We start from the raw sequence: 72,089 nt of genomic DNA on the forward strand, positions 1-72,089 counted from the left end.
TCCTTAGGTTTGTGACCATGTACAGTAGTTAAAACAGAAGCAGAAGCAGTTAGAACAGAAAACAGAGCACCCTGGGAGAAGCCTCTTACTGGCATTGAACACCGACAAGAGAGAAAGAGGGGCATTAAACGCTCCCAAGAGGTAGCAAGACTGGCGTTCAACACCAGCCAAGTGGTACTGGTTGGGCGTTGAACACCCCCAAGGTGGAGCAATTCTGGCGTTGAGCGCCAGCCAGGGAGCACTGGCTGGGCGTTCAACGCCCAGAAAAGAGTAGCAGGCTAGCGTTGAACACCAGCCAGGGAGCACTGGCTGGGCATTTAACGACCAGAGGGAGCACCAGGATGGCGTTGAATGCCAGATTCAAGGCATTCTGGGCGTTCAACGCCCAACAAGGGTTAGGGAAGTTTTTTACCTTTTCAAAACTTATCTTTTCCAAATCTTATCTTTTTAATCATATCTTCTAAAAAAATTCTTTCAACAATCATCTTTTAATTTCAAATTCCTTTCAAATTTAAAATCTTTTCAAATCTTTTTCAATTCTTTTTCAAATCTTTTTCAAAATTTCATATCTTTTGCAATTCTTTTTCAAATCTTTTATTTAACTTTAAAATCTTCTTCGTACCTTATATCTTATCTTTTTTATCTTTTTCGTATCTTTTGATTTTAAAACTTATCTTTTTCTATCTTTTACTAAAGTATGAATCATGTCTTCTTTATCTTTTATCTAACTAATTTCAAAAACCCACCCTTCCCTCCCTATATATAACTTTTGCCCCAGATACTCCATCATCCAAATTCCTTTCGAATTCTTCTCCTCCTCTTCGTCGTCTTTCTGTTCTTTTGCTCGAGGACGAGCAAACCTTTTAAGTTTGGTGTGGAAAGAGCCTTGCCTTCTCACTCCATTCGAATTTCATGGCTCCAAAAAATGGAAATCCCACTTCAAGAAGCAAGAAAGAAGACAATCAAACAGTTGTTTTCAAACCTCTCAGATTCTACACAAAGTAGCATGAAGAAAATTATTACAAAATAATGTGCAAGAGGACAGTGATCCTGGAGGCCAAATTTGAATTAAAAGAAAATGAGTACCCAGAGATCCAAGAGCAAATTCAAAAGAGAGGCTGGGAGATCCTGGCCGACCCTGAGATCAATGTTGGAATAATAATGATCCATGAATTCTATGCAAATCTGTGGATGATAGATAAGCAAAAGAAAGATGGACAAGGATTCCATACTTTTTGCACCATGGTGCGAGGGAAGACTCTCTATTTTCATCTTGACAAGGTGAGAGAGATCTTTAAATTACCTCCACAAAGAGATGATCCAGAATCCTTTAATAAGGGGTGGTAGCTGATCCCAAGCTGGATCAGATTCTAGAAGACATATGCCTACCTGGAACTCAGTGGATCAATAACACAAAAGGTAAACTAAACCAAATGAGAAGATTGGATCTCAAACCAGTTGCTAGGGGTTGGTTGGACTTCATTGGGCATTCCATACTCCCACTAGCAACCGCTTTGAAGTTACCATCAGAAGGGCAGTGATGATTCACTGCATCATGATGGGGAATGAGGTGGAAGTCCACCAAATGATTCCCTTTGAGCTGTACAAGGTTGCAACCAGGATGTCAACTCAAGCCAAATTGGCCTATCCAAATCTTATCTTTTGCTTGTGCAAAGAGGCTGGAGTCATGATTAACAGAGACTCCTTTATCCCAGCAGAAAGTCCAATCACCAAGCAAGTGATGGAAAGCGCCCAAGTACCAACTGATCATCCCAAAAGGAAGACACCTGAGCCTCTTCAGGCACAAGAGATCCCTCCAATTGAATATTGGACCCATCTAGAAGTGTCTGTTGCACAATTACAAACCACCTTGGATCAATTAAGAGAGTAGCAAAAAGACCAGACTAGCATGCTTTGCAAACTGGTCAAGAATCAAGAGAAGCAGGGGTGTGAGCTAAAAGAACTAAAGCGTCATAAATTATCCCATGAAGAGCCTAACGCCTCCCATGATTAAGGTGGTTGAGTTCCACCTCCCTATTCCTGTGGCTATTTTAATTCCTGTTTCTTATGTTTAAATTTACATGATCACTAGTAGTATTTAAGCTTTTATTTAAATTTCTGTCTTTTAATTTCATAATTGCATGAGCATTAGTAGGATTTAATTTTTTATTTTCCAATTAGCTGTAAAATGTTCCTCTTATCATCCCATTGAACTTGAATAAAATTTTGATTTTTTTAGAAGCAGTAGTGATACATAAATTTTGAATTATATATTAAGAATAGTTCAATTATTTTGATATGGTGGCATTGCTTTTACTCTCTGAATGCATGAATTAAACAGTGCATATTTGATGTTGGAGTTAAGAATGTTGGCTCTTGAAAGAATGATGAAAAAGGAGAAGTATTATTAATAATCTGAAAAATCCAAAAATTGATTCTTGAAGCAAGAAAAAGCAGCAAAAAGAAAAAGAAAGAAAAAGAAAAAGACAATAGCTCTTTAAACCAAAAGGCAAGAGCAAGGATCCAAGGCTTTGAGCATCAATGGTTAGGAGGGCCTAAAAGAAATATCTTAGCCTAAATAGTTCAAATGAGCTGCTTCCCTAACTATATGCTTGTGGTGTGAAAGTGTCAAGTGAAAAGCTTGACACTGAGCAGTTAAAGTCGTGATCCAAAGCAAAGAGTGTGCTTAAGAGCTCTGGACACCACTGGCTGGGGATTCTAGCAAAGCTGAATCACAATCTGAAAGGGTTCACCCAATTAAGTGTCTGTGGCGTTTATGTATCTGGTGGTAATACTGGAAAACAAAGCGCTTAGGGTCACGACCAAGACTCTAAAGAAGTTGTGTTCAAGAATAAAAAAGAACTGAACTAGGAGAATCAATAGTATCATCTGAATTCTAAGTTTCTAAAGATGCCAATTATTCTAAGCTTCAATGGAAAGTGAGATGCCAAAACTATTCAGAAGCAAAAAGCTACTAGTCCCGCTCATCTAATTGAAACTGAGTTTTATTGAAAATTCTGAGATTTAGTGTATCCTTCTCTTCTTTTTAATCCTACTTTGTTTTTGGTTGCTTGGGGACAAGCAATAGTTTAAGTTTGGTGTTCTGATGAGCGGATATTTTATACGCTTTTTGGCATCAGTTTCATATAGTTTTCATTATGGTTTGTTTAAGATTTATAATATATTTTCATAGGTTTTAGTGCAAAATTCATATTTTTGGATTCTACTTTGAGTTGTTGTGTTTTATGGTGATTTCAGGTATTTTCTGGCTGAAATTGAGGAGCTTGAGCAAAAGTCTGATTCAGAGACAGAGAAAGGACTGCAGATACTATCAGGATCTAACCTCCATGCACTCAAAGGAGCATTTCTGGAGCTATAGAAGTCCAAATAGCACGATATCAATGGCTTTGGAAACCTAACATCCAGGGCTTTTCAGAACTATATAATAGCTCATATTTTACTTTGGAAATGAAGGTCCAAAACTAGCATTCAACGCCAGCCACCAGCCCCATTCCTAGCGTGCAACGCCCAAAGAAGAGTAGCTGGCGTTGAAACGCCCAAAAGGGAGTCCGAGGTTGGCGTTCAATGCCCAAGAAGGGTCTAGCTCGTGGATTTTAATCAGGCTCAGCCCAAGGATCACCTTTGTTCAGGACTTTTTTGCCTTATTTTCAAATTACATTATTGCTTTGTACAGTATGAGTCACTAACCTCCTAAGGTTAAGGTTAGGAGCTCTGCTGATTCTTATGAATTAATAATATCACTATTCCACTTCAATCTATGCCCGATTCTATTTTAAGATGTGTCTTCGTTCTTCATCCTAATGGATTGGGAGTGTAACTTGACCGTCATCCCAATTTCACATGGGTTCTTGCAAGTCCTTGACGGGATAGTATTGAACCACCAACTTGATTATACATCTCTTAGACGGCTAATCCATGGCTTTGTTGGGGACTTCTCGAGATATCAATTCAGCCGAGGTGTGGGGTGATTAGGGCCTTTGTGGTATAGGCTAGAACTAAAGGAGCAGCGTTCTCTAATCCGGAAGATCTGACCTTGTCTGTGGCATTTTAAGTAGGATCACCAAGGGAATGGACTGCTAGTGCGTCACCCCCATTCAAATTGGATGACCGCTAACCCGGCATTTGATCTGAAGTAGAGGAGTTTAATGATTACTGACCTGGCATTAATTATATATAGCCTGCCATGGATTGAATCAATCAGAAGTTGGAGTAAATGGTGAGAAAAGTTGATCCAGAAGGAAGAAGCATCTCTGAAGCCTCAACCGTTCTCTTACCATAGATTTCACACCTATCTAGTAACGTTTTATTTATTTATCTGTTTTATACGTTTTCTTGTGACAACTATCTTTTCTATCCGCCTGACTAAGATCTGCAAGGTATCCACTGCTTGCTCAAACCAATAATATCCGTGGGATCGACCCTCACTCACCTGAGGTATTATTTGGACAAGCCAGTATACTTACCGGTCTATCTGTGCGAAATGTGCGGAGTCAGTTTCGTGCACCAGTAGTGCATTGCCAACTATATAAGACAGGGCTTAATCAACCTTTGCTGAAATGTTTGCAACCCGAGTAGGTGGGATACGTCCTGAAGGAGGTGCACGAGGGATGCTGCGGGCATCACATCGGTGAGAAATCCCTAGCTCGGAAGCTCGTTAGATTCAAATACTATTGGCCCACAATAATGACCGATGCTAGCGAGTATGTGAAAAAATGCCCCAGGTTCCAAGAAAATGCGAACTTTCACAAGGCACCGGCAGAAGAGTTGAGCTCCATCATCGCTTCCTGACCTTTCTCCCAATGAGCAATTAACCTATTGGGGTCATTGACTATTATACGAAGTGGGTGGAGGCAGAGCCACTGGCAAGTATTGAATCTGCAAATTGCTTCAAATTTTTATGGAGGTAGGTAGTCGCCAAGTTTAGAATCCCTGAAGTTGTGATATCAGATAACAGGATGCAATTCTATGATAAGAAGTTTGGAGAGTTCCTAGCAGGTCTTGGTATTAAGCAACGATTATCCTCTGTTGAACACCCCCAGAATAATGGGCAGGTGGAGGCGGCGAACATGGTCAACCTAAAAGGATTGAAGAAGCTCCTGGAGCAAAGAAAAGGTTTGTGGGCATATGAGCTAGCCTCAGGCCTATGGTCTTATAGGATGACACCATAGTTTGCCACCGGAGAAACATCTTTCCGTCTTACCTATGGAGTAGATGTCGTTATTCTGGTTGAGATAGGAGAACCCAATCCGAGGCTCCTTTTAGGGGGGTGATGAGGCAAGTGAAAAAGACTTAGTAGACGAAACAAGGGTGATAGCCCACTTGTCTGAAGCAGCGTTGAAGCAGAGGATAGCGCTGCATTACAATCGCAAAGTGGGTAGCAGAAGATTCGAAGAAGGAGATCTAATCTTTCGGCGCAACAACATCGGGACACTGGCACCAGGAGAAGGAAAGTTATCTCCCAATTGGGAAGGCCCCTACATGGTAAGAGCAGTACAAGGAAAAAGCGCATACAAACTAGAGCAACTAGATGGGAAGGAACTCCCGAGAACCTAGAATGTAGTGAACCCAAGGAGATTCTACTCGTAGGGGGCAACATCCTTTTCATTGCGGCGGCATCCCGGAGACGATTCCGTTATACTTTGTTATCTTTTTTTTTCACTTCATTGTCTTTGCTATGTTTATACCTTACTTTAGTATTACCCTTACTACACACTTCTTTATATTGACCATTTCAGTTTGTAAGAAGGTTTGTGACCATTTTCAGTTTGTCAGCTCGGAACGACGGTGAGGGATTTTAACGATGCCCACCCTTAATAAAAATCCCTTTTTCTTTTCAAGAATTATTTTGAACTTACATTTACGGCTTTTCGGGAGCTGATCAACCCGAGAGCCCCCTAAACAGGAAACACAGATATCCAATGGAAAGCAGCTAAACGGTCAAAATAGCATAAATTCAAACAACTAAATGGCCAAAATAGCATAAATATCACACAACTAAACGGCCGAAATAGCATAAACATGCAAATTCGAGTTCACAAGTTCAAAAGTCTACAATATCAATGATAAACCGCTATTTTACGATTTATTTTGTATTGAATTGAGTGGATTTTATCCATTATTCTCACACTTATGCATATAATTCGCATGTTTTATATTTTCCTTCCTAATTTTATGCTATGATTGAAAACATGCTTCTTTGGCCTTAAATTCACTAATTTTAATCTTATCTTATTACCATTCAATGTCGTGATATGTTTGTTAAGTGTTTTCAGGGTGTATAGGGCAGGAATGGCTTAGAGGATGGAAAAGAAGCATGCAAAAGTGGAAGGAACACAAGAAATGCATTATTTCAGAATCTGGTATCGACGCACACGCGTGAGCGACGCCTACGCATGGCCAGGTGAAAAGTTCAGCGACGCGTATGCATGACGAGCGTCACGTGCTGCAATTTACAAAAAATGTTGGGGGCGATTTCTGGGCTGCTTTTGACCCAGTTTTAGGCCCAAAAATACTAATTAGAGGCTGCAGAGTGGAGTTGGAAGGAAAATCATTCATTCACACTTTTATTCACATTAGTTAGGTTTTAGATGTAGTTTTCTAGAGAGTGAGGCTCTCTCCTCTCTCTAGGTTTAGGGTACCTTCTTTCAATTTCTCTTTAGGTTCAGGTTCAATCTTCCTTTAATTTAGTTTTTGTCTTACTTTTATTTGTTTAAGCACTTTAGTTCACCTTCTTCTCTTGTTAATTTCCCTTTTTCGTCATTTTTATGTTTATGAGCTCTTGTTACATTTGATTTCTGTTAATGCAATTTATGTTTTCCATGTTTATTGTTACTCTCTTTAATTGTTAGTCATTGATGCTTGCAATTGATTGTTTAGATTTAATATTCCTTGTTAATTTTTCATGCTTTTATTTTGTACCTACCAAGTGCTTGATAAAATGCTTGGTAGGATTTTAAAATAGATTTTTATGTTCTTAACTTGGATTGAATATTTAGAGACTCTTGAGTTATCCAAAGTCTTTTGTTAAATGGTAATTGAAGATTGCCGATTAGCTTGAACTTCACCAAAGCTAGTCTCCCACTATGAGTTGGCTAGGACTTGTGAACTCAAGTTGATTGTATGCACTTGACCTTCCTCCATTGGTTAGAGGTTAACTAAGTGAAGGTAATCCACATTTACCATCACAATTGATAATGATAATAAGGATAGGACTTCTAATTCTCAATTCTTGCTAAGAGCTTTCTTAGTTATTAATTTATTTTTCTCGCAATCTATATTTTCTTGTTCCTTATTTCAAAAACCCAAAAAATATACTTTTCCATAACCAATAATAAACTACACTTCCCTGCAATTCCTTGAGAGACGACCCGAGGTTTGAATTCTTCGGTTATTTTATTGGGTTTTGTAGTTGTGACAAAAAATTTAAACGTTGATTGAGGTTTAATTGTCAGTTTAGAACTATACTTGCAAAGCGATAGTTTTTGTGAAAATTTTTACCGAAATTTTTCCTTCGTCAATCATGTCCAAAGTTCAATTAAAAATGAAGCAACTGAAGGTAGCAAAATATGAGTTCAGTACACACACAGGGCAATAAATTGGCCAACCAACACAAAGCAATTACAAAAGAAATATAAAGTGCTACTGCAGACACAATAGCTACTACCACGGCATATCAGTAAGGAGTTGGATCTCTTTGCCGGCCTCCTTCAGTTGCTTCACAGCGTCCGTGACGAACGGATTTTATGTCAGTAAAGAATTTTTAGAAAAATAATCACGTTGTAAGTATAGTTTCTAAACCAACAAAGAAACCTTTCGTACAAAAATTTGGTTGTCACAAGTAACAAAACCCAATAAAATTTATAACTGAATTATTTAAACCTTGGGTCATCTTCTCAAGGAATTGCAGGGATGTGTATTTCTTATTGGTTATGAGTTTTCTGGGGAATGTTGAGTTTGGGCAATGGGCACGAGCATATGATTGTAAATTAAAGTAATGAAAATTAAAAGAGATTTATATTATTCTAAATAAAAAGCCTTGAATGAAAGAATGATTAATTGGAAGAAAATAAATTATTAATTAGAAAAACTCTTGGCAAACTATGAGAACTGGAAATTCCATCCTAGTTATCCTTATCAGGTGTGATGAGAATTGGCTTTTGCTCCCACTTAGTTAACCTTTAATAAATAAAGGAAAGTCAAGTGGACTAATCAATTTGATTCCTCAAGTCCTAGTCAACTCCTATGGAAAGACTAGCTTTAGAGGGATCCAAATCAATCAGCAATTCCCAATTTTCAATCAACAGCTGAGTTTGATAACTCAAGTGTCACCAATTACTCAACCAAAGCCAAAAGGGGAAAATCCAAATTTTTTATATAATAGATAGAAGAAAGCAATCATAAATCTGAAATACCTCAAATTGCATTTAAACATAAATTCAAATCTAACATGAAGAGTTCATAAGCCAATTTGGCAACATAAGTAATTAACAAGTAAAAGCATTAGAGTAAATAAAAGTAGGAGAGAATATAAATTAAAGGAATATTGAACCTGGAATTGAGAAATAACCATAAACTGAGAGGAATCCTAATCATAAAAATCTAAATCCAAAATCATAAATCCTAAGAGAGGGGAGAGAGCCTCTCTCTCTCTAAAACTACATCTAAAACCTAAAATTGTGATTATGAATGTTGTGTTTATGAATGAATGGATTCTCCCACTTTATAGCCTCTAATATGTGTTTTCTGGGCCGAAAATTGGGCCAGAAAACATCCCAGAAATTGTTGGGGGCGAATTCTGATCCGTACAGTCGCTGATTTTTCCGCAGAATGACGTGTCCGCGTGATTCACGCATGCACGTCATTTTTATGTACGGCCACTATAGCGAATTTTGAAGCCCTGGATGTTAGCTTTCCAATGCAACTGGAACCGCATCATTTGGACCTCTGTAGCTCAAGTTATGATCGATTTAGTACCAAGAGGTCAGGCTGGACAGCTTTAACAATTCTTCAGTTTCTTGTATTCCTTCTACTTTTGCATGCTTTCTTTCCATCCTCTGAGCCATTCCTGCCCTGTAATCTCTAAAAACACTTAACACACATATCACAGCATCGAATGGTAATAAGAGAGGATTAAGATTAGCTAAATTAAGACCAAAGAAACATGTTTTCAATTATAGCACAAAATCAGGAAGGAAAATGTAAAACATGCAATTACATGAATAAATGTGAGAATAATGGATAAAATTCACTAGATTAAGCACAGGATAAACCCTAAAAATGGGGTTTATTAGTCCGCCAGCTTTGCTTATATAGACTCCCCTTCAGCCTTCAACTTTGAAATTTCATGCTGAGCAATCCGGTACTTCCCATCCAAAGTTTGGCACTGGGCCAAGACTGACTCCACTTTCCTCCTGATGGCAGCAACTCGGAGAAGATTTGGGTATGCCCATTTGGTCTGTGCTACCAGGTCTTCATCATGGAAGATATTCTTAGTACCCGGCAGTAGCTGGGAATCAATGAAGGTGCCTGCATCGAAGTGCTTTTTCCATGACGGAGAGAAGCTTCCCCAGGTTGGACCTAGGCTTCCTATTCTTAGGATTGGAGATTTCCAATATATTGTCCTCCTCCTCCCAAGCTCCCGTATTATTCCCAACCAGAGCTCCCTGGTCCCGGTCCACCTCGCCGGTAGTGCTACGCCCAGGCTAGGGCTTGGGTTGGGGCACATGCTAGATCTCTAGCTCTCCGAGCTGGGGGATCTCCTTCCAGGCTTCAGAAGAATCGGGGGCATCATCATCTTCATCAGGAAAAAAGTGGGTCATCAAGAGACTCAGAGTATTGTTCCCACTTGTCATCTCAACTGCAAAGAAAAATCAAAAGCTAAGTTACAAATTTGTCAAGAAAATCGAAGTAAACAAGTCGAGAAAATGGAAGAATATTAACGGGATTGAATACCCTACACTTACCTAAGCAATCTCGGCCAGTGTCCCATTCACCCATCAGAAGATGAGGATTAAGGATATTAGAGCCAAACACGACCAACAGAACGTCAACAATCTGCTAGTTTTGCCGACCAATGTGCTCGTAAGTCACTTCGATTAAGTAGTCGGAGTCGGCGCCAAAGCTCCAGTAGGTTGGGATACGCCTCTCCCCCTCAAGGGTGAGCTAAAAAGGGCTGGGTGATGATCTCAAGATGGCCTCACTTTGTTGAAAGTTTCTTTAAAACGATGGAAGAAATCTTCAAAGAGGCCGAAGATCCTCCGATTTTGCACAGCTCGAAAAGAGAGGTACCCCTTTGATGTAAGATTTTTTGTCGGTAAAGAATTTCACAAGAAATAGTTGCGTTTCAAGTATAGTTATAAACTAACAATGAATCCTCACATCAAAGTTTAATATGGTTGTCACTAGTTCAACCTCAATAAAATAACTGAGAGTATTAATCCCGGGTCGTTCTCCCTAAGAATTATAATGAAGTGCTTTATTATTGGCTATGAAGGAATGTTTTGGGGTTTTTGAAATAAGGAACAAGAAATGTAAATTGCAAAAGAAATAAACTAACAACTAAGAAAGCTCTTGGCAAGGAATGAGAACTAGAAGTCCTATCCTTATTATCATCATCAATTGTGACAAGAATTGTCCATTGCTCCCACTTAGTTAACCTCTAACTATGAAGGAAAGTCAAGTGGATGGAATCAACTTGAGTCCACAAGTCCTAGTCAAATCCTAAGGAAAGAATAGCTTTAGTGGCATTCAAATCAACTAGCAACTTCCAATTATCAATCAACAAGAGACTTTGATAACTCAAGAGTCTCCAATTACTCAATCTAAGCCAAGAGGAGAAAAATCTAACTCATGACTAAAAGAAACATTTCATCAAACACCTAGAGGGCAACAAAAGTAAACATCATCAATTGCAAGAATTAAAGGAAGCTATAACTAATCAAAGCAAGAAATCGACAATAGAAATTAAAGCAAACATCAAAAGACATGGAAATCATAAATTGCATTAAAAGAAAATGGAAATCAACAAGAGAGTTCATAAACTAAAATTGACAAAATAAAAGCATTAACAAGAGAAGTAAACTACTATAACAAATAAAGGTAAAAAGAAAATTAAATTGAAGGAGAAAGAGATCTAGATCTAAAAGGAAGAAAACTAAGAACCCTAATCTAGAGAGAGGAGAGAGCTTCTCTCTCTAGAATTATACATTTAAACTAAACTAAAGTGTATGAATGGTGATCCCTCTCCCCCCATTTGACCCCTCTTGAATTTTGCATGTAATAGCCTTAGAAATGAGTTGGATTTGGGCCTGGGAAGCTCAGAAATCGCCCCCAGTGTTTTCACTTTAATGAGGTCACGGTGAGCTGCGACGCGTACGCATGGGCCACGCGTACGCGTCGTCTGGCATTCTGCATCTCACGCGTATGCATCATGTCACGCGTACGCGTTGCCTAGACAACCTCATTTTCACGTGTGCGCGTCTGTCACGCGCGTCGATGTATGCACTCCAAATCCTTGATTTTCCATGAATTCTCCACTTTGCATGCTTTTCTCTTCACTCCGTTGATCCATTCCTAGCCTTTTCAACCTGAATTCACTAACAAACACATCAAGACATCTAATGGAATCAAAGGTGAATTAAAATTAGCAAATTAAAGGCCTAAAAAGTATGTTTTTAACCATTAAGCACAATTAGGAGAAAGTCATGAAATCATGCTATCTCATTGAATAAATGTGAGAAAAGTTAGTAAAATTTCCCTAAATTAAGCACAAGATAAACCCTAAAAATGGGGTTTATCACCCTTCTTGTGCTTGCCCTCTGGTGCACGAAATCGTGATTGTTCATTCCTTGGTAACGGCGCCAAAAACTTAATACGCACGTTCATAATCTTAATTCTTTTTCACAACTTCGCACAACTAACCAGCAAGTGCACTGGGTCGTCCAAGTAATAAACCTTACGTGAGTAAGGGTCGATCCCACGGAGATTGTCGGCTTGAAGTAAGCTATGGTCATCTTGCAAATCTCAGTCAGGCGGATTCAAATGGTTATGGTGAATTGATAGTTAAAATATAATTTAAAATATAAAATAGGATAGAGATACTTATGCAATTCATTGGTGAGAGTTTCAGATAAGCGTATGGAGATACTTTTGTTCCTTCTGAACCTCTGCTTTTCTACTGCTTTCATCCAATCACTCATACTCCTTTCCATGGCAAGCTGTATGTTGGGCATCACCGTTGTCAATGGCTACATTCCGTCCTCTCAGTGAAATGGTCCAAATGTGCTATCACCGCATGGCTAATCATCTGTCGGTTCTCGATCATGCTGGAATAGGATCCAGTGATCCTTTTGCGTCTGTCACTACGCCCAGCACTCGCGAGTTTGAAGCTCGTCACAGCCATCCCTTCCCAGATCCTACTCGGAATACCACAGACAAGGTTTAGACTTTTCGGATCTCAAGAATGGCCGCCAATAATTCTAGCCTATACCACGAAGACTCTGATCGTAAATCAGGAGGCTAAGAGATATGCATTCAAGCTTGCTTTCATGTAGAACGGAAGTGTTTGTCAAGCACGCGTTCATAAGTGAGAATGGTGATGAGCATCACATAATCATCACATTCATCATGTTCTTGTGTGCGAATGAATATCTTAGAGAAGAAATAGGCTTGAGTTGAATAGAAAAACAATAGTACTTTGCATTAATTCATGAGGAACAGCAGAGCTCCACACCTTAATCTATGGTGTGTAGAAACTCTACCGTTGAAAATACATAAGAACAAGGTCTAAGCATGGCCAAATGGCCAGCCTCCCCAAATGGCATATGAATTCAAAAATAGGGAAAAAGACCGATCCATGATCAAGGATGATCAAAACATTATAAAATAAATCACTAAAAGTAGTTTTTATACTAAACTAGTAGCTAGGGTTACATAAGATAAGTAAATGATGTAGAAATCTACTTCCGGGCCTACTTGGTGTGTGCTTGGGCTGAGCATTGAGCTTTTATATGTAGAGACTCTTTTTGGAGGTAAACGCCATGTTGTAGCCTGTTTCTGGCGTTTAACTACAGAATAGGGCAGAAAGTTGGCATTTGAACACCAGTTTGCATCGTCAAAACTCGGGCAAAGTATAGACTATTATATATTTCTGGAAAACCCTGGATGTCTACTTTCTAACGCAATTGAGAGCGCGCCAATTGGATTTTTGTAGCTCTAGAAAATCCACTTTGAGTGCAGGGAGATCAGAATCCAACAGCATCTGCAGTCCTTCTTCAGCCTCTGATCAGATTTTTGCTCAAGTCCCTCAATTTCAGCCAGAAATTACCTGAAATCATAGAAAAACACACAAACTCATAGTAAAGTCCAGAAATGTGACTTTTATTTAAAAACTAATAAAATTATATTAAAAACTAACTAAATCATACTAAAAACTATGTAAAAACAATGCCAAAAAGCGTATAAATTATCCGCTCATCACCCTCTCAAGAAGGATTTGTAAGTAGAAAAAAAATGAAGACTTCGACAATAGTTGAGAATTTCAGGTACTCGCAAACCATCTCAAAGCACCGATAGCAGTCCAACTAATCGGGTGAAGTTGTGAGGAGGCAACATCACATCTATTTAAAAGTGCTTGGACAAAAGGGAAAAAAGAAAGCCGGACGCCCAGAACAGAAAACATGGGCTTGTACACCCACATCCAGTCGGGGATGCGGGGGTCATCAAGGTTAAGGTGGCAGATGCGGTCCTGGGGTACGGTACTAAAAGCTCGTAGTCCCTCTTCTCAGGACCGCCGCCGCATATTGCTCCTGTGTTGCAGAGCTCCTGCAGTTCTTCCACAGTCACTCTGGAGGCAATATTCATCACGTCACAGGTACACCATACGTAACGATTCATGGGCCTAGGCGAAAGGGAAGTCATCCCATGGGGTCACATTGCCATACCTACAGAAGGGGCAGCACTTAAGTCATTCTACACTAAACCACCCTAGCCTAATCTACAGAAAAGACACCTATGGCACCCCCTAAAAGCTACCTAGCAAATACCAATTTGATCCAAAAAGCAACCACAACAAGAAAACCAGGACAGCAATGGCATAGAGTAAACAAAATGACACAAACAAATTATCACTTACTAGTGTTTGTGGCAAAGAAAGGTGTTGAAAGCAAGCAATAGTAAGTCTCCCGGAGCAAAATTCACAAGCAATGATAGAGATAATAGTTGCAAAAGGATGGTGAAAAAGTAAATAATGGTGGCTGTTACAGAGGAAAAGAGAGATGAAAGGAAATGGTAACTGCAATCATAACTGTAGAAGAAGAATCGCAAAAGTTCAAGGGCAAAATCAACTTTTTTGCACACTTTTAAATCACATTTAAAAGCAATTAATGCCCCGGGTGCCATAATCGAAGCGACGCCCTAGAAACAGGTGTTGAGGGCAACCCCCATGCGCGAGGAAAGCACTAGAAGCCTAGACCCTCGCCGACTAGCCTGTATTAGGCAGAGACTACCCTCACAAGAACACGAGCAGGCGAATGCGTTGATCGTGAGTCTCACGCCTTGACGCATTGGGGCTAGTATTCTGGCCCAACCCAATAAAAATGGGGGTTCACTAAGCAGACACGCGCTCCTTCCATACGGCCAGATGCCCTCCACATGATTCAATCTTCTCTAGGAAGATCTCGATAGCTGGTGGAAGCTTCTAAAAGGCTGGGCCCTAACAGAAGGGGCCAACCCAAACGAATGGAGATAAGGGAGAGGGACCTACCCCTCTCTCCAGGTACGTTATCATTATCAAAAATCTAGCTGCTTCATCGTACGGATGCTAACTTAAGCATCAAAGTGTCCTTACTGGTAGCTCTACCTGCTGACCAACCGATGACCCTTTGATGCAGCTCCTCACTTCAGAACTCATGTTCAGGTCCCGATTCTTATTCCAGTATCTCGCAACTAATCGACTCAGCAAACTACCAAACAGTTTCATAATTTTTTTTCTACATTTCGTTTTCTATTTCTTCCGTATAACAATCTATGTAAAGAATAAGTTATATAATAGAAGTTACTAAAAATATCATTAAATTAACATCTATAATTACATACATATAACACTTATATTTATATATATTACATATAATAATTCTCAATTTCATCCAACATATTAGTTGCAAAGTGTATAGCAATATTATTTTAACATCAATAATTTTATGCATATAACATTCATAATTTATATTTATAATATCTACAATTTTATATTCATAATATCTATAATTTCATACATATATTGTCTATAATTAATAAATTTTTATAATTAATATTACCAAATTTTAAATTAGGTATCTTATTGTATATTTCAAATCTCACATGTGCACCAATAGATTATATTTTAATTATTTTAATATTTTTATTTGATATTTATATGTATGCTTATTTATTTATTCTAATATGATGGGTTAATAATTATTTTTAAAATTTTGTTTCTTAATTTTTGTTTATATTTTATTTTTTATTTTTTATTTTATAATAATCTATATGTAAAAATATGAATCGTGACAAAAGCTGCTAAAATGTTTTAATTTAACATCCATAATTTTATACATATCACATCTATAATTTTAAATATATAACATCCATAATCAATAAATTGGTATTGATATTGTTATTTATTATTTTATTTTGCAAATCACAAATAAATAATTTTAGATATTTCTGATTTTTAATAAATAGAAACTGATCAAATTTAATATGTTTTCTTTTTTTTATATGTGTTGAGATGGTTTGAGATATTTCTTAAGATCAATTATATAAGAATTTGGAATTTTTATTTGAGAAAAAAGTTGTAGAATTGTAAATATAATATGGGGATCCCTACTCAAATTTTCGAATTAAGAGAATTATGTCCCTCATCTATCATTTTCACAAAAAAAAATTTTATCTTTAAATCTTTATTCGAAGCAATTTCGTAAAAATTTTTGCGTTTCGAAAAATTTTGCCATCGTTAAATGATAGAAGTTTACGAAGCATGAATAAAAGGATGTTTAATGATCTTAAAGGCACTAATCAAAAGGGACCCTCTCACTCTCTTTAGGGTTTCACTCTATCCCTTTCATGAAACTCCATTACACGTAGCCTCATTGCTTGGACACCAAGAATTCAACGGTCCTTCTAAAAAATAACCCCGCTTTCACCGTGGAAGCAAACTCCCTCTTCATCCCGCTTCCGCTGAAGGCCGGCATGCCGAGGTTGTGAAGATTTTGTTGCATATAAACGAAGAAGCTTGCATGGTTAGGGACAAACGTGACAAGATTCCTCTCCATCCACTTCGCTGCCATGAGGGGACACGTGGCGGCCATTGAGGAGCAGGTAAGGACAAGGCCAGAGTTCGTTAAAGAGAGGATTACATGAAATTCATAGCTTCAACTCTACTTCGTTCTTTTCCTGTCTTTATGTGGTATTGTTAATCATAAGCGGGTTTCCACTTAACCATTTATGAAGTAGATAATAACGTTCTTGATGGTGGGTCCCAACATAATGTGGGCCCTTATCATATCTATCAGAAGATTAGGAGTCTGGGGTATTTGTTGATTTATGCATGGGGTAGCTTGCTTTTGATTATTGGGTTCTTTCATATATTAATAAGGTTCATATTTTGGGTGAGATCAAGAAGAACGCCATCGCCAACGAGTTATAACTCAAATGACATATTCTCTCTATATTCATCTAGAAGACGTGAATTCGAGTCTCAATCTTATCTTTAATAAAAAAAAAAGTCCTCCTCCGCTCTCTCTACAACTACCTCTCCTCAAGCTCCAAATACTACAAAAAATGCTCACTCACAGTCATGAGTCATGGTAGCATCTAATTAGGCTACTTATTACGGAAATAAGTAATTCTTTCACCTTTTGTTTGTTAATATTTATGTGCTAACCTAAAACTCATCTTTCTCATCCAATCAAGATAAGAAGCCTGTTTGGTGCTACCAGCATCACAACAAAAATAATCTACAGATGAATTTAAGACAACATAGAAAATAGAATTTGTTAGGCTGCGCCTATTTTTGAGAACAGGACAGGATAAGATACTGAAGGATAAATATACAAATTTTTGTGTTTTTTATATTCTGTTTCGTGATAAATTATAACAAATTATAAAAATTTAATTTATTTTTATTTTTTTATTTAAAAAATTTGAGATGAAAAATATAATAATAAAAAATATCATCATAAAAAATTAATATAAATAATAAAAAAAATAAAAAATAAGTTGTATCCTTTATTAATGTCTCTATATCCTTTCTATTAGAATGGACATAAAATACACTAATTTAGTGTTTCTAGACACATTACCTCTGTTCATATCTTTTCTACCAAACACAATTCTATATTTTTGTATTTCTATAAACAAACGCAGCCTTATAGCGTGTGGTACAAAATAAAGTTTAAGAATAGAGTGCACGTCTCGAGATTAAAGAAAAAGATGGAATAGAATCCGAAAGACCGATGACGATATTAGTTACATATCACTTTTGCCTAGAAAAATGTTAAGCTGTGACGAAATAAATAAACAGAAAATTAAAGGAAAATACGAGTAACGTTTGAGAAATTATAACTGTTGCGTTCCATCCAGTCTAATTTTCAAGCTAAAATTTATTAACAATTAAAAATGTTATTTGTACATTAAAATTAATCATTAAAATTAATTATTAATATATTTGTATATAAATATATGTATAATTTAATTTATTTTCAATATATATTTATATTTTAACATATATTTTATACCAATAACTAATTTTAGTAAGTGATTTTAATGTACACGTAGCATTATTCATTAACAATACATGTATAATTGCACAATAAATTTTGTATATCGTGAAGTGTTTCAAAATATTTGTCTCTCTAGTCTTTAGTAAGAAAACTAATACATCAAATATGTGTTAATTATTCATGTTTATTTCTATTTATAATTTCACATATTTAATTTCTTTTCTTATAAACTTGTAAATATAATATAATTATTATTTTTAATATTTTTTATAAATTTAATAAAAATAATATCCTAATGGTACGTTATCTCTATTGCCTGCACAAAGCATTTATGTACACTTGTCATTTGGAGTCGAAATAGGTTAAACAACCTGTCAAGGGCTTACATATGTTATAAAATAGATTGAACGATTGTAAAAGTCAAAATTTATTAATAAATTATGCTTAAGTTTACAAATTAGTTTTATAAACCTGTTTAGTGTCATAATGTCTGTATCGATTAAAACCTAAATAAATATATAAATAATTTTTTATGATTAAAAAGTTATTAAATATTTAAATTTATTATAAATATTTTTGTATATTTTAAATATTCTTTTAAACATTAAATTTGTTAAATAAAAAATACTAAATGACTAATAAAATTTATTGTTTTTAATCTGTAATTAACCATTAATGATGACCAAAAATAATAAATTTTGATAATCTTTAAACATTTCTTTTATTATATTTTTTATTAAAAATAAATTTTAAATAATATTTTTTTATTTTTATAAAAAAATTATCAGATTTTTTAGCAAATATTAAGTCACATCAAATTTAATACCGATCTTATTTATTATTTAAAAATAAACCTATAACAAATTACAAACTAAACTCAACCTTCTAATTAATTATTTTATAGGTCTCACTTATTACGGATGAAGGTTACCTATTTTTATCCTGCCTGTTATGTTTTAAGTAAAGAGTAGTGAGTAATTTTGACCGTAAACCATACTCCTTTATATTCTTCCTCTAAAGAAAATTTTCAACAAATGCATATTAATAAATAAAATACGTTAAAAAATTATCAAAATTTATTATTTTTTATCATTATTTAATCATCAATTTAATCTTTTAGTCTAGTAATTTAATAATATATTTTATTATATATTTTTAAACATTAATAACTGAAGGTTCTCAATGGCCTAGAAAAAAGAAATTGAATCCATGATCACTTTTATACTTAAATGATTTAACCACTTTTACGTATTGACACTGTAAGAAAATAAGCTTTCTGCTACGCTTTTAAAGCGTGCCGAAAAGTGCAAAAAAAAAATGTGCCGATAGTTTTTCGCCACATTTTTTGAGTTATCGGCACGCTTTTGAAAGGGTCACATCCGCGAGCGTGCCGGTTGCTCTATCGCCACGCTTTTGTTGATCTATCGGCACGCTTTTTTTGTTGGCACGCTTCCATTTCTTGCCACGCATAAAAAGTGTGGCCATATGTCTTAACCTATAGCTACGCTTGTACCGAAAAGTGCACATATCGCCATGCTTTTGGAAGCGTGCCCAGTGAGGTGATTTTGGCTACACTTCAAAAGTGTGTCGATAGGGAAAGATATGGCTACGCTTTTTCAGCGTGCCGATAGAAGAAGATATGGCTACGAGAAGATATGACTACGATTAAAAAGCGTGTCAATAGCCAAAAATATGACTATAAGTTGGATCAAAATACTTATGGCTATACTTGCCTATAAATCTTTCTAATTAAATATTACAAAATTAATATATAATTTTAAGTCATAGTTTAAATGACTAAGGCCTAGTTTGGGTAAATGACTTAAATAAGTTCTTTTGGAAAAAGAGTTTAAAGCATAAGGACTTTTATTAATAGTAGCTTATAAATAAGTTATTTTGTGTTTGGATTTTTAGTTATAAAAGTACTTATTTTAAAGTTGTAGCGTTTGAATAAATAACTCAAAAAATACATTTTTTTTACACAAGAGAATGAATATTAAAATAAGGGATAACGATGATAAAAAATACTTTCCAATATTAAATGTTGATTTTACATAACCTAATCACTAATATTGTGTATGATATGGTAGGTGAAAATAAAAAATAAATATAAAATGTGTGTCAATGTATATTTTGTTGCTGTTTTTTTATTTTTTTATACTCCTATTAGAACTCCCTTCTCTTTTATTGAGGTCAAGAACTTGCTATAATTAACTATGAAAATAATAGCAAGCTATAAAATCACATGTAAAAAAAATAAAATTAAAACTGAAATTTCATACCACAATTAAATACAAATTTAATAATAAAAATAGAATGATAAAATGATAAAAAAAAACCAAAAAAAATTATATGCAATAAATTATTCGGATGGAATATTGTCTGATAATGGTGGTGGAAGATCAATACTTTTAGCAAATGAATCATTACGTGAAAATGGTGATGGATGACCCTCACTTGCAGCCGATGGAACATTGCGTAAGAATGATGGTGGAAGGCCAATACTTCTAGCAAACCTTACGTGAAAATGGTGGTGGAGGGAAAGTAGATTTTTTTGTTTTGAAGTTAAATTTTTTTAAGTAAGTGGTAGAATGACTTATCCAGAAGTAGAGAAGTCATATATTTCTACTTTTTCAAAAAGTTATGAATTAACTTTTCGGGAAGTTAAAAATTTTTTTTAAAGTAGTGCCAAACACACATACGGTGACTTTTCATAATCCAAAAGTCAAAAAAGGTAGCTTCTGCTACTTCCCAAACGGGCTCTAATTTAAACAATAAAATTTTTTTATATAATTTTAAATTAACCAATCCAACATACATAAACTTTTATCATATTTGTTAACAAAAAAATAAAATTTATTATTTGAAAAATATAACATACGCATCATTAAAGTTGCAATAAAAGAAAAAGTCAAAATTTGTTATTTGAAGAACAAGAAAACTGTTCTTGTGGGAAGACCAAAGAAGCTTTGGCTCATTTACACCTTTCACAAGTTCTGATATTAATGACTCCACACCTTCCTCATCAATGACCAAAACCACTATTTCAGCTCCCTCCTTAGCTAAAGCTTGATCCTCCTAGAATATAAAATAAATAAAATCAGATTATGCATTCAAAGAACAACTTCTGCTCCACTAATAAAAGAAATTCTCTTTATAAGTCATTATCAATTAATGGCATGTGCCAGAGTTACTTAAGAGTTAGCATTATAACATAAAGCTTAATCTCAAGTGTCATTTCTTTACCACCTACGTTGCTCAACTAGTATATGCCATGGGAACTACCAAAATTCTAGTATTTTTCGGCAATTTATTTCTGTTGAAACTTTGTTAGAGAAATACTGACAGAACGTGTGGTTAGAAGAATGTTTTTACATTCCTAGGAATTTTACACCAAAAATCTTATATCAGAATGATCTTACAATATAAGATTCCCAAGAATATGAAAGCTTTTCATGAACCACACACCTCTTGACAGTTGACAGAAATGGTTTTATTGTAAATGGGTAGGGGTAAATTCAATATATTATAGTCTGTAAACTCATATTATTCATGTTTCGCACACGTTTAGAAAAAGAAAAATACTCAATGAAGATGGTTCAAATGAATTATAATTGCAGGGATAATTCCTGACCTCAAGAGCTTTTTCTTCATCGTACATAAATTTCGGAAGTTTCTTTATGATTTCTGTACTGTCAGCTGCAGCCAGTGTCCTGCTTATCTGGACAGTTCATAAAACACAAGCCAAAGATAAATATTTATATGCCTCTAAACTCATTACACAATCATTTTTAAGTTAAAAACATCATATAAAATACTACTCAACAGCAATTCATAAAAGAAGGTTCATGTAAAAACACATATATGACCACTGCTATCAAGTAAATGGAGTGTGTTTTTGTGTGTGTGTGTATATATACAAGTGGAAAAATAATATGAAAAAGAAGTAGAAGCAGTTTTATGACATCGAAGGGAGTCAACATATAGAGTCAATTCGGTATAAATGTGCTGATAGAAAACGAAGAAATCACACTGAATTTGATGTAGGTATAGTTAAGTTGCTGGGATCACATCTGATTCGAGTAATACATAAATTGGATTAAAGTAAAAGGGACTGCAGTGTGTTCTTTTTCCTGACTAAATTTAGCAAAATGTATATATGGATAATGGGGATACTGTTCTTTTTTCCGGTAGTTATAGTGAGAAACTTATAAATGATAAAAAGCTGAGAAAAAGGAACTAAAATTCAAGTAACAAAAGAAAAGTACCAGAGATGCAACGATGGTAGCTCTTCTTTCAAGGAAGAGAGTGAGGTGGCTAACAAAGTTTAAACTTCCAGTTAGCCATTTGCCAGAAGGAACATATAGTTGAGCACCACCCTTATCAGTGAATGACTTGAGATAGCATATAGCATTTTGGAATGCAACTGTGTTCAAAGTTTTTCCATCTCCAACTGCCCCAAATTCCAAGATCAAAACACTGTGAGGCCTAGCATTGTTCCATGCTTTCTGCTCATATGGCCCAAGACTATATTCTTCTCCATTGCTTTCCAGTGCAGTGCTCAATGCTACAAGCAAAAGCACAGCCACCTAAAAAGAAGAGAGCCATAAAACAAAAAGGAGAGTAGAGTTTTAAAGTGCACTCTTAACTTTACTAGAATGCTGGAACTAGAAGGGGCATTATGTCCCCTAAAACAGAGAAAACACTACCAAATTGACAAATTCACAAACAGTATTGAATCATTGCACAACTTTTGAAAAGAAAGAGTATCTGATAAACCACTATTTTATGATTTCTCTTGTGCTCAATTGAGTAGTTTTTATCAAATTTTTACTCACTTATTCATATAATTTTCATGGTTTTACAATTCCTTCTTTATTCTATGATATATGTGAAAACATGTTTCCTAGACCTTAAAAAACTGTTAATATTAATTATCCTTTATTACCATTCGATGTCGTGATTTGTGTGTTAAGTATTTTCAGGTTTTATAGGGCAGGAATGGCTTAGAGAATAGAAAGGAAACATGCAAAAGTGGAAGGAACGCGCGAAAATGAAGTTTTGAAGAAAATGGCAGCGACGCGCACGCATGGACGATGCGGACGCGTGCCTCGCGCAGAATACAAGCGACGCGTACGCGTGATTGACGCGTACGCATGACAAGGAAAATAATATGAATGAAATCCGGGAAGGGGCTCCAGTATATAGAGAGGATCTCACCGTTTAAAAAGTAATCATAGAAACGATGGAACCCACCATTTCTTTATCTATTTCTATTTTATTTACTATGTTTTTTCTCAATTCAATATACTTTCATATGGATAGGTTAAACGCTTTTAAATAAAAAGCAAAAAATGGTGGTCAGGAAGGTTATAGTAGCAAAAGCCATTGAAATTCTTACTCATTCACGCGTACGTGTGACAAGAAAAATCTCCAAATGACGCGCACGCGTGACCTACGCGTACGCGTGACAGACGCTACGTGCAGAAAGTTGCAGAATTCGCCCCCAGCAATTTCTGAGCTCCTTTTCGGCCCAAATCTAAGCCCAGAAACACAGAATAGAGGCTGGAGAATGAGGGAATCAAAGGATTCATCAATCGTTCATTCATTATTGACAATTTTAGGTTTTAGATGTAGTTTTCTAGAGAGAGAGGCTCTTAGATTTTAGGATTAGAATTTTTTCGTTTTCTCAATTCTAGGTTCAATGTTCCTTTAATTTATGTTCTCTTCTACTTTCATTTATTCTAGCATTCTAGTTTATCTATTTTTCCTATTGATCACTTTATGTTGCTATTTGATTTATGAATTCTCATGTTTAATTTGATTTTCTATTTAATATAATTTGAGGTATTTCAGATTTATGATTGCTTTCTTTAATTTATGTTATTGATGCTTTTAATTTAATTTATATTTCTTCTTCCTTTGCTTTGGTTGAGTAATTGGTGACACTTGAGTTATCAAACTCAGTTGTTGATTGAAAATTGGAATTTGCTTATTAATTTGGATCCCTCTAAAGCGAGTCTTTCCATAGGAGTTGACTAGGACTTGAGGAATCCCATTAATTGGTCCACTTGACTTTCCTTTATTTAGTAAGGGTTAACTAAGTGGGAGCAATAAACAATTCTCATCACAATTGATAAGGATAACTAGGATGGAATTTCCAGTTCTTATACTTTGCAATGGTTTTCATGATAATTAATTTACTTTCTTGCCAATTTATTTCCTTGTTCCTTATTTCAAAAAACCCAAAAAGATACTTTTCTCATAACCAATAATAAATCATAGTTCCCTACAATTTCTTGAGAGACGACCCGAGGTTTGAATACTTCGGTTATAAATTTTATTGGGTTTGCTTTAGTGACAAACAAAATTTTGTACGAAAGGATTCTTTGTTGGTTTAGAAGCTATACTTGCAATGAGGATTTATTTGTGAAATTCTTTACTAGCAGAAATCCGTTCCGTCAAAAATGGCGCCGTTGCTGGGAAATTACAATTGTGTGTCTTATTATTGGTTATTGTAAATATTTACTTCTTGCTTGTTTATTTGTTTTTATTTTTGTTTTTAATTTTTATTAGCTATTATGAGTTCTCACCCCTGTCGCTTTGAGTTTGGTTCCAATATTGTTGTTAGGAATGGAAGCTATAACAGGAACATGCATCAAGGTCGAAACAATCAAAAATGGAAGGAGCCACGAGGATTTGATCAACCCTTTCAGCAACAACACCCTCCAAGGTACCATGGACAACGACCATCCTACAATGCATGCCAAGACAATAGTTATGGTGGACCCTTTCATGACAAACCACCTCCACCAAATTACTATGGTCAAGAACCATTCCGAGGTGCGTACCAAGATGATAGATATGGTGGACCCCCTTGTAGTTACCAACAAGTCCCACCCTATGCTTATGAACCACCTCCACAATATACCTTTGAACCACCAAACTCACAAGCCCCTTACTACCAAACACCCCCATATGACCCTAACCCTTATCCACCATTTCCATATGCACCATGTCCATATCCATCGACCCAAGAATCAAAGGATCGTCTCAAGGAAATAGTGGATCAATTTCATGCAACTCTTCATCAATTGGAGCAAGCGATAAATCGATTATCCTCCCAACATTTGGATACTCAAGGAACTCCCAAGGCTTCATGTGGAAAACCTAATGACGAACGTAGCATGAAGGAGACACTAGAAACTCCGGTAGACAGTAAAGAGCATAACTTTGTATTGGAACAAATGGAGGAAGCCGGAATTATCGAAGAAGAAGAATTGGTTGAAGATTTAGGAGACGCTGAACCTCCATGGGAATCAAGAGTTGTGGAGAACTCCGTCCAGAAATTTGCAATTGATGCTGAGGAGGATAGTGCACAACCCCCAAGGCATGTACCTTATGAAAAACTGGACGGAACAGATCAAGAAGCAAGTTTCTTTGATGATGATGAACAGGAATCAAGCTCTCTTAATGAAAAGCTTGCATCCGAAATGGAACTCTTTGAGCTTGAAGAATCTTCTCCAAGTGAGTATGAAGATGATGTGGAGGTAGATTTTTCTCAACCTCCAACTTATGACTTGAGTGATGAGGAAGAAATCGAAGACTTTGATCTAGACCTGGTTGCAGTTGAAGAGGTTTGTAAGGAAGTGGAAGAATTCACAGAAGAGTACAAGGGAGTGGAGCTTGAAAGACCACTGAAAACACCTCTCCCAAGGCCATTACCACCCAATACAAACTTCAAGTGGGTAAAATCCTTAGCCTTTATCTTCACCTTTCCACTTGAATATAGTTTGCTCGAAACCGATGGCCAGCTTAGAGCTCTTTGTGGCTTTAAGAGTAAGAGGGAGATGATTAGTAATAGGAGTTAGCATCCAAGGTTCAATACGGTTCCACGCTCCAAATGTAAGTGCAAGGATTGGTATAGAGCTCGATTGAATGGGTTTCGGAAGATGTTTGGGTGTCTCAGTGGAAATTCGAATTGCGTACCGCCCGGTTGGAACAATGTAGATAAAAGCGAAGACGGGTACAAAAGCAAGGTTTAGGATCCTGGAATTCATTCTGATAATCAACACTCCTGGAGCCTGATCACCTGCTTTAACTTGCTCAAGGGCTTTACGTGCCTGGTTTGGGACCCCAGAGGCTATTGGAATTACAAACGTTGGTGGAGATTTCTGGATGAGTTCAAGCACAAGCCACCATAACAAGGAGCTCACCAAATGTCCAACTTAAGGACTTTAACTAAAAGTGCTAGGTGGAAGACAACCCACCATGGTATGATCGTTCTCTTTCAATCTTAATTTTATTTTGTTTTGTTTGTTTTTAGTTTTATTTTATTTTATTCTCCCTAGTCTCATTAATAACATCCGCATTAGTATCTGCATTTTGCATTCTGATTATATATATATGGCTACACCACGTGTGCGCATGGGCCACGCGGCCTCGATTTCAAATCGGCGTCTCCATCCAACGTCCAGAAAGTTAGGCTGGAATCGTGCGGCTGGTATGCGTAGGCATAAATTGACCCACGCGTGCGCATCCATGACGCGTGCGCGTCCATGATGCGTACGCGTCATTTTCATTTACACACAGCACGCGTGGGCATGCGTGACGCGTACGCGTCGCATGAAAATTTTTGCCCCCTAATTGAAACAGAGAGTTACACCAAAACGATGCTGGATTCGTGCGTTTAGCACAATTTTGGTCGACGCGTACGCGTGTCTCATGCGTACGCGACATTTTCATTATCCCCTGTTTACGCGTTCGCATCCATGACGCGTTCGCGTCGTTTCAATTTTACCTCATCCACGCGCACGCGTATGCGTGGATTTAAATTCACTAACCCCCCTGACGCAAAAACCCTAACCCTCGCGTGCCCATTCCCCCCCTTCCCCAACGTTCCATCTCCACTCTCTCTCCCTCCAAACCTCCATAACCACCGCCACCGTCGCCGCCCCTTGGCCGCACTGCCCTCACTCTCCCCTCTTCCCCCCTTCTCTTCCTCTTCTCCCTCTACCCCCCTCTCTCGCCCCCTGCCCCGTTGCCAACCCCAAAACCCCGCCGCAGCCGACACAGCCCCCGCCGCCACCGTCGACGACCCCCGCTGCTACCGTCGCCCCTCCCCTTCTTCTATTCCTTTCCCCCCTCCTTTCCCCTCTCGAACCCTACTGCCACCAGCCACAGCACTGCCGCTCCACCCCAGCACCGCCGTTGCTGCCACCACCAGCGCCGCCGTACACCCCCTCTCCCTTCATTTCCGTTTCTATCACTATGCCCCCCAGGTTTCACTGCACTCCGATTTCTTTTCCGTTCAAGTTAGTTAGTTTGCATATTTCAATTCTGTTCAATTTAGGTTAATTAGATATGCATGTTTGTAGTGGATTCTAGGTGGTTAGGTAGCTAGGATGTGGTTAGAGGATTCTAGGTCTGATAATTGCTCCGTACCTACTGTTTGAATTTTCTGCTTTTCACTATTGGTTGGCTGTTATTGTTGCTATTTCACTATTTCATGGCTGTTTGATAATGTTCTGCTTCATACCATCAATTCATATAAGCTGCATTCATTCCTGCTGATTCCAAGTATTGCTCTGCATTCACATCATATGCTGCTGTTTTGGTTTACATTCTGCCTTAAATCTATCTTGATTGAGATTTCTGCTCCATACCATTTTACTTGCTGGTTTGATATAACTTGTTTTGAGATTTTTATAAACTGTTATTTCTATTTGACAAGTGCTGCTACTTGCATTATTATGCTGTTTGATTTTCCGGGAACGTTCCTTTTACTGCCAGAATGCTGCCCAATTTTTCACAAAAATGGTTTTACTTAATTGCCATTCATGACTTGCCTTTGGTACTTTTCCGTTGTGCTTTAATTAGTTTAAACCAAAGTCACCTCATGACATGCTAGGCTAGCATTCACTATCTCTTTTGGTTCCCTTCCAACTTCAATTGCATTATTGATGATTCATAATCTTTTTCATGCTTCTTTCATTTTCATGTTTATCATAAATAATCTGCATTATCTGCTTGAATGTGAGTTATTTGTTCTTCAAGTTTGTGCATTTCTGTTAGCTAGGAACCACAATACCATGCCACTAACTTTAACTGCCCTTATTCACTTTTGACTTCATTGACTTTCTAACTTTCCTCTTAGTTTTACACTAACTACTTTCAACCCCTTTCAAGGCATGTTTATTGTTGTTTCCTGACAAACAGGCATTCTGCATCTCATAGTTTTTGGATTGTGATTTTTAATTGAATTCTATGAATTTTATCTTGCATTCAGTCCACTATTCTATCTAATTCAGACTCACTTCATGCTTTGGCTATTATTTCTATTTTGCCCATCTATGCTTATATTGTTTGAATCCTATTTACCTTCCTATTTTTCTGCTTTAAGTTGCTAAATTATACCCTGAATTTTCTATTTTTCAGGATGTCTGACCCAAAAGAAAAGGGAAAGGCTAAGGCCACTACGGATAAAAGGAAACGAGGCCAAACATCTATGGCTCTGATAGATATACTACATGATGATTTCTGACGTGAGAAGAACTTTACTCCGTAGGAAAAAGCAGACCAACTAGTGCCTGCGACTAATCCGATCAAGTTCGCAAATCGCTACTGTGAACTGAAATATGAGGTCTTTAGGACTAAAAGACACCTATATCTGGAAAAGACCCTCATAATTTCACCTAAATTGCTACAGTATACTACAGAACAGATAAAACAGAGAGGCTGGTTCTTTCTATAAAGGAATTTGACTGAGATTAATGCATCATGGGTCCGGGAATTTTATTGCAACTATTATAAGACGACCTTGGATGCAGTACAGCTCAGAGGGAAGCATATTTTAGTTACTGAGGAGACCATTGAAGATATCCTCCATTTCCAGCCTAAGTCAGATGAACCAGACGGTTACCAGAAGGCTGAGGAAGCCATGAGATTTATGACTTTTGATTGGGAGGCAGTGAAGCGAACCATATCCATTGATCCAGCTGTCCCATGGGTTATGGGTAAATCGATAGTGAATTGGTGCACGAAATTGTGATCTCCAGGCTCGAACAAATCCTGGTAATGGCTCCAGAGCTTAGTGCTCTGATCTTAATTCATAATTGTCACAACTTCGATACAACTAACCAGCAAGTGCACTGGGTCGTCCAAGTAATACCTTACGTGAGTAAGGGTTGAATCCCACGGAGATTGTTGGTATGAAGCAAGCTATGGTCACCTTGTAAATCTCAGTCAGGCAGATATAAAGTAATCATGGAGTTTTCGAATAATAAATAATAGAATAGGGATAGAGATACTTATGTAATTCATTGGTGAGAATTTCAGATAAGCGAATGGAGATGCTTTTCGTTCCTCTGAACCTCTGCTTTCCTGCTATCTTCATCCAGTCAGTCTTACTCCTTTCCATGGCTGGCTTTATGTGATACATCACCACTGTCAATGGCTACTTTCGGTCATCTCTCGGGAAAATAATCCAATGCCCTGTCACGGCACGGCTAATCGTCTGGAGGCATCACCCTTGTCAATGGCTTCATCTTATCCTCTCAGTGAATAATATGCTCATGCACCCTGTCACGGCACGGCTATTCATCTGTCGGTTCTCGATCATGCTGGAATAGGATTTACTATCCTTTTGCGTCTGTCACTAACGCCCTGCAATCGCGAGTTAGGAGCTCGTCACAGTCATCCAATCATTGAATCCTACTCGGAATACCACAGACAAGGTTTAGACTTTCCGGATTCTCTTGAATGCCGCCATCATTCTAGCTTACGCCACGAAGATTCTGGTTAGGAGATCTAAGAGATATTCATTCTAGCTTATTTCATGTAGAACGAAAGTGTTTGTCAGGCACGTGTTCATAGGGGAGAATGGTGATGAGCGTCACACATAATCATCACCTTCCTCACATTTTTGGGTGCGAATGGATATCTTAGAAGCGAAATAAGATGAATTGAATAGAAAACAGAAGTACTTTGCATTAATCTTTGAGGAACAGCAGAGCTCCACACCTTAATCTATGGAGTGTAGAAACTCTACCGTTGAAAATATATAAGTGAAAGGTCCAGGCATGGCCGAGATGGCCAGCCCCCAAAACGTGATCACAGGATCAAAATACAATCCAGGATGCCTAATACAATAGTAAGAGGTCCTATTTATAATAAACTAGCTACTAGGGTTTACATGAGTAAGTATTTGATGTATAAATCCACTTCCGGGGCCCACTTGGTGTGTGTTTGGGCTGAGCTTAAGTGTTGCACGTGCAGAGGCCATTTGTGGAGTTGAACGCTAGTTTTTGTGCCAGTTTGGGCGTTCAACTCTGGTTTTGGATCCTTTTCTGGCGCTGGACGCCAGATTTGGGTAGAAAGCTGGCGTTGAACGCCAGTTTACGTCGTCAATTCTTGGCCAAAGTATGGACTATTATATATTGCTGGAAAGCCCTGGATGTCTACTTTCCAACGCAATTAGAAGCGCGCCATTTCGAGTTCTGTAGCTCCAGAAAATCCACTTTGAGTGCAGGGAGGTCAGAATCCAACAACATCAGCAGTCCTTTTTCAACCTCTGAATCTGATTTTTGCTCAAGTCCCTCAATTTCAGCCAGAAAATACCTGAAATCACAGAAAAACACACAAACTCATAGTAAAGTCCAGAAATGTGAATTTAACATAAAATCTATTAAAAACATCCCTAAAAGTAACTAGATTCTACTGAAAATATATTAAAAACAATGCCAAAAAGCGTATAAATTATCCGCTCATCACAACACCAAACTTAAATTGTTGCTTGTCCCCAAGCAACTGAAAATCAAAATAGGATAAAAACAATAGAATATACTATAAATTCCAAACTATCAATGAAACATAGCTCCAATCAAATGAGCGGGACTTATAGCTTTTTGCCTCTTGAATAGTTTTGGCATCTCACTTCATCCATTGAGGTTCAGAATGATTGGCATCTATAGGAACTCAGATTTCAGATAGTGTTATTGATTCTCCTAGTTCAGTATGATGATTCTTGAACACAGCTTCTTTATGAGTCTTGGCCGTGGCCCTAAGCACTTTGTTTTCCAGTATTACCACCGGATACATAAATGCCACAGACACATAACTGGGTGAACCTTTTCAGATTGTGACTCAGCTTTGCTAAAGTCCCCAATTAGAGGTGTCCAGGGTTCTTAAGCACACTCTCTTTTTTGCTTTGGACCTTGACTTTAACCGCTCAGTCTCAAGTTTTCACTTGACACCTACACGCCACAAGCACATGGTTAGGGACAGCTTGGTTTAGCCGCTTAGACCAGGATTTTATTCCTTTAGGCCCTCCTATCCACTGATGCTCAAAGCCTTGGGATCCTTTTTATTTTCCCTTGCCTTTTGGTTTTAAGGGTTATTGGCTTTTTGCTCTTGCCTCTTGGTTTTAAGAGCTTTTGACTTTTTCTGCTTGCTTTTTCTTTTTTTTCTTTCTATATTTTTTTTTGTTTTCGCCTATTTTTTTTTCTGCAAGCTTTGTTCTTTGCTGCTTGTTCTTGCTTCAAGAATCATTTTTATGATTTTTCAGATTATCAAATAACATGTCTCCTAGTCATCATTCTTTCAAGATCCAACATATTTAACATTCTTAAACAACAACTTCAAAAGACATATGCATTGTTCAAGCATTCATTCAGAAAACAAGAAGCATTGTCACCACATCAATATAATTAAGCTAAGTTCAAGGATAAATTCGAAACTCATGTACTTCTTGTTCTTTTGAATTAAAACATTTTTTTATTTAAGAGAGGTGATGAATTCATAGGACATTCATATCTTTAAGACATAGTTACTAACTACTAATGATCATGTAATGAAGACACAAACATAGATAAGCACCATAACATAGAAAACGAAAAACAGAAGAAATAAGAGCAAGGAATGAATCCACCTTAGTGATGATGGCGTTTCAATGATGTTCTTGAGCTCTTCTATGTCTCTTCCTTGCCTTTGTGGCTTGATTCCTAGTGATTTTTGGTATTTCTATCCTCAGTTGCTTCCAATAATTATGTGGAGGGAAGTGCATCCCCTGAGGTATCTCAGGGATCTCTTGATTTGCAGCCACATGTTCTACCACTGAGCTGTAGATCCTTTACATAATTGTTTTACCACACCAAACTTAGAATGTTGCTCGCCCTCGACCAAAAGAAGAAGGAATAGATGAAGAAGAAGATGTGGAAAAAAAACTAGGATTATGAGGAAGGAATGTGGGGATCCTGTGGGGTCCACAGATCCTGAGGTGTCAAGGCATTTACATCCCTGCACCAATTTAGGCATGTAAAATGCCCTTGCACACAACTCTGGGCGTTCAGCGCCAGGTTGGTGCCCATTTTGGGCGTTCAACGCCCATTTGCTGCCATTTCTGGCGTTGAACGCCAGAACCATGCTTGTTCTGGGCGTTCAGCGCCAGGATGTTGCCCATTTTGGGCGTTCAGCGCCAGAACCATGCTCTGTTCTGGCGTTTGAACGCCAGACAGATGCTCCTCCAGGGTGTGATTTTTCTTCTGCTGTTTTTTATTTCGTTTTCAAATTTTTTATTTATTTTGTGACTCCACATGATCATGAACCTATAAAGACATATAACTAAGAAAAACATAGTTAGATAAATAAAAAATTGGGTTGCCTCCCAACAAGCGCTTCTTTAATGTCAATAGCTTGACAGTGGGCTCTCAATGAGCCTCACAGATGTGCAGAGCTTTGTTGAGACTCTCCAACACCAAACTTAGAGTTTGGATATGGGAGTTCAACACCAAACTTAGAGTTTGGTTGTGGCCTCCCAACACCAAACTTAGAGTTTGACTGTGGGGGCTCTGGTTGACTCTGCCTTGAGAGAAGCTTTTTCTGCTTCCTCTCCATGGTTGCAGAGGGAGATCCTTGAGTTTTAAACACAAGGGAGTCCTCATTCCATTGAAGGACTATTTCACCTCTGTCAACATCAATCACAGCTCTTGCTGTGGCTAGGAAAGGTCTTCCTAGGATGATGGATTCATCCTCTTCCTTTCCAGTATCCAGGACTATGAAATCAGCAGGGATGTAAAGGCCTTCAACCTTTACTAATACGTCCTCTACTTGTCCATAAGCCTATTTTCTAGAGCTGTCTGCCATCTCTAATGAGATTTTAGTAGCTTGCACCCCATAGATTCCCAGTTTCTCTATTACAGAGAGGGGCATGAGGTTTATTCCTGAACCAAGGTCACACAGAGCCTTAAAGATCATGGTGCCTATGGTACAGGGTATTATGAACTTTCCAGGATCCTGTCTCTTCTGAGACAATGTCAGTTGATCCAGATCACTTAGTTCATTGATGAACAAGGGAGGTTCAACTTCCCAAGTATCAATGCCAAATAATTTGGCATTCAGCTTCATGATTGCACCAAGAAACTTGGCAGTTTGCTCTTCAGTAACATCCTCATTCTCTCCAGAAGAGGAATACTCATCAGAGCTCATGAAGGGTATAAGGAGGTTCAATGGAATCTCTATGGTCTCTAGATGAGCCTCAGAGTCCTTTGGTTCCTCAGAGGGACGCTCCTTATTGACCACTGGACGTCCCAGGAGGTCTTCCTCCTTGGGATTCACGTCCTCTCCTCTCCTCACAGGTTCGGCCATGGTGCTTATGTCAATGGCCTTGCACTCTCCTTTTGGATTCTCTTCTGTATTGCTTGGGAGAGTACTAGGAGGGATTTCAGTGATCCTTTTACTCAGCTGGCCCACTTGTGCTTCCAGATTTCTAATGGAAGACCTTGTTTCATTCATGAAACTTACAGTGGCCTTAGATAGATCAGAGACTAGATTTGCTAAATTAGAAGCATTTTGTTCAGAGTTCTCTGTCTGTTGCTGAGTTGATGATGGAAAAGGCTTGCTATTGCTAAACCTGTTTCTTCCATCATTATTAAAGCCTTGTTAGGGCTTTTGATCCTTCCATGAGAAATTTGGATGATTTCTCCATGTTGAGTTATAGGTGTTTCCATAAGGTTCACCTAAGTAATTTACCTCTGCTATTGCAGGGTTCTCAGGATCATAAGCTTCTTCTTCAGAAGATGCCTCTTGAGTACTGTTGGATGCAGCTTGCATTCCATGCAGACTCTGAGAGATCATATTGACTTGCTGAGTCAATATTTTATTCTGAGCCAATATGGCATTTAGAGTATCAACTTCAAGAACTCCCTTCTTCATAGGTGTCCCATTATTCACAGGATTCCTTTCAGAAGTGTACATGAACTGGTTATTAGCAACCATGTCAATGAGTTCTTGAGCTTCTGCAGGCGTTTTCTTTAGGTGAATGGATCCACCTGCAGAAGTGTCCAGTGACATCTTTGATAGCTCAGATAAACCATCATAGAATATATCCAGGATGGTCCATTCTGAAAGCATGTCAGAAGGACACTTTTTGGTCAACTGTTTGTATCTTTCCCAAGCTTCATAGAGGGATTCACCTTCTTTCTGTCTGAAGGTTTGAACATCAGCTCTAAGCTTGCTCAGCTTTTGAGGAGGAAAGTATTTGGCTAAGAAAGCCGTGACCAGCTTATCCCAAGAGTTCAGGCTGTCTTTGGGTTGAGAATCCAACCATAATCTAGCTCTGTCTCTTACAGCAAAAGGGAAAAGCATGAGCCTGTAGACTTCAGGATCTACTCCATTAGTCTTAACAGTGTCACATATCTGCAAGAATTCAGTTAAGAACTGAAAAGGATCTTCAGATGGAAGTCCATGAAACTTGCAGTTCTGCTGCATCAGAGAAACTAGTTGAGGTTTCAGCTCAAAGTTGTTTGCTCCAATGGCAGGAATGGAGATGCTTCTTCCATGTAAATTGGAATTTGGTGCAGTAAAGTCACCAAGCATTCTCCTTGCATTGTTGTTGGGTTTGGCTGCCATCTCCTTTACTTGTTCGAAATTTTCAATCAAGTTGTCTCTGGATTGTTGTAATTTAGCTTCTCTTAATTTTCTCTTCAGAGTCCTTTCAGGTTCTGGATCAGCTTCAACAAGAATGCCTTTTTCTCTGTCCCTGCTCATAAGAAAGAGGAGAGAAAAAGAAAAGAAGAGGAAGAGACAAAGAATGTAATATAATGGAAGAAACACAACTGTGAGGAGGCTAGAGATGTGAGATGAGATGTCAGGATATGAATGAATAAATAGAATAAGATGGGAGAGGGGGGATTTTCGAAAATATTTTTTTGAAAAGGAGTTAGTGATTTTTGAAAATGGTTTTTTTGAAAAATGTTAGTGATTTTTTTTAAATTAAAAATAACAATAAGAATAATTAGTTAATTAAAAAGAAATTTTTGAAAAAGAGGGAAGATATTTTCGAAAATTAGAGAGAGAGAGTTAGTTAGGTAGTTTTGAAAAAGTTAAGAAACAAACAAAAAGTTAGTTAGTTAGTTGAAACAAATTTTTGAAAAGATAAGAAGTTAGGAAGTTAGAAAAGATATTTTGAAAAGATATTTTTGAAAAAGATTTGATTTTTAAAATCTCAATTAATGACTTGATTCACAAGAAATCACAAGATATGATTCTAGAACTCAAAGTTTGAATCTTTCTTAACAAGCAAGTAACAAACTTCAAATTTTTGAATCAAAACATTAATTGATTATGTTATTTTTGAAAATTTGGTATAAAAATAAGAAAAATATTTTTGAAAAATATTTTTGGAATTTTCGAAAATAACTAAGAATTTTGAAAAAGATTTGATTTTTGAAAAAGATTTTGAAAAAGATAAGATTTTCAAATTGAAAATTTGATTTGACTCATAAGAAACAACTTGATTTTAAAAATTTTTGAAAAGGTCAACTCAAATTTTCGAATTTGATGAGAGAAAAATAGAAAGATATTTTTTTTATTTTTGAATTTTTATGATGAGAGAGAAAAACACTAAAAATGATGCAATGCATGAAATTTTTAGATCAAAACAATGAATGCATGCATGAATGATATGAGTGTCAAGATGAACACCAAGAACACTTTGAATGTCAAGATGAACATCAAGAACATAATTTTGAAAAATTTTTAATGCAAAGAAAACATGCAAGACACCAAACTTAGAATTCTTTAATGCTTAGACACTAAGAATTCAAGAATGCATATGAAAAACATGAAAAGACACAAAACAAAAAATCATTAAGATCAAACAAGAAGACTTACCAAGAACAACTTGAAGATCATGAAGAACACCATGAATGCATGAGAATTTTCGAAAAATGCAAGATGCATATGCAAGTGACACCAAACTTATGATATGACTCAAGACTCAAACAAGAAACACAAAAATATTTTTGATTTTTATGATTTTCTAATTTTTTTAGATTTTTATTTTATATTTTTCGAAAAATTCTTTTGAAAAAGAAAACAAAGATTCCAAAATTTTTAATATGAATTCCAAGAATCTTGCCATGTTAGTCTTAAAGCTCCAATCAAAGGGTCAGGCATGGCTTAATAGCCAGCCAAGCTTTAATCAAAATATGAGTGTAATTCAGACATGACAAGCCTAACATGCTCTATCCAAAAGAATTAGACATGGCTTTACAGCCAGCCATGCTTCACATGCTTCATGAAACACTGGAATTTATTCTTAAAAATTCTGAATAAAAAAATTTTTTTTTTTGAAAAAATTTTTATTTTTTTCGAAAACAGATGAGAAAATTTTAGAAATATTTTTGAAAAATTTTTGAAAATAAAATAAAAAGAAAATTACCTAATCTGAGCAACAAGATGAACCGTTAGTTGTCCAAACTCAAACAATCTCCGGCAACGGCGCCAGAAACTTGGTGCACGAAATTGTGATCTCCAGGCTCGAACAAATCCTGGTAATGGCTCCAGAGCTTGGTGCTCTGATCTTAATTCATAATTGTCACAACTTCGATACAACTAACCAGCAAGTGCACTGGGTCGTCCAAGTAATACCTTACGTGAGTAAGGGTCGAATCCCACGGAGATTGTTGGTATGAAGCAAGCTATGGTCACCTTGTAAATCTCAGTCAGGCAGATATAAAGTAATCATGGAGTTTTCGAATAATAAATAATAGAATAGGGATAGAGATACTTATGTAATTCATTGGTGAGAATTTCAGATAAGCGAATGGAGATGCTTTTCATTCCTCTGAACCTCTGCTTTCCTGCTATCTTCATCCAGTCAGTCTTACTCCTTTCCATGGCTGGCTTTATGTGATACATCACCACTGTCAATGGCTACTTTCGGTCATCTCTCGGGAAAATGATCCAATGCCCTGTCACGGCACGGCTAATCGTCTGGAGGCATCACCCTTGTCAATGGCTTCATCTTATCCTCTCAGTGAATAATATGCTCACGCACCCTGTCACGGCACGGCTATTCATCTGTCGGTTCTCGATCATGCTGGAATAGGATTTACTATCCTTTTGCGTCTGTCACTAACGCCCTGCAATCGCGAGTTAGGAGCTCGTCACAGTCATCCAATCATTGAATCCTACTCGGAATACCACAGACAAGGTTTAGACTTTCCGGATTCTCTTGAATGCCACCATCATTCTAGCTTACGCCACGAAGATTCTGGTTAGGAGATCTAAGAGATATTCATTCTAGCTTATTTCATGTAGAACGAAAGTGTTTGTCAGGCACGTGTTCATAGGGGAGAATGGTGATGAGCGTCACACATAATCATCACCTTCCTCACGTTCTTGGGTGCGAATGGATATCTTAGAAGCGAAATAAGATGAATTGAATAGAAAACAGAAGTACTTTGCATTAATCTTTGAGGAACAGCAGAGCTCCACACCTTAATCTATGGAGTGTAGAAACTCTACCGTTGAAAATATATAAGTGAAAGGTCCAGGCATGGCCGAGATGGCCAGCCCCCAAAACGTGATCACAGGATCAAAATACAATCCAGGATGCCTAATACAATAGTAAGAGGTCCTATTTATAATAAACTAGCTACTAGGGTTTACATGAGTAAGTATTTGATGTATAAATCCACTTCCGGGGCCCACTTGGTGTGTGTTTGGGCTGAGCTTAAGTGTTGCACGTGCAGAGGCCATTTGTGGAGTTGAACGCCAGTTTTTGTGCCAGTTTGGGCGTTCAACTCTGGTTTTGGATCCTTTTCTGGCGCTGGACGCCAGATTTGGGTAGAAAGCTGGCGTTGAACGCCAGTTTACATCGTCAATTCTTGGCCAAAGTATGGACTATTATATATTGCTGGAAAGCCCTGGATGTCTACTTTCCAACGCAATTAGAAGCGCGCCATTTCGAGTTCTGTAGCTCCAGAAAATCCACTTTGAGTGCAGGGAGGTCAGAATCCAACAGCATCAGCAGTCCTTTTTCAACCTCTGAATCTGATTTTTGCTCAAGTCCCTCAATTTCAGCCAGAAAATACCTGAAATCACAGAAAAACACACAAACTCATAGTAAAGTCCAGAAATGTGAATTTAACATAAAATCTATTAAAAACATCCCTAAAAGTAACTAGATTCTACTGAAAATATACTAAAAACAATGCCAAAAAGCGTATAAATTATCCGCTCATCATGAATCCAAAGGGCATCAAGATTATTTATCTTAATGATGAGGCTCGGCTATGGCAACAAATTCTGAGCAACTATGTGATGCCGAGCACTCATGAGACTGAGGTGCCAGCTACCATGATAACTCTCATCTGGTGTGTTAATGGAAGGAAAGGACTTGTACCTTCCACGATTCATCAGGCACTTCATGGCCAGGGTTCATGTCTGAGGCACTCTGTCATTCCCCTATTTGATTACCCAGTTGGGCCGCCGGGTTGAGGTACCCTGGGAGCCTGAGAATGAGAGGCCACCAGCTGCCGACTGCAAGAAGATCATCCCACACGGCAGGAAGTTCGAGGCTTTGGGCTACAGACCGCCCTCTCTTCCTGCCTCTGCTGACGTAGCCACATCCTCTGCTGTCCCTTCTGCACCTACTGCACTTACCCACACCCACAACACCCTCACCAGCTTCCCAGCCCATATACCACCTAGTGCACCGACTCTTTGAGCGCCTGGATCAGATGGAGCGTCACAATAAGCGACGCTACAAGCATCTAAAGCTAATGATCAGGATAGGACACACTGACATTCCCTCCGAGCCTGACACACCATCGGAGCCATCTGAGGAGGAGACGGATGAGCAGGAGGACGATGCATGGGCAGAGGATGAGCAGGCAGAGCCCCAGCAGGCAGAGCCGCAGCATGAAGAGCCCCAGCATGAGGAGCCTCAGCAGACACAGCCGGTAGATCCACAGGCTCCTATACAGGCAGAGCCTCAGGCACCTTCACTACTAGAGCCCATAGAAACAGCATCAGCACACCCTTCCGGAGGTGACGACTCTTCACAGCCAGCCTGACTAAGCATTGAGGACGATGCTATTATATAAGTGTGGGGAGGTCGCCATCTCTGGTGAACTTTATTTTGGTGAACTACTTTCAGACTCTTTTTATCCTATTTTGTTTCATTTTCTGTATTTTTATTTTATTTTATTTCATCTTATTTTCCTTTCAGTATTTGCACATTTTCTATTACTGTACTTTTGTCTATTTATACTTTATCACATTTTGCACTTTGGGCTGTATATATCTTAGATATTTAGCTTGATTTGCACTATTAGCTTATTAGTTGTGATATAGAAAAATTGATATTATTAAGTTTAGTATACTCTTTTTAGCATATGATAATTTGGTTTAATTGAAAATAGAGAGTAAACTAGAAATTTTTAGATTTCATAATCACAACAATCCACTTAACATATATATAGTAATAAGTGTTGGTAAATTGACGATATTTTTCAAAGAATGTATTTATTTCTTTACAAAATCCATTCAAGGATTCACATTGATTGAGTTGGAACTCTTTATTCTTACTTGCATGATATACATAAATGATATATGGTTTTTGGGCCAAAGAACACAACCTATGAGATTTGAGCTTAATTGCATGGTTACATTACTTAACCATAGTTTTCATTCCTGTGTGTTTCTTCACTATGATTGCAATCTTTTGCTTTGTTCCATTATATATGTCCAATATAGAATGTATTTACATGCTTGTATATGACTGAGGCCATTACTTGTTTTTGCTCACTTATCCCAAATAAGCCTACCCTTTTATGTCACCCTTGTTAGCCACCTTGAGCCTTTTAATCCCCTTCTGTTCTATAACCACATCACTAGCCTTAAGCAGAAAAATAAATTAAATACTCCAAATTGGATCTTTGGTTAGCTTAAGATAGAGATTATGTACTAACTAAGTGTGGGAAACCATGGAAACTTGGGTTGATAGGAAAGTATTAAATTGATAGATTATTTGAAATTTGGGTGCATGCTCATGTGAAACCAAAATAATTAAAATACCATATGCATGGATATGTTATGTTTATCTTAAAAAAACTTATAATTAAATAAATAAATAAGAGGACAAAATTACCCCAGTATTAAGCTTAGTAAACGATCAATGCATATGTAATAAAATTAAAAATGATTTGGTACATGAGTGTGAAATGAAAAAAAAAGTGGGAATTATGGGTAGCTAGGTATAATTTTAGAGTTGTATAAGAGTAAGTATATTTTAGGTGAGATCTTAGACTAATCAAGGATTCAATTTATAGCTCACTTAGCCATATATATATACCCTCACCTTTGCCTTAACCCCATTACAACCTTGAAAAGACCTCATGATGTTTCCATTGGTACATTAAATATTTGTTGATTGGTTAGATAAAGAACAAAGTTTTAGAAAGTATGACTAGAGAAGAGTAGAGTGATTAACCCCAACCACTGAGTGATTAAAGTGTATATACAAATCCAGTGAGGGTTCAATAACTCATCTCCATATATCCATGTTTGATCACTGTTTATCTTGCAAGTTTGTGAATTCTTTTGATTAACTCAACTCAATTGTGAATGTGTTTTAATATGATTTAGCCTTGGTTTTGCATATATGATTCCTTGAAAATTTGAATCAATCTGACCACATGTAAGCTTTATATATCTAGGTGGATAGTAATTAGAATTGCATGATTCATATAGGTAGCTTGCATTTAGATAGATTGCATTGCATGGATTCCACCGTTCTACCTTCACTCTTTTTCAGTTTCTCTTGAATTTAGCATGAGGACATGCTAATGTTTAGTATCTTTAACAGCAAAACAAAATATTCCATTTCAGCTTCCGCTTGGAACAGGAATGCAGTTATTATTATTAAACATGCCAACCCCCTTCATAATTCTCAAAAGCCAGGTAACCAGAAAAGTGCTTCTGAAACGTTATAATAGCTTATTCCACAAAGATATAATTATTGCAAGGAGGAAAAAAGAAAAAACAAAAGGTGATGACTGATGAGGACCAACATGAATGTAAGCTAGGAAAGTCTAGAATAGTGAATATTCTAGTATGGCAACTACCATGAAAAGAACAGTGTAAAACAGTAAAGCAATTAATGTCAACTACAAAGATCTCATCTATCTAGGCTTGGTTTCAGAGACAAGAAAAGGATATATCAACCAACCTACCTTAGCGCGGTCACCAATCTCATAAATTTTTGTCTCCCCTCAGATTTCACTTAGAAGAAAACAATGATCTTAATAGCAATCTCATAAAATAATAATAATGATTGTATATCAGTATATGCAAATTAGTTTTTTACAATTAAAGAACTCAGCATCTTCCTTTGAATTCAACCTTGATCTCTTAATCTACACATGTATTATTAGAAAGGATTGCGCTCAATGCCATGTTTATAACTAAAGGCTAAGCTGGGAGCACATGTTATTGCAAGTTACTCACTTTGTTTAGATCTCCGATTGGTGTTTTCTGTGAAAGTAATGAATGTCAGTGTCACAACTCAAAAAGAAATCATAATGGTGGCCTTCATGTTGAGTGCATTCTGATGACAAGTCATCTTATGCTAGTTTTACTAGCAATTTTCATTTGCTTTCATTAGGTTTCAGGCACTTTCTTGCACAATAAGTAAGTGATTGGAGTGGAATTTCATGTTCATCTTGATTCAATCAAACATCATTAATTTTATACAAAATCATGAGATTTATGCAAGAATTAGGTGATTATTATAAATGATGCAAAACCTTATGATTTTGGTGAGACTTTGATTGCATGTTTGGTTGATTTCAGGTGAAAAATGAAGAGAAAGAGATGCATTGCAGAGTAACGCTGCGCTCAAATGAAGAACGCCACGCTCTCTACCCACGGGCACGCGTACAGGACGCTTACGTGTGGGGGACGAATTCTGGAAGACCCACGCGTACGCGTGGATGTAATTGGTGCTCATTTGCAAAGAGAGTGCTACGTTAGCTTAATGAGCGTTTTCGAGCAAATCTGAATTTGGAATTGAAGTTCTGCAACCGACGCGCATGCGTACATGATGCGCACGCGTCGATGGAGCATCTGAGATGAAGCACGCAAATGCGTGGGTGGCGCAGAAGCTTGGAATCAACATTTTGCCATCTACGCGCACGCACAGAAGACGCGCACGCGTAGGGAGCGCTCATGGTGCGAACGTAGTGCTCGTTTGAAGAACGCTATCAAGGATGCGCACGTGTGAATGGTGCACGCAAGCATGATGGAGGCTAAAGATGGCAATTACGTGTACGCGTATGTGACGCGTACGCGTGGATGTGCAAAAATGCGAAGCGACGCATGGGCATGAAGCACGCGTACGCGTGATGAGCATTCAGCGAGCAAGGACGCACGCAGTAAACGCGTACGCGTCAGTAAATAAACGTTGCGCTCTCTTTTAGAATGCTACGTTCCCCTAGAAGCTGCAACCAAGTACCAATCTTGACCCACTTCATCAGAGGCCAAAAAGCCCACTCCAAGTACTTGATGACTAAATTAGAAAGTGTATAAATAGGATAAAATTTGATTTCAATAGGATCTCTTCTTTTAGATCTTCTTTTTACCTTCTTTTATTTTTCCTTTTAGTTCTATTTTAGGAATTCTGGAGAATTGGGAGATCTATTTTTATTTGCCTTCTATTTTTCCTTCTGTTCTTCTCCTTCTGCAATTTTTCTTTTCTGTTTTGGTACTAGAGCAATGATGAACTAAACCCCAATTTCATTATGGGGAGGAGCTCTATTGTAATTCCAATGAATCAATAAAATTCTTCTTCATCTTAATTCAATTTAGTAGCTATTGGATATCTTTTGTTTTGATTTAGAATTCTCCACTCCGGAAGGGGGTTGAATTCAATTGAATGCTTGTGTGAGCCTCGAAAGGGGAATCACTTGCATTAGAATTAGAGCTCTATCCTTCACTACTCTCTTGATCAACACTATTCGAGAGGAATTGAGATACTGAGAGTTAGTGTGGCTTATGGATGAGAGATATGCACTTAACCTCTTCTCATGACAATTAGATCAATGAATTGGCACGATTGATTGTGATTAGAGGTTGGATTGCCAAGGAATTGGGATCCAATCAATTTCAATCCGCCATAGATCTACCAAATGATTGAGAAAGGAGTTGAGACCAAATTGATTCAAGGAGGATTACAGTATCTCCAATCCCTGATGAATCACTTTCTTTGAATTTCTTCACCTTAGAGTTTTCTGATTTACTGCACGTTACATTCTGTTTTGATTCCCAGCACCCAAATCCCTTTATTATTCATGCAATTTAAGTTTCCTGGCAATTTAGATTCTGCAATTTAAATTTCTTACACTTTAAGATTCAGTTATTTACATTTCTTACATTTTAAGATTCAGCTCTTTTAATTTGTTGTTCTCTAAGTTTTTGCAATTTACTTCTCCTGCAATTTAAGATTCTACCAGTTTTACTTTCTGTACTTTAATTTCTTACAATTTATATTCTGTTAATCAACTTTCACTCAAATCATCAACTGTCTGCTTAACTAAATTCATCATCCAACTAAAATTGCTCAATCCATCAATCCCTATGGTATCGACCTCACTTTTATGAGTTTTACTACTTGATGCTACCCGGTGTACTTGCCGGTGAGTTTGTGTGGAATCGATTTTCCCTCATCAAGTTTTTGGTGCCGTTGCCGAGGATTGATATAGATTGACAATGATTAAGTAGGTGATAATCTAGATTAAGCACTTTTTTCTTGTTTTTGCTAAGCATATTAACTGTTTGTGATTTTGTTTCTACTAACTTTAACTTAACTCTAGCAATAGAGTGTTCTATTTTTGTTTTCCTTTGGTTTGTTTGTGTTGTATGCCAGGAGGAAGAAGAGGTGCATCTACCTCTTTTGATTCTGAGCCAGAGAGGTCATTCTTGAGATTGAGAAGAGAAGCAAGAGGGAAGAGAGTTATTGGAGAAGAAGAATCAGAAAAGGAAGAACAAAAAATGGAGGGTAACCTCCCTAATCCACCAAAAGAGGTGGCCAACAACAATGGCCAGCCTCCAAGGAGAGTTCTAGCATCATATACCTTCCCCAATCCAAGAAACTGTGGGAGCAGTATACTCACTCCTAATGTTCATGCAAATAACTTTGAATTGAAGCCTCAGCTTATCACTTTGGTGCAAAACAATTGTTCCTATAGAGGAGGCCCCCTTGGAGATCCAAATCAACACCTATCTGTCTTCCTAAAAATATGTGAAACTGTCAAGACAAATGGTGTGCATCCGGATATTTACAAGTTGCTGTTGTTTTCATTTTCTTTGAGGGACAAGGTATCTCAATGGCTGGAGACATTCCCCAAAGAAAGCATCAACACTTGGATAGAGAATCACTGTATGAGGCATGGGAAAGATACAAATCTCTTATTAGGAATGTCCACCTGAGATGTTTAGTGAATGGGACAGACTTCAAAATTTTTATGAGGGGTTGACTCTAAAAGCTCAAGAGTCCTTGGATTACTCTGCAGGAGGCTCATTACAACTGATGAAGACAACTGAGGAAGCCCAGAATCTCATAGACACTGTGACCAATAACCAATACTTTTATGCTCACCAGAGGCAACGCCAACCAGTTCAAAAGAAGGGTGTGTTGGAGCTAGAAGGAGTGGATACTATCTTGGCACAGAACAAGTTGATGCACCAACAAATTCAGCAACAAATGAAGTTGATGACAAAGAGAATTGATGGACTTCAAGTGGCTGCAGTGAACACAGCAAGCCAACCCTCAATTGGATGGAGCCAAAGTGAAGAAGCTTTTAAGAAAAGCAACTATGATCAGCAACCAGAACAAGTCCAATACATGCATAACACCTCAAGCTCCTCTCAGAATGAATTCCATGAGGATACATACGATCCATCATAGAAGAATCATCCCAACTTGAGGTGGGGTGATAATCAGAATTCATGGCAAAAGAACCACAATTCCAACAACTCTCGCAACACACACAACCAAAATCACTCATCCAATAACACTAACCAATACAGAAACTCACAAAATACATATCACCAACCCCACAACAACTCACAAAATCACCAAAATAACTTCTCCACATCCACATTCTACCCACAAAATATACCTGCAACTAATTCAAATAATTTCCAGCAAAAACCATCTCAGTTCACACAACCATCATCAAATCCAGACTCTCAGAGAATCTCTAATCTAGAGATATTGATGGAGAAGCTCATCAAGAATCAAGAGATGGCGAGACAAGATCAAGCCCTGACCAATAAGAATCACGAAGCTTCAATGAGGAATATAGAAAGACAAATTAGACAATTGTCCAAACAACAAGCTGAAAGGCCAACCAACTCTTTCCCAAGTGATACCATTCCAAATCCCAAAGAAAAATGTAAAGCAATTCAACTCAAGAGTGAAAGAACATTTGAGGATGATAAGGCTAATAGCAAGAAAGAAGTGGTAGCAGAGGAAAAGAATCAAGAGAATTCCAAGAAGAAAGAGGATGAGCCACAGGCTTCAAAAAAGGGAAAACATGTCATGACAGAGCCTCCACAAGAACAGAAGAAGGAAGTGAAGCCATATATTCCACCTCTACCATACCCTCAAAGATTACAAAGAGAGCTCAAGGACCAATAATTTTCCAAGTTTCTGGAGGTTTTTAAGAAGCTGGAAATCAACATTCCCTTTGCTGAAGCATTGGAGCAGATGCCTTTGTATGCCAAATTCCTCAAAGAGCTCATCATTAAGAAGAGAAGCTGGAATGAAAAGGAGACAGTGGTCTTGACCCAAGAGTGCAGTGTAGTGATTCAAAAAGGTCTCCCACCAAAACTCAAATATCCTGGGAGCTTCTTTCTGCCTTGTACCATTGGCAATATGTCCATTGATAAGGCACTGTGTGATTTAGGATCAAGTATCAATCTGATGCCTTTATCTATGATGAGAAGGTTGTCTATAGAAGAAGTAAAGCCTACAAGGATGACCTTGCAACTTGCTGATCGATCAATGGTAATTCCTAATGGAGTGGTTGAGAATCTCTTAGTCAAGGTGGGCAAGTTCATATTTCCAGTGGATTTTGTGATCTTGGATCTAGATGAAGAGGGAGGTGATTCTATCATATTAGGAAGACCTTTTCTAGCCACAGCAAGGGCCATCATTGATGTGGATAAAGTAGAAATGACTTTGAGAGCACATGATGAGCAAATCACTCTAAATGTTTTTAAGGAGATGCATCATCCTGCTGAAAAGAAAGGTTGCATGAGAATTGAGGAAGAAGACTCAAACTGGAAAGAAAAACCCAAGGAGGTACTCATCAACTCACCCTTGGAGCAGAAGACAGACATTGAAGAAAAACAAAAGGGTCATAAGGATAAGAAGACTGAGAAGGGATTGCAAAAAGAGGTTAAGAAAGCTCCTGACATAAAGCCTGTTGCCAAGAAGGAAGGGTCACCAAAAGAAGGAAAGAAGAGCAAGAAAAGGTTCCAAAAGGGTGGAGAAACAAGAAAATCCTAACTGAAGGGTTCTCAAAAGGAGACAAAGTGAAACTCTACCAACAGTTGGAGACATTTCCACAATCTGATGATTATTATACTGTCAACAAAATACTCTCGCTGGAACATATAGAGATTGTGCATCAAATCACAAGAAAAAGGTTCACAGTGAGAGGGGACAAGATGAGGCACCATAATCATCAGCCACCCTAACAAAGAATCAATGTCAAGCTAGTGACAGTAAAAGAGCGCTAGAGGCAACCCATGATTTAGTATTTTTGCTTTTGTTTTAATGTCAATAATTAATGGTTCTTCTAGCATGAATTTAAGCTCTCATGGGTAGATTTGATCGCTGCATACATTATTTTAAAGCGTATGTCTGATTCCTAAGTTTGGTGTGCCTAAAGGCACTCTAAAATGGCTTTTTAAGCATGATGATCATACAACCATCTTAGGATATATACTCATTCATTGAAGTATATAGCCAAACATTAAGTTTGGTGTTCTACATATGCCATGAATTTCAAGAAAGTCACATCTGCTCTAAGACTCAAATTCATGAAAAGATAAACCATGTCTTGCATCATTTTTGTGAATTTATTTTGTTAAAATAGAAAATAAAATGTTCCCTATAATGAATAAACTAACAGTGACAAAAATCAAAATTTCACATGAATTATTTGATGTAAAACAAGTTTAGTGTCCACCAAAACTATGTATGCTTACATGTGGCACGGTTAGTTATTCATGTATAAGGAACATGTGGCCTAAATTTTCAATTTCCTATATCTAGTTATTAAATTGCATTTTCTAAACTATTTGTCTAGTTTCATGAATTTGTAAACAATTAAAGAGCAAGAGCCCAGAGAAATGTAGAAAGAATGGAACAAAGGTTGAAGGGGGCTGGACTCTGGGATTAGATAGACCAGTCTTGGGATCGGAGAAGCCCTGCTGAAGAACAACAAGAAACAAAAAAGAAGAGAAAACAGGAGCCAAAGAAGAAAGGAGAGTCCAGCAAGGGAAAGGAGCACAAAAATTAGAGGTGGTGGAGTTCCATTCATAATCTTAGTAAATAAGGAAGATGCACATCTGAAAAATGATGTGCCTTCCAAATTTTCATGTTATGCACTTTTATTATTTTGAGCTTATATGTTCTGCATCTTTATGTTTTTTAATAAGTTTTCATGTTCTGCATTGTTATGATAGTTTGCATATGCATCACTCACTTTACTGGAATTCATGTCTTGTTCCCTTCTGCATAAATAAGAGAAAATGATTGACCAGAAAGTAATTATTCAATGTGATAGGGATGATAATAAAGTTCAGTGGTGGTAATTGCTTGATTAGTTGGTAAGCTCAATAATAAAAGCTGCAAGGTAGAATATCTCCTTCAAGTATAAACTTAGTTGCTGTTATGGACCTTCAATTAATAAATATCCTTAGAAAAAAAAAGAGAGCAAAAAGGAAAGGAAGAAAAGCTAAGAATTGGTAACAAGAATGAAAGAAACAATAAGAAAGCTAGACACCAATAGTTTGGACCTTAAGACACATGCCTGTGGTGTCTTTGTATTAGGATCTCCTTGGATTGTCAGGTTCTGAGGAGTATTTTAAAACTCGGTAACTTGGATTAACTAATCCGGGATTATCAACCGAAAATTCACTATCAAGAGCAACCTAATTACAAGACATTTAGTAACCCAAAGAGGTGTTGGGCATCAATGTCTTTAAGAAGAATTGTGAGCCAAGTGCCTGTAGTGAAGAGTTGTTGAGTAAAATTGAGCCAAAAAGCTGCTGTAACACTTGACACTGAGCTACAATTGAAAAATAAGTTTCTAAAGCAAAAAGGAAGAAATAAAATCTAACAAGGATCAATAAAGAATAAGGTCTTATAGCAGCAACTCTAGTTAATACTCAAAGAGGCAATTCACATTTGGAAGTTGATAATAATTGAGCTGCATTCTGTCTGCATAAAACCCCATGAACCAGATTCAATCACCTGCTAATAAGGACATATATGCTTATCTGTCTTCATTCCTTTCTCTCATGCTTTAGTGCTTGCTTGGGGACAAGTAAGATTTAAGGTTGGTGTTGTGATGACAAGTCATCTTATGCTAGTTTTACTAGCAATTTTCATTTGTTTTCATTAGGTTTCATGCACTTTCTTGCACAATAAGTAAGTGATTGGAGTGGAATTTCATGTTCATCTTGATTCAATCAAACATCATTAATTTTATACAAAATCATGAGATTTATACAAGAATTGGGTGATTATTATAAATGATGCAAAACCTTAGGATTTCGGTGAGACTTTGATTGTATGTTTGGTTGATTTCAGGTGAAAAAATGAAGAGAAAGAGATGCAGTGAAGAGTAACGCTGCGCTCAAATGAAGAACGCAATGCTCTCTACCCACGCGCACGCGTACAGGACGCTTACACGTGGCAGACAAATTCTGGAAGACCCACGCGTACACGTGGATATAATTGGCCCTCATTTGCAAAGAGAGCGCTACGATAGCTTAATGAGCATTTTCGAGCAAATCTGAATCTGGAATTGAAGTTCTGCAACCAACGCGCACACGTACATGACCCACACGCATCGATGGAGCATCTGAGATGAAGCACGCAAACGCGTGGGTGGCGCGGAAGCTTGGAATCAACATTTTGCCATCCACGCGCACGCGTGGGGAGCGCTCATGGCGCGAACGTAGCGCTCATTTGAAGAACGCTATCAAGGACGCGCACGCGTGAATGGTGCGCGCAAGCATGATGGAGGCTGAAGATGGCAATGACATTTACGCGTATGTGACGCGTACGTGTGGATGTGTAAAAATGCGAAGCGACGCATGGGCGCGAAGCACGTGTACGTGTGATGAGCATTTAGCAAGCAAGGACGTGCATGCGCAGTAGACGCGTACATGTCGGTAAATAAACGCTGCGCTCTCTTTTAGAACGTTACGTTCCCCTGGAAGCTGCAACCAAGTACCAATCCTGACCCACTTCATCAGAGGCCAAAATGCCCACTCCAAGTACTTGATGACTGAATTAGAAAGTGTATAAATAGGAGAAAATTTGATTTCAATAGGATCTCTTCTTTTGGACCTTCTTTTTACCTTCTTTTATTTTTCTTTTTAGTTTTGTTTTAGGAATTCTGGAGAATTGGGAGATCTGTTTTTATTTGCTTTCTGTTTTTCCTTCTGTTCTTCTCCTTTTGTAATTTTTCTTTTCTGTTTTGGTACTAGAGCAATGATGAACTAAACCCCAATTTCATTAGGGGGAGGAGCTCTATTGTAATTCCAATGAATCAATGAAATTCTTCTTCTTCTCAATTCAATTTAGTAGCTATTGGATATCTTCTATTTTGATTTAGAATTCTCCACTCCGGAAGGGGGTTGAATTTAATTGAATGCTTGTGTGAGCCTCGGAAGGGGAACCACTTGCATTAGAATTTGAGCTCTATCCTTCACTACTCTCTTGATCAACACTATTCGAAAGGAAATGAGATCCTGAGAGTTAGTGTGGCTTATGGATGAGAGATATGCACTTAACCTCTTCTCATGACAATTAGATCAAGGAATTGGCACGATTGATTGTGATTAGAGAGGTTGGATTGCCAAGAAATTGGGATCCAATCAATTTCAATCCGCCATATATCTACCAAATGATTGAGAAAGGAGTTGAGACCAAATTGATATAGGGAGGATTACAGTATCTCCAATCCCTGATGAATCACTTTCTTTGAATTTCTTCACCTTAGAGTTTCCTAATTTACTGTACTTTACATTCTGTTTTAATTCCCAGCACCCAAATCCCTTTATTATTCATGCAATTTAAGTTTCCTGGCAATTTAGATTCTGCAATTTAATTTTCTTGCACTTTAAGATTCAGTTATTTACATTTCTTGCAATTTATATTCTGTTAATCAACTTTCACTCAAATCATCAATTGTTTACTTAACTGAATTCATCACCCAACTAAAATTGCTCAATCCATCAATTCCTGTGGGATCGACCTCACTTTTGTGAGTTTTACTACTTAATGCGACCCGGTGCACTTGCCGGTGAGTTTGTATGGAATCGATTTTCACTCATCACATTCATTTCAGCACTCTTGCAAGTCTTGCTGGACAAGTTGGCTACTCGCCAAATTCTGAAACTATTTCATCAGATAACTTCAGCAGCAAATGAAGCACAAGCAGCTGCCGAGAAGCTGAGGTTCCAATTGCTATCAATGAAGACAAGTACATAATAAAAAAAAGTTTTATCTAAATTAAGTAAGGTAATTAATTCATAATATATAGGGAAAATTCATAAATTCAATATTTATAAATAATATAACAGTTTGAAATTGCACATTTATTCTTTTAAATTTCCCTCACTATCTCTCTTCCTCCGATCATTCCCTAGCCCCCTTTCTTGATTGGCATGTAGATCGCTTCAGCAATGAACCACATAGTAAATTGCGGGTAAGGAGTTATCACTTTTCAGTATCATTCAAACAAGGGCAAGAAAGAGGCACCACAAGGCTTTAGCACACATCTAGCATCATTGGAAAATGGGATTTGAGCACATAACAATAAAAATAGTGACTATCCTTCAATCTTCCCATCCGTTAGCTTCTTGGGTTCAAACCAATTTTTTTTCCCAGTTATTAAACATGTTTATGGTTATGGTTCAACTCCAAGGAATAGAATACTCAACAATACTTTACACTCAGACCAGTGTGCACACATGGTTATTTTTTGGCGGTAGCTGCATTAAGTGTCCAACACAAATAACTCAATCTGATTAATTCAGTAAATGTACACAGGAAATAGAAATAGAGACAAAATGCTCAACAATCTATTCCATTATAATAAAAATAGTAAAGATACCAAAGAGAATCACTTTTGGTTGATTCCATTAAAGCAATGTCCAAGAATCTTACCCCAGGGCTCCATTGCACTGAATTTATGTCCATATCATGGGCCTTTTCCTTCTTCAGCAGCAACTTGTACAGAGGACCATCCATTTATGTCATATACAAGCAGAAAATTAGGGTCAAATTTACATTGAAGCACACATAATAGCAATAAGAAATAACACAAATAGTGAACACAGACTCAAGCTCAAAATAGTTAACATCAAATTCCATTGAAGCACACATAATAGCAGCATTGAATTGAGATGCTCCTCAAAATAGTGAACATCAAATATGCACTGCATTGCTCACACACATTTAATCAAACACATGGTGGGTAGTAACAGTGGCAGTGACAGAGTCTAAATAAAGAAATAAAAGAAACCTCGAGGGTTGAGCACCGACTGAGGGATAGGCAGCAATAGACAGTGCCGATTGAGGGAGGACACGCCAAAGGACCAGCGCCAACGGAGCAGCGCCGACGGGGCAGCGCCAATGGAAGGTTGCGAGAGAGGGTGTGAGGTTGCGAATCTGAGGAGGAGACTTGCGTTGAGGGTGCGAGGGTTGCGACAGAGAGGGTGCAACAGAGAGCTTGGAGAGAGGGCTGGGTGCAAGGGTTCTCATAGCAGTGATGAAGATGAAGGGCTGGGAGAGAGCGCAATGGGGTGGCGAGGGTCCTCATTGGCAGTAAAGGCAGCTGGTTGGAGAGGGCTGGGGAGGGTGTGCTCGACGGCTGGGTGATGATGAAGTGTTATCACATAGAGGGCTTAGGGTTAAAGTGTTTAACTTGGGAAAAAATTAAAGGCTTTGGAAAAAAAATTGGGGAACTCTATGGGTACGCTTTTTTGTGGTAACCAATTAATAAGAGGATATCGCCACGCTTTTAAAATGTGATCATATAAAGACAAACTAGCCAAGCTTTAAAAGCGTGCCTTTTTTTCTATGGCCACGCTTTTGAAGCGTGGCAAAAAAAAGTGTTGCTAAATTAGTAATCAATCGCCACTCTCACAAAAGCGTACCGATTTTTCTCAAAGCGTGGCAAAAAAAACATGGCCAAATCACATTTCAGTGGCCATCCTCGCAAAAGCGTGTCCATTGACCACTTTTGGGCACGCTTTAAAAGCGTGGCAAGAAAAAAGTGTGCCAATAGGCCTTTTTCTTGTAATGTGAAACTTAGTTGTTGTTCAGTCTATAATGTCTATTATGAATGAGACAATTTCATTTTGTCTTATAACGATAGAAATAAAATTGAGTAAAAAAGAAAAAATAACATAATAATGTATCCTGATTCAGCCACCTTTTGCACTGTGACCTATATCAAGTCTCCATCATATCTATGGTAGAATTTTTACTATGTTTATCAAAGATACAAACACCAATTCCCAAGAATTCTACCTACTCCTATCAAAGACAAACCAAACTTCTAACAAAACTTGATTTGGCTAGTTTTATTCCCTAAACTCTCAACACTAAGTACTCACCCAACTTAACAAGAAAAGCCTCTCAAGAGTCAAGAAAACAAAATAGAAAAAATTACAAAATAAATTGACATAATTTTAGTTTTTCTCCAAACTAACTCTCTTGCCTTTTCTCTTTATGACTTTTATTGATTTTTCACAACTATACCTTTTTCATTGAAATGAAACATAAAATGATGAAACTGAAAAGTAGAACATTTCAATGAATAACCATGAAGGAAAAGAAGGATAGCCAAAATGTTATGAAAATCTAAACAATGTATTTTCACTCTTTACTCCAATTTTTGTCGTTTATCCTCTTCTGTATGTGGGCAAAACTTTCAAAATTTGAGCCTGGTGTGATCGGTCCACCTCTGTAGTTGGCATTTATGAACTTTTTCTCACTACAAAAAATCATCGGATACCATCGGATTTACAAAAAAAAATATGCTGGTAATATGTTTACCGTCAGAATAAATCCGATGGCATAAACCCTTGTCGGTAATTGTTTACCGGCGGATTTTTTCGTCTGCCGCTAATCACCAACAAAATTAGCGGTGGATATTAATTTTAATTGGCGAAATTCTAAAGCTTGTTACTATCGGATTTATTTCCCGGTAAATCTGACGGTAATCTTAATTCTTTTTTTTAATTTGTTTAAAAAATCAATATATAATTTTAAATGTTTAAGTTCAATCATTTTTAAACTAACAAAATTCAAAATTTTAAAATTTTTCATAATAATTTGTCTATAATTTTTTGTTAAAATTTTACAAATAAGTTCCCACATCAAAGTTTAAGAATAAAAACGAAAAATAATAATTACTCGTGTATAGAAAAAATAGCACTATAAACATATACTCTAAATCCAGAAAAGATGAACTTACATAAGGTTTGATATGAAAAACAAGATACCTCATGGTGTCTAAGTAAATTGCATAGTTGAAGCTCTCTAGAAAATAAAATATTTGAAAAAATTAATTACAAATTTACTCTCTACAAGAGCATTTTCTGGAATAGCAGGCTGTACACCTTCAATTGCAAACTATAAACATAATCAACACACAAACTATAAATATAATCAACAAACAAATCAAAGTTCATATATTCAAATGAGTAAATTGTAACAAACTTAGTAAAATTAACTACAATCAACTTAGAAAATTAATAATAATCAACAATAAATCAATAATTAATTTAAAAAATTAACAAGCTAAAATTAACTCAGATAATTAACAACAATCAATACTAATTAACTCAGAAAATAATTAACTTAGACAACAATAAACTCATAAAATTAACAATCATCCAAATTAAAACACCATCAACTCAAAACAAATCCTAAATTACACCCTACCTAACCTAATATTATTTAATTTCTAATTACAAAAATTAATATAACAAACCCTAATCACACACTTCTTTAAAAAATTTAATCAATAATTTAATAAAATACCTAATAAAATCCTAAATAAAAAAATCTAAAAAAAATTACCTTTGATGGTGACTACAAAATGGTGAAAGCGTGGTGGTGACAGAGGCAACAGTGAAACCTACAGTGATGAAACTAGGGTTTAATAACATAACAAAGAACCCAAAAAAAAAAAAATAGACAACAACCTTACTTGGCGCGGTGGACCTCAATCGTGGTGATAGCGACAAGGCGACGACCTCCGATCGACGGCAAGAGACACCAACAACAGCGGTACGACGGTAGCTTTCCACCGAGACTCCAGCAACAATAACGACAACGATCTGCGACGACAATGTGGCTTAGCAATGGCGATGACAACTCAAGGTGGCGGCGGCGCACCCTTCTTCAATGGACCAGAGGGAGATACTTGAGAGAGAGAGAGAGAGAGAGAGAGAGAGAGAGAGAGAGAGAGAGAGAGAGAGAGAGAGAGAGAGAGAGAGAGAGAGAGAGAAGGATTTCGCGTTTGAATTTTATCCCAAATTTACCGTCGGATTTACTGGCGAAAAAAACTAATGGTAAGGTGTTCGTCGTGGCCTAAACGACGCGTTTTACTAAATCATGTTACCGTCGGATTTAGCGGCATTATTTTAAATTTGACAGTAATTATTCGAGGGATGAATTTTCACTCGTAAACATAAAAAATCCACCGTTAAATCCGATGGTAACGTCCGTCGCTAAATATGACAATAAATTCGACGGTATTCACCATTTTCTTGTAGTACCTCTTCTCCTAATGAGTTCAAAACAATGACGCAGACGATGAAGCAATTGCAGCAACAATTCATGGTTATAGAATTGGCTTGGTTCCGTTCTAGTCTCTTCTTCTCTTTCTTCCTTTTTTTTTTTCTTCCATCAATAATATTCACCAATAATCTTAGTTTTGGCTCTAAAACTTGTTCTCAGTCCTTGATTTGAAACAAAGAGGATGAACTCCTTTCTCTTATTCTTTTTCAAATTGAGCAACATTGAAAAGAGTAGCTTCAACAAGCTAAATACAAGCTAAATTGATTGCATATAAATAAAACTGAAAAGAGGTAATTTACTTGTAATGAACATTTGATTTGATCTTTTCTTGCAATTTCAGTATAAGAAAAATTTTTTTTCTTTTTTAATATTTGATGTTAAAGATCACCTTTTTCATTTTGTTGAACCCTAATATGAGATAGGAAAGTTATCAGGTGTACTTGGAAATATAGGTGTTTCAGTTATTTTAACTGTTGATCTTAATTAATATATATTATATATTTTTTTTATAATTCAGATCAATGGTTAAAATAACTGAAACACCGGTATTTCCAGTACACCTGATAACCTTCCTATGAGATACTTTATTTGTTTACAAATGTTGTTTTTTCTTTTTTGATTTTTGATCAACACCATTGGAGCAATAGTTGGTGCAAATTAAAAGAGAATGCTTCCATTTAACTTGAGTTCTTTTTTGTTGTAAATTATTTGGATCTACAAATCATTCACACACATCACAAATATATTTAGGCTTTAACGCAAACCTAAATATTTGTCGTCATAAAAATATTATTAATTTTTCAAACTCAAACAATAACTAACGGACCAAAAATAATAAATTCGATCACCCTCTAACATTTCCCCAAATAAATTCATATATTACTCCGAGGACCGTTTCAAACCTGGCTTCGTTTTTCTTCAAACGCGTGAGTGGGGTTTTTTTTTTTAAATAAAAAAAAAACAATAATTCCAAAAAACGTTTCATTTTTTTTTTTTTTTTGAAGTATTCTCTTTTTTATTATTTAAAAGAATAAAAACCCGTGAGTGGCTGGTCCTCAGATTTGTGATTATATATAATCAATACTGATGAAAGTTAACAACAGACCAACTATCTAAATTGATATTAACATCAACATTAATTAATTCCTTTAATGGAGACAGAAGAATTAAATATTAATGCAAGGAAGGCATTCTATCAAGCATCACTGAATAACAATAATGGTGGCTTAAGCACCTTACACACTGAAACATGCTATTTTAATTTGACGACCATTTTCATTTTCATTCTTTGTTCGGGGAAATCCCATTACACACAGCCGCTGTGCTTGGAAATCTGGAGTTATGTTGACTCAGAACAAGGACGTTATCCTCTTCATCTTGCTTCAGCTGAAGAACACACTAAGTTAGTGATGAAAGCTCTGGTTATGGTATTGATAAAGATGGTAACACTTCTGCATTAGCGGCGAGACTTCAAATAAATCAAGGTACTATAATGATGCACACACCAATTCTTCAATTATTTTTATTCACATCAGTTATATCTGACCATTTAATATGGAAGCATAATCCAATTGGAAGATAGTATTAATTTGTGGGCTGTTTGGTAATGATATTGATTAGTGTCAATGTAGGGTTAGCTACTAATAAATAGTAATCCAAGAAATGGTGGCATATAGATGGGTCATTAGATCCCGCGCCACCTTGAACAAAAATCAATCTTATTCGAAATCCGAAAATCCATCCTACTCAAAACCCATCTTAATTAAGTCGGATAATTATTCGACCCGACTAAGTAGGAGTGCCATAAGTATCTACGATACAAATTGTATTGTCATTCCTATTTATATATTTCATACATATCATCTCTAGATCGAATTAGGATATGACCAAACAATTATTTCTAAGAATTTATGTCTAATTTGTTCTTCCCTTCCATTTGGGTCGATTTGGTTACCAACAGGGCGAAGCTTAATTGAGACAATAGGGTATAGTTTTTCAAATTTTTTTATAAGAAAAATTAGTAATATTTTTTTAAAAAAATAAAAAATAGTTTAATTGACTCAAATAATTTATTATGATTTAAAGCACTCATGTTCAATCTTCATCTCTTGCTTTTATTGCACAATAATTTTTAGTTTTAAATATTAACTTTCTATTCAACAAGCAACACCCCTTTTACCTTCGAGTTTAAATATAAAAAATTAAGTATTTTTTATTTATTTAATTTAATATTATTTTATATTTTACTGTTTATTTAATTTAATTTTTTATATGATAAAAAATATTAGAATATTCAATAAGTATTGATATTTATTGTATTTGTATAAATTGATAAAAAAAATTCAATAAATATTACAAATTACTAAAAGATTTAGTTCTAATTCAATTATTGAAGATTTCAAGTCATTAAAAATTTGAAGAGTATCATTATAAATTATTTTATATTTTTTATCTGTAGAATTATTTATTTATTATCTTATTAGTAACAAACTTAAAAAATAATTATATTTATAAATTTTATTTTAATATAAATATTATTATTAAATTTTTATGTTAAATTTTTTACCCCTCTAAAATTTTGTTTCAAATTCCGCCACTGGTTACCAAGCCAATTTAAAATTATAACATAGTTTCAAATTATTGAAAGGTTCTTAAAATACTAAAAAGTGTATTTTAAAGATTTAATTATTTATTGGTATGAAACACGGACACTTCGCTGAGTTACCGTATCTGCATGTCGAACCGTGTGTTAATAAAAAATAAAAAAATTTTCTCCGGACACACTTGGACACACATAAATATCATCACGTGTCAGCGTGTCTAGTCTTATTCTTAACATATATTTTTGAAATAAATTTAGATATAGTATATATTATTATTTATTAAAACAAAAAATATTTTAAATACTTGATATAATTAAAATAAGACATTAAAAATAATTAAAAATTAAATTATTTTAATATCAATAAAATATCAAAATATCATTACAATTTATCTAAAAAATACTTTATATTTTATATGTATGCGTGTCCCCGTGTCTTATAAAATTTTAAAATTCACATGTTGGCGTATCCCGTGTCGTGTCGTGTCGTGTCCCGTGTCCGCGTCAGTGTCCGTGCATCATAGGTTGGTTCCTATAATTTTATTAAATTTTTAATTAGGTTTCTATAATTTTTTTTTTGATTGGGTCTTTATATCAAAAACGTTAAAATTAACAAATATTTTTCTCAAAATACATAAGGTCAAGGATCTAGTTAGGTTTTTAATTATGAATACCTTCAATTTGTGAAAAAATATTCAGTTAACTCTAATATTTAGACTAAGAAAAACTTAATTATAAAACTAAAAGCAGTATAGAGATCCAATTGAAAGGGAAAAAAAGATAAGAATCTAATTAAAAATTTGGTAAAGACCAAAAGAGTAATTAAAGCTATTTTTTAATATCGAAATTCATAATTAGGTGTAATATAAATAATAACTAGCTAGAAAATGTAATTTGCCTTATATTTATATAGTTGCCTATATGGTTCTTGTAACACAAATAAACAAAGCTTAAATTATAATAACACTTGGATCTTGTTAGTATCGTTCTGTTCGATGATTTCACTGATCGATTATATATACTGTTTCAGGACACTAAAAGTAACTACATTGATGATCACATTGCACCCAACATTATTACAAAAAGAATGGAGGTTTTGAAAGCAGATTCAAATCTACAAGACAATGCAATGAGAGAACTTTATGAAGCATCAATAAAAGGATGTGTAATGACCTTAAAAGCACTGATCCAAAGGGATCCTCTCATTCTCTTTAGGGTTTCACTCTATCCCTTTCATGAAACCCCATTACACATAGCCTCATTGCTTGGACACCAAGATTTCTGCAAGATCCTTCTAGAAAACAACCCTGCTTTCGCCGTCGAGGTGAACTCAGAAGGACGGTGCCCTCTTCATCTTGCTTCCGCTAAAGGGCACGTGGAGGTTGTGAAGATTTTGTTGCAGATAAACCAAGAAGCTTGCATGGTTAGAGACAACGATGACATGATTCCTCTCCACTTCGCCGCGATGAGGGGACACGCGGCAGCAGTTGAGGAGCTGGTAAGGGCAAGGCCGGAGTCCGTTAAAGAGAGGATTGTGACTGATGATAGCTCCGTTCTGCATTTGTGTGTTCGGTTTAACCATCTTGAGGCCTTGAAATTCTTGGTTGAAACAATGAGACTTGAAGCTGCAGAAGACAACCACCAAATTTTGTGTGCCAAGGACAAAGACGGTAACACTGTTTTGCATTTAGCTGTGAAGAACAGGCAATTTAAGGTACTACTAACCAATAAGTTAATAATTACTCATTTGAAAGTTGATAATAGAGTATACGTTGTTACTTAATGGTAATAACACAATAATTTTGGTGCCCTTTTATGTAGAAAATGAATGATTATCAATGTTAGTAAAATATTACAAGTTTTGCAGAGCATTGAATACTTGCTTTCGGTATCGGAAATGAGTCCAGCAATAAGTGCCTTGAATGAAGTTGGAAATTTATCAGCTTTGGACATGGTGCACTCCTATGCCCTTAGAATTAACCAACTTTTAACCAGAGCAGGAGCACTCTTTGAAAGCTCTTCCAATACGCTTGTTGTACAAGAATCAGAACCCTCATCAACAGACATTGATAATGCACACTCATCCTCATCAGAAGGAAGCATAGGTAGTATTCAGAAAAAATGACTCTGACGTTCTGATAAAGTTAAGAAAATACCCTATAGTTATTTATGTGTGGCTCTTTCTCGAAATTAACAATAGTATATCTAAATCTCTAATAGATACTCCTGCAGAACAACCACAGATGTTGGCAAGCATGGATCTTCAACCACAACCACACCTGCCACTGCGATCAAGCACAGGACAACCTTCAGAGTCATCACAACCTCAAGAAAGCAACATCGCTCCAGCACAATCAGCAGATACTCATGTGGAACAACCTCTGCCCTTGTCAAGCATGGCGCCTCAACAGCAACCACCACAACTGCCACAGCAAAACAACATTCGTCGATCACAATCAGCACCATCCTCGGTAGGTAACAATAATCATCCTTCACCGCCACCACCCCCCTCGTCAACAGAAATAACACCACAAGATGATAAGAACAGCAGATGGAGTAGCCGGGTTGAGCATTTCTGCAAAAAATACCTGATAAGCCAAATCAACTGGATGGACAGCAGTCAACTCATGGTAGCAACAACCGTCATCGCAACCATAACATTCCAATCAGTTCTAAGCCCACCAGGAGGAGTATGGTCAGCAGACACACACGATGGCGGCTACCAATGCAACAGATATGGTTACTGCGAAGCCGGAACGGTGGTTCTAGGTTATGCTCAATCACCAGATTATATTAAATTCATCTTCTTCAACTCTGCTTCATTCTTTTCCTCTCTGTGTGCGCTCTTGTTAATCATAAGCGGGTTTCCACTTAACAATGTAGCTATGAAGTGGATTATGACATTCCTGATGGTGGCTTCTGCGTCCTGCATGCTGCTAACATACATGTGGGCCCTGGGAATGACCAGCCCTGATCATATTTATCATAGGCTTAGGAGTCTCGGGTATTTGTTGGTCGGTTTATGGGGTTTCTTGCTTTTTGTTATTGGCATCTTTCAGATAATAAGGTTCATTCTTTGGCTTAGATCAAGAAGGTCGTCCTCCACTCCCTCAACAACTACTACTCGGAATACTACAAATGCGCACTCACATAGTGGCATCTAATTAAGCTAGTTATTGTCAAAACATGCACATCTATTTTCTAATGTATTACATGGCACTTCTCAGGTTCTTTCACTTTTTTTAGTTAATATTTATGTGCCAACCTAAAACATATCATTCTCATGCGTCGAAGGTAATAAGCCTCTTTGGTGCTATCAGCGTCACTACAAAAATAAGCTTTAGGGCAACGAGGTGAATTTAAGACTGCTCAAAGTACTTTCTGGATATTATAACAAGGATTATGAAAAATGATCCCTCGTCTTTTAAATGATAAACGGAAACTATGTTGAATTGTAGTTCAGATCGTAATCCCTGAAAGCTCTAATTTACGATACAAGCGAATAAACATCGTTCACACAACATAAAGAAGAACGACCATAACCAACGACAGAAATCAGAGAAATTGAGGAAGATATTTTACATATACAGTCCTTCTGGCACCCCTTCTTTCTTCTTGAACATCACTTTATCCTTTGCCTTCTTAAAGTCGGCATGTGTCACCTACAAAACCATAGACAATGGCATCCAAATAATTCAACAAATTTCACACAAAATCATGTACACGTTACAACTGGAATGAAATGATCAATCATCTTGCACATAAACACAACTTTGGTACTTCAAAATACACCAAGGTAAACCTCCACCACATAGGTCGAAATCAATATTTTGCTAAATTCTAATTTGACCTTGTTTGTTTCCAAACAGGAGATATACAGGGTATGGAAATCGCAGAGGTCCGAACGATAAGTACCATTCCCTAAATTTTTTACAGAATTGCATTGTTTTAACCAATAACTGAAAACATGAAAGAATATGATTCGAACCTTCATTCGGCGCTCTCGTAGAGCAAGTAAGCCAGCTTCAGTGCATATTGCTTTTATATCAGCCCCTGAAAACTCATCCTTAGTCATAACAAATTCTTCTAAGTTCACATCATCAGCTAATGTCATCCTTGATGTGTGTATCTACATGAAAACCAGTAGAAGACCTTTTAGTCATGTGATTAAGCAAAATATGCCTATTAAGATATATATAACATGGAATCATCAGAAACAGCATTTCGGTTGTTGCTATCACAAAATTAGTCATCATGCCTACCTGGAAAATGCGTCTCCTGGTTTTGATGTCAGGGAGGGGAAACTCTATCTTCCTGTCTATTCGACCAGGTCTCAATAGAGCTGGATCAAGGCTTTCAATTCTGTTGGTTGCAAGGATCACCTTTACATCTCCTCTTGAATCAAAACCATCTAACTGATTAAGAAGCTCCAACATAGTCCTTTGAATTTCGCGTTCTCCACCTGAGTGAGCATCATACCTGCAGAGTGTGTTAAAATATTAATAAGCAACGGTAATGCAGGATAAGAGTCATAAGCAGGTCTCCACAATATACTCTTCCACCAGTTTATATCCTCCCCCCAATCTTCCCCAGAAACACACAGATAAAATTTGACCAGTCATTGACTCCAAGAGTTAATGTAAAGCTTTTAATTGTACTTCAGTTTTTAATTGGATCAACAGTTTAACAATATCATATGCTTGAGAAGAACAGGACACTCAGTGCTATGTCAACTAACTTGTGCACAATGAGTGTGTTGGATTCAGTGTGTTGCAATTGCCCTAAAACAATATTTATAGAGTAGGCTTTTTAGTATCCTCAAAGGGAATGGCGTGCATTATTACATAGCTAACTTTTAATGACTTAACTATACCTTCTGTGTCTATGTGAGGATCATGCAAGAATGGCTGATCCATTTTCTGTATTCTCTTCTATTGTGTGTGTATATATATATATATATATATTAACAAGATGAAAATAATTCCAAGAAGATCCACCATGTAAACCCAACGCCCTCAAGAAAAAACCAAAGAAAAAAGGAAAAAAAAAGTGAGGGGGAAGGGGGGGTATAAAGTTGGTGTGCAATCATTACCTCTTTGTACCAACTGCATCAATTTCATCAATGAAGACAATTGAAGGGGAGAGATCATCAGCTACCCGGAAAAGTTCCCTCACAAGTTTTGGACCATCTCCCAAGTATTTTTGTATTAATTCACTACCAACAACTCTTAAAAATGTTGCAGATGTTGAGTTTGCAACAGCCTGAAAGAAGAAGAGACTTCGTGTTAGAGCCAACAGCCTATGCATGGCACTTGTGCAGAAAGGAAGAAAGAAGAAAAAAAGAGAGGGGTGGGAAGTGTAGGGGAAAGGTAAGACAATAAGACATAGATTAGTTGGTATTCAACAAATGAAACTATTACTTTTTAACTGAGTTATAGAGTTAATTCTATCTCAGTGACCCAATAAGAAACAAAGATAAATGGCCACCTTTGCAAGCAAGGTCTTTCCAGTTCCAGGTTCTCCATATAAAATGACCCCCTTAGGTGGTTTGATACCGATGTCTTCGTACAGTTCAGGATGTGTGAGAGGAAGCTCAACTGCTTCTTTAATTTCCTGTATCTGGGCATCTAAACCACCAATGTCAGCGTAGGATTCCAAAGGAGCTTTCTCAACCTTCATGACTGAGACCATTGGATCAACTTCATCTTGAAGAAGCCCAACAACAGATAGAACCTGATAAAATGGCAAACATGTTAGGATAATCATTGTATCACCAGCATTTAACTATATCAACCATATAAGAAGCAAAGACTTATTCTAATTCATTTTCACAAACAACCATCCTGCCAATGCCTACATTACTCCGAACATTACTTTCCCCTGCTAGTTATTCAGAATTTATATCATCTTTGTTGGTGATTTAATCGAGTCTTGCTGATTAAAGATACTAGAAACTATACACATCTGTCCCTGTGGTATGAACTGTTACGAGGTAAAAAGACACTAACAATTTTTTTAAAACTAATAATACCTCCCAAAATTGTGTAATTGTGCATTAATGATTCAACAAGCAGCATTTTCCATGAACATATTAGTACTTTTAAGTCTGGAAAGGTTTTATCATATCCACACAATCCAAACACCAAACCCTAATTTCTTCCATCACTCAATCAAACCTCAACAAATAAAGCACAAATAAACATCATATAAAAAGTAATAAACTAAGAGAAACAAAACCCTACCTTGTTATGCATCAAGATGGCGCAACCGGGTTCAAGCTGATCCTTATCGACAAAAGACAAGATTCCAACATAGTACTCAGGGCCAACCGATGACGAAACGATTGCATGATTCTCATCGATGAGCTCCTCCAAGTTTCCGACGGACATGGGCGAACCGCGAAGGTCATCGACCTTGGATCGGTCCTCTTCGGCCTTCTCCTCTTGCGGCTTCAGTCGCTCCTGGTTGGCCACGAACTCCTCCTCCATCAGAAGGTAGTCCTTAATCCTCTCCAGCTTCAGCAGCCTCAGCTTGCACTTCGAAACCGGCGTCACCGTCGGAAGCCGCGCCGCCGCCTCGGGCCCCTTCTGCTTCCGCTGTTTCCTGCCAACGCGAGCTGGCGGCGCCGCCGGCTCGAACTTCTTGTCCTTCTTGTCGCCGCTGTCTGGCTTCCTGTCCCCCGGCATGCCCTGCCGGTTGAGACCGCCCGGAGTTCCCTGACCCATGATCGGTGAGTTTTGGGGAAAAAGTGTAGAGAGAGAAAGTGTGAATGTGAAGATAGTGAGAGAAAGAAAGTGTTGCACTACTCTTAGTGTTTTTTTTTTTTTCGGTCACACACTCCTCTTAGTTTAGGCCAGGCGTCTTCATCGTCCGGTGAAATTAGGTTTGATTTGATCTAGATCTGATCTGAAATATATACCGGACCTATTTGTTAGACTCGAACTCGCTCCTAAATCCGATAAAACTTATACATTTTTGGGCCACGATTATATTGGGTAAAAATCGGGTGAAAATCGGACTGTTTACATTATCTTCTTGTAAGCTAGCATGTGAAAATATTCAAATTTCCAAAACTCTAACTATTATTTGACATGGTAAAATTCACTTAAAAAAATATACGGAAAAGCTCTACATACAAGCGATTAGGGCTTGTAAGCATTACAAGTCAATTAATCCCTAACCCCCTAAAACACGCTGCAAGTGCTACGTCCCTTACACGCGCTATATATAACTACCAAATTTAAAAGATTTGTTTCCTTCTTCGTTCTCCTTCTTTCCACATTTGCTCGTTCTTCTTCTCGCGCGTCTTCCCCTTCTTTTTCGATCGTTCTTTTCTCCTCCTTCCTCACTGGTTTGTCTTCGTCATTGACGTTAGTTCCTCTCTCTGTAACTCCAACTTCGTTTTCTTTTCGATTTTCTGGTTTCTGAAATCAAAGTTTGAACTCGTTTTGAAGATAATGGATGATTCAACCTCGTTTTGTGAACATTGACCGTGAAACTAACGCGTGAACATAAATATGTGGATTGAATCTAATGTATTAGTTTTGATTAATTATCTGCAATTTATAGCAGACGCTCGGGTGTAGATCAGAATTTTTTTGGGTGTATTTTTGGGGGAAGTGTGGGTGTATTTACAGTTTATGGCTTTTTTGTTATTTTAGTTGAGTTGTTGTCGTTCGGGTGTATTAGATCAGACATGATTGGGTGTATTTTTTGTTTTTGACATGGTGTATTCTGCAGCCTCTCTTTGTTGATGACCAGTTTGTTCCCAAGGTTGGAATGACCTTTACCACCCTTGAAGATGCTAGAAAAGTTTACAGGAACTACGCCAAGGCTGCAGGATTTTCTACAAGAGTTCGGAGCACAAATAGGAAGGAAAACGAGATTAAGAATCAATTGATTACATGTAGCAGAGAGGGAAAATGGAAATCTAAAATATCTCAAACAGCACAGGAAACTAAACATGTCCATTCGTCGTACAATAGAGAATAACGAGGAGGCTGGTATTAGACCAAGCAAAATTTACCAATCATTTGTTGCGGCTGCCAGGGGTCATCGCGAGTTAAATTTTATTGAAAAGGATGTGAGGAATTACATTATGAGAGAAGTGCGAGAAGCGTGGGTGTGCTTAAAGACTCATTTGATAGGAATTAGAATGATTTTCTGCTGAATTTTGGTCTTGTGGACAACAAGTGGCTTTCAGGTAATGTTTGTTTAAAATCTGCAGCAGAGGTGTAAATTTATTTTTTTTTTCGGGTGTATTTATAGTCTGTGTTTGGGTATATTCTACAGATCTCTATGAAGACCGTCATATATGGATTCCAATCTATCTGGATCACCACTTCTGGACAGGGATGAGAAGCACACAAAGGAGCGAGAGCATGCATTCTTTTAGGTGTAAAAGTAGTGTTCTTTTGGGTGTATTTCTGAATTTTATTGTATTTCACATTTTACATATATATACATATATATACTTCAGAATCTTGTTTTTATGTTATAAAATACTGTTTGTTTTTTTTTACAACGGTTTAAGGGTTTTAGGTATTAGGGTTTAGGGTTTTAGGGTTTACGGTTTAAGTTTTAGGGTTTACGGGTTAGGGGTTAAGGTTTAGGTTTTAAGTGTTTAGGGTTCAGGGTTTTAGGGATAAAGCATCAGAGGGATAGATTTTTGGGTGTATATTCAACTTTCTTTAGGTGTAAAAAATGGCAGGTTATGGGTGTATATTTGGTTTGATGTTTTTCTTCATATTATAGTACCTGTAATTCATACATTTTGAATACAGTAGAGAGAGTTTAATTATTGAAAGAAATTTTACAATAAACTGGATTATAATTGGAAAATTTTTACAGCATGTGTTCAATTTGTTACAGGACTATATAACATTTACATTAATCAGTGTCAATATCCTTAGAATCTATCTGACAATTTGGTGATGCACCCTTAGCGGCGGGATGTGCATCAGGCCACCAAATCTCAAATCCCTAACAATTATTTTCTTCTCCTCGCTCATGTTTCTGAATTTCTCACTTAACAAATGTGTTGCACACTTAAGGTCTTTGATTTGCTGTAAACAAAGCAAAATTATAGTCAGATATATTTCTCTTATATAAAACTGATTTCATCTAAGACATATATTTGTTCTTACATTTTTTTCAGCTTGGTTTCTGCCTGCCATTTTTTCTGAAATGAAAAATACACCCATAGATATCATTAAGATACACCCATAGATATGAGTCAGATACACCCATAGATATCAGTCAGATATCACTCAAACATGCATTAATATACAAGGTCAAGCAACATTACAAGGTCAAGCAATATACACCCATGGACAAGCAAATATTAGAACAGTTGCAACTGTTGACTATATTACAGTATATCAGTTCAGAAATATACACCCAACAAATTATGCTATATACACCCAACAAAATACTCAATATACACCCACCAAATCACGCAATATACTCCCAAAAATCAGTTACCAGAAGAACTATAACAACAAGAACAGTAACACCTAGAACAACTAAGAAGAACAGAATAACCTAGAAGCAAGAATAACAGTAAAACCTAGAACAAGTAGAACATTAAAAACTGTAAAATGAGACCTAGAACAAGAAGAACAGTAAAACCTAGAAGAACGTAGAAGAACAGTAAAACCTAGTTCTTCGTTTTCGAAATGTGGAAAATATACAATATGAGTAAAATAGTAACGTAACATACCTTGAGTATTATAACTTCGTTTTTTCTGGAGATTGTTGATCGAGAGTTCTATGTTGTGTTGATGGAGAGTTCTAATCTTCGCGACGAGTCCTATCTCTACAGTTTGGAATGTTGCTCGAAAACGGACGGTTTGTGTTTTCTTCGAAGGGCTTGGAGAAGTGGAAGAGTGCGCCATTAAGGAGCGCTATTTTGCGAAGAGCAACCGTTGAGTGGGGCGCGTGTAGTTTACGTTCCATTGAAAGAGAGATGAGTGCGCGTGTGAATGAAGTGTGGGATGGGAACATGTAAAACTTGTAGGGCCATTTTGCTTGTATGTGTAGCAGGCCCGAAAAATATAAAAAGAACCAACCCTTTCCTAAAATTAAAGCATAACTACAATCAATACTAATATTGTCTAATAATACCAAATATTTAAATAAATATAAATAACATAATATTATGCATTAGTCCAAAGTCTTATGCATTTTAAACATAAAACATTAACTTATAGTCTTATAATGACTAATAACACAAAATATTAAGGTTTACAATATTTAAATTTCACATAAGAATAGTCATCATCCATCACTAATAACACAAAATATTAATTGTGTTATGATGACCGGGCCACCGGGCCGAGTTTGGGTGACCCGAGCTATGGCCCCGACCTGACCCGAAATAATGACCGGGTCTATTTTTGAGACCCTTACCGGGCCCTAGACCCAGTAAAATACACCAACTTAGCCCCTAAAAGGTTCGGGGCCGAGCTGGGCCATGAACACCCCTATTTCAGGCTTTCAGCTCGTCTTTTTTTTTTTTTTGCACGACCCTCTTAAGTAAGTTTTATTTTTATCCTCCAATAAATATCGAATCTATCTATCTATAAACCATAGAAACCTCGAGGAGTCTATGCTGATATGGCATTTTCTCGTTTTTTTTATTTATTTCCAAAAAAAAGTGTTTATGAAGTTGAAGAGTTGGACAAAATTTGGTGTCTACTGGTTTACTCTACTGGTTACTTTGCTCTCTCTCTCTCTCTCTCTCTCTCTCTCTCTCTCTCTCTCTCTCTCTCTCTTTCTCTCTCTCTCTCTCTCTCTTTTAGAGTTTCTTTTAAAGGGTGAAAAATGTTGCTATCCGTGGTTGATGTCTACGATGACGATGGTTTCCGGTTTCGAGTGGTTAGGGTTTGCAAGTAATCACAAAATTGTGCTTGTTGCAGACACAAGTCACTGTTTGTACGCCTCCTGCGATATTGCGTGTGAGTCTTGCTCTGGTTCTGCCTATCGCTTGATCCTATTCTTTCTGTATTTTGTTTGTTGGATGATGCAAGGGTTATGGAAGAGGTTCCATTTCAGAGAATTTTAGATAGGATTTTGACTGATGAAGTTTTTCTTTTGGTCCCTTGCCATACACAATCCTCTCGCTCTCTCATACACCCTTTTTCTCTAATCGGAAAGAATTCCAACCCGTGTTGATTGCCAACCGCACATTCTTCCTCGTCACCCTCTTCTTCGCCATGGTCATGCTCGTCTGCTAGCGGCCCAAGGGTTTTCGTTTGTTTCTATTTTTTATGTGTGTGTTTTGTTAAATTTTTTTATTTCTTGCAGTTTTGTTGCAACTAAGTTATATATTCATTTTTTTCTGCATATGATTTGTGAGTTTTCTATTGTGGTTATTAGTATGATTGAGCAGGGTATTCATGGTACTCAACCATTATTTATTGCCAATGAGGGTAAGATTGTCTCATTAGAAGATGATTTCATGCGTTTAACTAGGAGATGCACCATTGAAGATCTTCAAGATAACAATGAAGTCTATATTGGGTTAACGATTTTTAAATTTAGTTGATTATATGATTTATACAGTTTAGTTATGATAATTTTGTTCTCCTGTATTATGAGTAGTGATGAATAATGAAAAGTGGTTGATCTGTTCAGGAGGGTTGTTTTGTGGTGTTTGGAGTAATAACGGCTATTGTCGAAGAGGGACCCTGGTGGTATTCTGCATGTGTATGTGAAAAATCAATTCAACCTGAGGGTGGTGTTTATTATTGTGATTTCCGCATGCATCATGTTCTAACGTGACTCCTAGGTTTGTTTGAACTTCTTTTAGTGTCATTTTATTTTTTGTTGTTTTGAAACCTTTTTTTTTTCCTGTTTTTTCTTTTTTCTTTCATTTTTGTGATATGAGTTTATATAGTTCTGTTGATTTTCTTTACAAGTTTAGGATTAAAATAGCAGTGGAGGATGAAATTGCACATGGTATTTTTGTGTTGTTTGATCGTGAAGCTTCTTATCTCATTAGAAGGTCTTGTGCTAAAGTTTTTGCTGAAGTCCAAAAGGATGCGAGTGTAAGTTATTTTTTTCTTAAGTTTATTAGTTTGGTTTCATGTCGGTTGTATCAATTGATATTGTGCATGATCTATTGTAATGTTAAATGTTTGACACAGGTTATATGTGGTGATACTTATCCTATTGGGTTTCGTGAGTTAATTGGGAAGAAAGTTCTATTAAAGATTGATACTAAACCTGTTGGAGTTGACAAATATTTTGGAACTTTTCGAGTGAAACGAGTTTGTGATGATGCTACTATCATTGCAATGTTTGAGCTCCCCAATTATGATGCTGATGATGAAATCAGTCCTAAAAAGGTTCTGATGTTCATGCCTATCGGTTTTTGTTGTTTATTACCTATTATTTTGAATGTTTATGTTTTTTATATTTTTATCGTGTTTTAAGCAGGAAGAAGAGTTGGTAAAACCAGTGATTGTTGGTAAAGACTCTGCTCATGTTAAGGAAGAATCGCCTATTGTGTTTGAAAAGAAGTTACAAACTTGTGGCCAATGCTCCAATACTAAAAATGGAAGCCCACTGTTGATAGACTCTATTGGCGAGAAAGAAGATGAAGTTATTGGGTTGGATGATATCTGTGCTGAAGTTGACACAGTAAAGGCTAAACCAATGTTAAAAATTGAGAATGACGCTGGTTCAAATAATGAATTCTCATCTAAAATCAATATTTTGCTTAATACACCGACTGATGAGAGTGAGGTAATGCTTAATTACATCTTACATAAGTCATGTTGATGTTAGGTATTAGTTTTTTTTAAAAAAAAAATACATTAATTTCTTTTGTGGTATCTATTCTTGTATTCTTTTTAATTAGCATTCTGAGCTGATAAAAATGTGCTTCTGAGATAGGAGGTGTTGTCTACTCTTGTTGATGGTTCTCTAGTTATTGCTCAAAAATATAAAAAGAAAAAGGTTTTAAGGGATTGCAAAGCGAAGAAGAATTTGAATCCAGAATTTGAGAAGATATTAGCTAAGGAAGGTGTTGCTGCTTTCAATGGTTCCAACAATGATGGTGTTTGACATACTTCAAGTGAGTTGCTGACTTTAGGTTTAAGTGTGATATAAAGTATGTAGTGTTATGTAATGGTGGTTAAAATCTTGTGCTAAAAGTTGTTGTCATGCTGACTTGTTTTGAGATATATGTTTATCTTTTTGAGATGTGTCCAAAGAATAGGATGGTTTATCTAAAATATGGTGGGTTCTTTTGGTATGGCCGAATCTCCATCCACCTACTTGGCTTATTTTGATTTGTAACTGAGGGATTAGGGTTGTTTCTATCATTAGTTGGTTGTCATAATCTCATTGCTCTTGTTTGTACTTGACCTTGCTATGGATTGGATACATTGTCATGTAATTACATTGTTGATGGAGTCAGTTTTAGGATTTGACCTATGCCACTAGATATGATGTAAGATGTAAGATATCTATATGTAAGTACATGAATAAAGTGCAGCAGCTTCTTTGGTTAATATTTTCTGTCTTTTGTACTCAATATCGTGGTTCTGTTTGAGTGTATGGAATATTGTTTGCGATTTTATTTCCTTTGGTTAAATCAGCGATGTTGACTTTTTTTCCCATGTATTCTATATTGAGATGATCATCAAGTTAATGATGATGTGATGTACTTAGAAAGGAGACCGTGAATGCACAGTGAATTCAATGGAATATAGTGATTGGACATGTTGGTGTGAATTTTATCTTTATGTTGCATATGTAGTTGGTCGTTTGGGGCTATGGGTTTCGGTGTTTCAGTAGGTTAGTTATAGCTAGACAATCCATGGTTGAATTATAAAAAGGATTTACGAGCTAATGTATATATATAGATTAGACATATATCAGTATTTTCTATTGGTTCTAAAGTTATTGTCATATATATAGTTCAGTATATTGAAATGGTTTTGGTTTTTTTATTTTTCTCTTGTTCTTATCTTCTTTATGTAGTTTCAACAAGGAAGTATTAGTTTGTTTACTTTTCAAGAAGATAAAATTGAGTTTGATTTTGAGATTCTTAAGTTTTATGTAGATTTTTATAAAAAACATAGTGATATCTCAGATGTGTGGTAGGACAAAGTTGCATTGAAAAAATTATTAAAAAAAAAAACGAAGCCACGGTAGTGATGCTAGCAGAGGTTAGTTACAATTTTTTTTATTATCAATTATCTATTTAGTTAATAATATTTCATGTATAATGGATTATTTGTTATGTATGAGTGTTATTATTTGTTTGATTTTTTATGTTGTTTTATTAGTT

The 72,089-nt window shown here is 36.7% G+C and overlaps 4 protein-coding genes, 1 long non-coding RNA gene and 1 other non-coding gene across 8 annotated transcripts; 3 read left to right on the forward strand and 3 right to left on the reverse strand.

Moving 5' to 3' along the window:
• Nucleotides 1-9,746: 9,746 nt before the first annotated feature.
• Nucleotides 9,747-38,502, reverse strand: LOC107648036 (uncharacterized). Its single transcript, XM_016352064.3, has 6 exons — nt 38,464-38,502; nt 22,046-22,366; nt 21,412-21,498; nt 20,712-20,855; nt 9,984-10,074; nt 9,747-9,877 (listed from the first exon to the last, which is right to left on the reverse strand). The coding sequence occupies exons 1-6, from the start codon at nt 38,500-38,502 to the stop codon at nt 9,747-9,749; spliced, it is 813 nt and encodes a 270-aa protein (XP_016207550.3).
• On the forward strand, nt 34,179-34,286 carry LOC148554959 (small nucleolar RNA R71). Its single transcript, XR_015887267.1, has one exon. It is a non-coding gene; the product is annotated as a small nucleolar RNA R71 (small nucleolar RNA).
• A 7,329-nt stretch (nt 38,503-45,831) lies between the features above and the next one.
• LOC148554960 (uncharacterized) lies at nt 45,832-50,798 on the forward strand. Its single transcript, XM_088490567.1, has 2 exons — nt 45,832-46,568; nt 50,717-50,798. Exons 1-2 carry the CDS (start codon nt 45,832-45,834, stop codon nt 50,796-50,798), a joined length of 819 nt encoding a protein of 272 aa, XP_088346693.1.
• A 5,613-nt stretch (nt 50,799-56,411) lies between these two features.
• On the forward strand, nt 56,412-61,068 carry LOC107648037 (uncharacterized). Of its 2 annotated transcripts, none has more exons than XM_016352065.3 (4): nt 56,412-56,669; nt 58,818-59,501; nt 59,655-59,892; nt 60,008-61,068. In XM_016352065.3, the coding sequence occupies exons 2-4, from the start codon at nt 58,875-58,877 to the stop codon at nt 60,949-60,951; spliced, it is 1,809 nt and encodes a 602-aa protein (XP_016207551.1). In that variant the 5' UTR covers nt 56,412-56,669; nt 58,818-58,874; the 3' UTR covers nt 60,952-61,068. The 2 variants fall into 2 exon arrangements, with proteins under 2 accessions (XP_016207551.1, XP_020959981.1); XM_021104322.2 differs by having other exon boundaries at nt 60,020-61,068.
• A 77-nt stretch (nt 61,069-61,145) lies between these two features.
• On the reverse strand, nt 61,146-68,359 carry LOC107648038 (26S proteasome regulatory subunit 4 homolog A). 2 transcript variants are annotated; one of them, XM_088489571.1, is made up of 7 exons: nt 68,283-68,359; nt 64,030-64,629; nt 63,275-63,520; nt 62,880-63,049; nt 62,050-62,266; nt 61,776-61,916; nt 61,146-61,449 (listed from the first exon to the last, which is right to left on the reverse strand). In XM_088489571.1, the coding sequence occupies exons 2-7, from the start codon at nt 64,510-64,512 to the stop codon at nt 61,366-61,368; spliced, it is 1,341 nt and encodes a 446-aa protein (XP_088345697.1). In that variant the 5' UTR covers nt 64,513-64,629; nt 68,283-68,359; the 3' UTR covers nt 61,146-61,365. The 2 variants fall into 2 exon arrangements, with proteins under 2 accessions (XP_088345697.1, XP_088345696.1); XM_088489570.1 differs by lacking the exon at nt 68,283-68,359 and having other exon boundaries at nt 61,146-61,541; nt 61,596-61,916; nt 64,030-64,614.
• LOC148554961 (uncharacterized) lies at nt 66,831-67,564 on the reverse strand. Its single transcript, XR_015885960.1, has 3 exons — nt 67,509-67,564; nt 66,934-66,968; nt 66,831-66,852 (listed from the first exon to the last, which is right to left on the reverse strand). It is a non-coding gene; the product is annotated as an uncharacterized LOC148554961 (long non-coding RNA).
• Nucleotides 68,360-72,089: the final 3,730 nt, after the last annotated feature.

Source organism: Arachis ipaensis, chromosome B6, assembly GCF_059453495.1.
Source record: "Arachis ipaensis isolate K30076 ecotype BB chromosome B6, ASM5945349v1, whole genome shotgun sequence".
Classification (NCBI taxonomy): Eukaryota; Viridiplantae; Streptophyta; class Magnoliopsida; order Fabales; family Fabaceae; genus Arachis; species Arachis ipaensis.

Bases quoted from the DNA above. Each gene is read 5' to 3' on its own strand.
- LOC107648037 (XM_016352065.3), top strand. From the start codon at position 58,875: ATGGAGGTTTTGAAAGCAGATTCAAATCTACAAGACAATGCAATGAGA. The intron at 59,502-59,654 runs GTACTACTAACC...CAAGTTTTGCAG, and splicing joins TGAAGAACAGGCAATTTAAG to AGCATTGAATACTTGCTTTC. The intron at 59,893-60,007 runs GTAGTATTCAGA...AATCTCTAATAG, and splicing joins CTCATCAGAAGGAAGCATAG to ATACTCCTGCAGAACAACCA.
- LOC107648036 (XM_016352064.3), bottom strand. From the start codon at position 38,502: ATGAACCCTGGCCATGAAGTGCCTGATGAATCGTGGAAG. The intron at 22,367-38,463 runs GTACAAGTCCTT...TCTTCTTTTTAG, and splicing joins TGCCTGATGAATCGTGGAAG to GTGGCTGTGCTTTTGCTTGT. The intron at 21,499-22,045 runs GTACTTTTCTTT...TGAACTGTCCAG, and splicing joins CTACCATCGTTGCATCTCTG to ATAAGCAGGACACTGGCTGC.
- LOC107648038 (XM_088489570.1), bottom strand. From the start codon at position 64,512: ATGGGTCAGGGAACTCCGGGCGGTCTCAACCGGCAGGGCATGCCGGGG. The intron at 61,917-62,049 runs GTAGGCATGATG...GTTTTCATGTAG, and splicing joins CCAGGAGACGCATTTTCCAG to ATACACACATCAAGGATGAC. The intron at 61,542-61,595 runs GTGGAGGTTTAC...TTTATGTGCAAG, and splicing joins TATTGATTTCGACCTATGTG to ATGATTGATCATTTCATTCC.
- LOC148554960 (XM_088490567.1), top strand. From the start codon at position 45,832: ATGCCTTTGTATGCCAAATTCCTCAAAGAGCTCATCATTAAGAAGAGA. The intron at 46,569-50,716 runs GTCACCAAAAGA...CATTCATTTCAG, and splicing joins CCTGTTGCCAAGAAGGAAGG to CACTCTTGCAAGTCTTGCTG.